Source organism: Gossypium hirsutum, chromosome A09 (assembly GCF_007990345.1).
Source record: "Gossypium hirsutum isolate 1008001.06 chromosome A09, Gossypium_hirsutum_v2.1, whole genome shotgun sequence".
In the NCBI taxonomy this organism is placed as follows: domain Eukaryota; kingdom Viridiplantae; phylum Streptophyta; class Magnoliopsida; order Malvales; family Malvaceae; genus Gossypium; species Gossypium hirsutum.
Window position 1 is genome coordinate 65,569,384 of NC_053432.1, and position 72,089 is coordinate 65,641,472.

Here is a 72,089-nt window from a genome sequence, read left to right on the forward strand (position 1 = left end):
TTCTCCCTATTTGTTACTATTTTGTTGTTATTGTTTGGATATTATATAAAACTTATTTTATTGTTAATTTTTTTATTATTTTAAAGACATTTGTTAATTTTATTATTATTTTAGAGGCATTTGCTTGTTAAATTGCATCTATTTTAGTGTTATTTAAGTATACATATTTTTTAAAATTTATTTTCAATTTATTGAGAAATATTTATTTTGATGTTTTTTGTATTTTTGATGGTTTATATATATTTTAAAATAATATAAAAATAGTATAAAAATTAATAAGGGCGGGTCGGGTCAGGCTCGGGTTTTAACAGGGAAAAATTTTAGGCCCATTTTTTAGGCCGAGCCGGACTTGGGCCTATCAAATGGGCCTAAATTTTTAGTTGGTCCCGGCCCATGCACACCTCTAGATATATTTATGGAGTTAAAAAATTTCAACCATTTAATTCATCATGATTTTGTAAGCCTTACGTCAGAATATAGTAGATTTAGTGCTTTGATTAACTAGACCTGACTAATAATATGGACTCAAACCAAATGCTTCAAAAATGAATACATCATTGACAAATTGGCTATTATTCTCAAAAAAATATCTCAAGTTTATGAAAATCTTGAATCTTATTACATTTTCCGAAACATGAAAAAGGGCTTTGACAAATGCTTAAATCAATGAAAAGTGCATTCAAATTGCACCATTTATTTTTCCTAATTCTATGAAAAGGAAAAATGTCCTAATTTAGACAAACAAATACCATATCTTCTGCTCCTCAAAAAAATACCATGTATTTTCAAAAAAAAAATGTAAACATCTTAGTAAAATTATTTGAATAATAAATTATTTTTTTTTAAAAAACGTAAATTTACTTTATACAAGTTTTCTTTTTCTTCGTCGATACTATTTTGGTACCAATCATATCTATTCATACATTTCGTTTTAGGTTTAAATTGGTACTAAAAAATTTAAATTTTATTTTAGTTAAAATTTCAATATGTTTCAACTATTTCAATCCATTTTTATCCATTCTACCTTGTCCTTTGTGTATGACTTATACTAATTAATACAAAATCTTAATATTTTAAATAGTTTTTAATTTAATTATTTTTACTTTTTTATAATTCCATTAAATAAAATATAATGGTTTAATTAATTTATTAAACTTCACTAATAATTTAAAAGGTTATATTTGTTCCTGGACCTCTAAAGGTTAGATTCTTCATTTGGCTTGCATTCAAGTAATGTTTACTTACTAAAGTGGAAAGAGCGAATCGTGGTATTGGGCATGATAGTACTTACGAGTTCTGTAAACATGACTCCGAGAATGTGTTACATGTCATTAGAGACTACCTTGCAGTAAGAGATATCTGGGATCAATTATATTCTAGTAGGAAGGCATAATTGGTTTTACTCCAGAGACTTGCAGGAGTGGCTTGTGTCGAACTTGCAAAATCAACAAAATATGTGCTTGGGTGAGGTGGATTGGTAGTGCCCTTTTGAGATTATTACTTGGCGTATTTGAAAGAACCAAAATCTCTTCACATTTGAGGTATTCCATGGAGTGCTTGTAAAATTATCAAAGTGTCTTATAATTGGGCAAAACGGTATACCTCTTTTAATAAGGCAACACCACCCAAGTCGTGAGGACCAAATTCATTTTCATCCTTGGCAGGCAATTGGGTCCATTTGAATACTGATGATATCATTAGGGTCGATGCTAGTTTGAGGACTTGGCCAAAATAGTTCAATACAGGAGAGGAGGACTATGGTTATTTGAGGACTCTTGAGGAGTGGCTTAATTTTATATAATTAATTTGTTTATTTTTTTCAAAAAATAAAGTTATATTTGTATATAATAGATATACATAAATACTACCCCGAAATAAATGAATATCTATACATATTAATATAAAATAAAATCAAAACACTTGACTAACTTACAGTAAAGTGTAAATGCAAAGCATGTATACAAAATGAGAGACAATTAAACTTGAGGGAAAAAGGGAAAAACGTGATGAACTGATGATGATGGCTAAGTGTTGAACATAGAATAAAAAGTGACCATTCCACGTTTCAACCACCATAGTTCCCACCTCCATTAATTCCAGTCCTCCTACCAGATCCTCACAGTCAGCTTTTTTGACTTTTTTTTTTCTTTTATCCAATTAAGATTTATTCTACTCTTTGCCCAACACGGGGGTTCAGGGTTCCTATTTCCTCGCAACTTCACTCTCAATTTACATTTTACTTTTTTTCTTTTAATTCTAATTTATTCTGATTGCAGTTATACGATCAACTTTTTTTAATAGTCATCCGTTATAACAATTAAATTTTTAGTAAAATTAATTTTTTATATTTTATTTTAATATTTTATAACAGATTTTCATATATAACAGTAATATTCATGATTATAAAATACATATTTCTTTAATTAGTTGTCTATAAAAGTATATTGCCTGCAATTTTAAGTAAAATCATAATTATTTCTTATAAGCAAACCTATTAATTATAATTTATTAAGTAAAAATTATCTTAATTAAAATAATATTTTAATAAAATATGTATTAAAGTAATAATGCATGCACCTATTTTACATATTTTAATTTTGTTGGCTTGATTTCCACTTTCCCCACTTTCATATAATTCTCACTTTTTTTATTCTGTAGAAACATGATATGAATTTTATTTTTATGCTTACAATAATTAATTTTCTATAACAGCATGTTGTTATAAGTATATAACAACCACTTCTCTATAAGGTTGTAATAGAGATAGTTTATTGTATAAAATTTCAAATATTTATCAGAGCTTTTTCTATGCAAAACTTACTTTTGCTTATAATTTCTTCTCATCTTTAAATTGGAAGAAAACTCGACCCTATATCTTTCTAATTGTTGCTAAAACAATGAAGTTATTGATATTAGAGTTATTAAATTAGACCACTCGAAATGAGTTTAAGTTAGCCTAGTTTGATAAATCATTGAAAAAATTAAATTTATTAAATATTAATATTAATATTAATATTTTTAATGATTTAGTTTTTTACCCGTGTAATAATCCAAAATTAAAACAACCTATAAATATGGAAAATAACAAATAGATAAGAGCTACTTATCACTTAATGGAGAATATTTTCAACTAATTCAATTTTATTTTATTTATTTTCAACACTTATTTTTTCAACATACGAGATATCACCTTAGATTCCTAATTTCTAAATTTACTCAAACTCTTTCATATTTATAAATAATTAATTCAAGCCTCCTCAAATCTACCCATATTTTTCAAAGAATATATTTTTTATTTAATATTAAATAATTATATTTTTATTAAATATTTAAACATAATATTTATTTAATATTTACATAATAATTTTATATTTTAAATTTCCCATCATATATACATTACATCATTAAGAAAAATAAAGTAAATTGAGTAAAACTCAAACTATTTTAATGAATGTTGAATAGTCAGAAACTAGAAATGTCTATATCAAATCAGACCCAATTGACCTTTGACTTGAGGTCTAGGCTAAAAAATATAAATGCCAGTTTTAAGGGGTTGAGACATTATATCTATCCTGAATGCAAAAATACCAAACCTTGTGTTGCATTCAACGCCTGGATTGGGAAGTCTCCCATTCACTTCCCGGGATTATCTTCACTGCTTTTTCCTCAATTTTGACCTAAATTTCCCAATCATCTTATTTCTAAGAAACTTACAAGTGCAATCAATAATTATAACTATAGCCAAATTAATACAAAATATAATTACAAATATAAATCTAAATTCAAATAAACTTGGATAGTTTCATTTATACAAGGATGGAGTAAAAAATTCATTTAGGCAGAGTCAAGATAAAATTATAAAACTTTAAATTATAAAAAGTTAGTTTTTAGAAAGGTAAAAATGTAATTGTCTCATCTAACAAAAAGTTTAAAAATAAATAAAAAGTTTTAAATTCATGCTTCGTCTCGTAAGAGTATTATTATTTACTCATGTTCTAATAAATGAGTCAAAAAAAATTAATTCGATTGATAATATTTAATCATTCTCATAACTTATTTAATTTTTTGTTTATTTTGAAAAGATCTTTTTTTTTACAATTTTTTTTACTATTTTTCTATTTTTAAGTTCAAAATTGTATTAACTATTCTTTATTTTATACTTAACTATTGTAATGCATGTAAAATAAATGCATTTTTCTCGTATTATTACACTAATAATTAAACGAGACATCGATGTTTTAATTTATATGATGGTCTAGATTCTCCGGTTTAGCCAAGAGGGATTAAGGCCACTACCGGGTCCAAATAAATCTAGTAGTGAGCCACATATATAGTATTTAAATTAGAGGATTCGAACTTAAAATTTTAAAATTTTCAAACCTTTAACCTTATCAATTCGACCAAAATTTCTCTAACCCAAATAATTTTTTAAAAAATATTATCATTTTATAATGTATATAATTCTTTGAACAGTTGTTTTATTACGTATATAAATAGAGAACTCTAGCAGGCTACCCAAAATATTCATTACCTGTGGTCTTAATTCATGGTTTATGTAATATATACAATATTTAACTTTTTAAAATTGGTAAAATGTGAATTACTTGATTTTTTTCAAAAGTAATTACTTTGGCAGAACATTTGATCTCTTCTCATGCTTGTTACGTATATTCTTTTTGTACAAAATTGGGACCATATTCAAAGTCTGCCTTCTGCATTTGTTTGGTCAATTGAATGATATATTTGTTGAAAATAAAACCTTGTTTCGATGGAATTTTAAAAACTCACTTTTAAGTAAATCTTTATTCACAAGTTTAACTTTTTCTTAAAAGAAATGAAAAATCTATAATATGTGTCGCACATATTTTAGCCTTTAATGTTTACATTTTCTATCAATTTAGCTCTTAACCATTCAAAAAAATCTCAAATTATTGTCTTTAATGAAAATGATTACTAAAACATCAATTTTTAATGTTGCATGGCAGCCCACGTGTACATTATGCTAATATAACATTATTTGTCTTATATGTCATGTCAACAAATAATTCAAAAATTATAAAAAATCAAAAAATCAAAATCAAAATTTTAAAAAAAAATACAAAGTTCATATTCAAAAAATTAGCATGGAGTACACATGGATTGTCATGTAGTTTGTTGTGTTTAAAATTTTAACATTTTAGATAGTATTCTTGTTAAAAAAATTCATTTTGACTCTTTTTCAAAAAGTTAATAATCAAATTTAACTCTTTTTAAAAGACTAAATGTCAAAGTTAGCTAAAAAAAATAAGGGTCAAATTGACAAAAAAAATACATATTAAAGGCTAAATTTGACATTATATCAAAATAAAATTAACACAACTTATTTACATCAAATTTTTTAAACTAATAATTATATATTAAACTATAATTATAATTATCACAATATTTTTCTATATTTTATGCTTATATTTTTATTCAAATAATAACGTTTTAACTAATAATTCTAAATTAAATTATAATTAATTTAATAATATGATAGAAAATAAAAAAAAATATTTTTATCAGTTCAATTATAGATTACAAAAGAACAAATTATATATATATTGAAAAATTGTTTGTTATACTATCAATAGAAAATTTAAATTTCACAAATCAAATTTAAACGGTAACACTTACATCTTCTAGAGTGGAGTAAAAGAGTAAAAATAAAATAAATATTGAAAAATAAATACGTAGTGATATTGTGCTTTCACTACTAATCTATATATAATTATATATATTTGGGTCAAAAAATATAGGAGCCTCTTAATCCAAAAAGGCCATTGTCTTCTTTTATAAGGTCCGGACAAAAATGGACAAGCCTGGATTAACAAAACTATGCTTCAGCCTTGCCTTTTATATTAAATCTCCAGATTGAGCCCAGCAGTTGTTGCTGTGAAATTATTATTCTTTAAATTAAGGGATAATATAGCTTTTAGCCCCTGAATTCGACAATTAGGTCCATTTTGGTACATATACTCTTTGTTTTATTCACTTTGGTACTTGAACTTTGCAAGTAGATTCATTTTCTTATTTGAACTTTAATGATGTGACTAGTATTCTGGAACATGACTGGGTTGGCCAGTCAAACTGATTGGACTGGGAATCGATTGTATATTGATCCAAATAAAGGGGTTTAACTGATTGATTCAAAAATTGCTCAAAATCTATAAAAATCGAAACTTAGGTTTTTTTTTAATTTTTTACGAATTTTTAATTATTATTATTAGTCTAATAGTTGAACAAATCAAAGCGATTGAATTGGGAACTTACGGTTTAAACAGTTCAACCATTGGTCTGCTTATTAGAACATTGTATGTGACATTCTAAGATTATACCATGTTATCACTTGAAAATTTATATAATTTTTTTAAATTTCAAGTGGTGATATGACACAACCTCAGAGTGCCTCATCATCAAACTTTTATAAGTTTAAGGACAAAAATGAATCTAATTGCCAAGTTCAGATACCAAAATAGACTTAATTGCTAAGTTTAAGGGCCAAAAATATATTATCCCTTAAATTAAAATTTAGCTTCCTCATAAAAAAATTAAAGTTGGTTTTTTGAAATATCATGATCAGATTGAAACTATTTTTGGTTGTTGAAGTGTAATTCTTAGTTTAGTGAAAGGTCCTGGAGTTAAAAAAATTTAGCTTAGTGACAAATTTAGTCACTAACGTTTATATATTTTGTCAAAATGGCTCTAATTATATTTTTAAGCCTTTTTTCCCATCAATTTTTATTTATTTACTTTTTCAAATTGCTTTTTTTAAACAGATTTGATGAAAATACCGTTAAAAAAGTTAACGGGATGATGTGGAATTTTATATGTAAAATAATTTTAATGAGATGTAATCTATTACTTAGATAACCAAATAAGATAATTACATGTGAAAAATAATAAAATAAATAAATCATACATGAAATTAAAAAAATAACTCTTGATTTAAAGAAAATAAACTTAATTATCTAAAAAAGATTTCAAAATGAACGCATACGTTTTTCTTTTTACACTGACATGTTTCAAGAAGATAATTATAAATAAATATTGAATGTATGTATTCATTTTGAAACCATTTTTCAGATAATTACATTTATTTTGTAATTATTTAATCGAGTTATCTAAGTAATAAATTATCTTATTAAAAATATTTCATATATGAAATTTCACATCATATTGTTAACTTTTTTAACGGTATTTTCATCAAATCTGTTAAAAAAACTAATTTAAAAAAAAGAATAAAGGTTGATGACTAAAAAAAGCTTAAAAATACAATTAGAACTATTTTAGCAAAATATATAAATATTAGTGGCCAAATTTATAATTAAGCCAAAAATTTGACCAGGGTAAAATAATGCTCTGTATTAATGTTAAAAGATAAAAATTAAATTAAAAGTTAAAAAATATGACATTTGGAAAACGACAATAAAAATAAATGTTATATATTTGAAATAGCAGCCCAGCAAGGAACTGCAAGAATATTCTTGCTCACTATGGGGAATAAACCGTGAAACCATACATAGATGAATGATGTCAATGGCAATAATCTAATTGATTCAACATCAAACTGCGTCCAAATTTCTCTCAAATCGTTTTTAATATTTTTGGGGTTTCTTCAAATAATTGATTACTAAGTCTGAAGCATCAAAACTTGGATTCGGTAGGCCTGTTGGGCCAATTGGTCTTTCCTGCCAGTTTCTTCACCATACGAATTACCTGTAAATTTATGAACAAAAATCATTAAAATTAGCACAAATTTCCATAAGCAACGTAATTTACTTTAATTCACAGCATTGTAAATCATCTGCCATTTTCTAACTTTTGAATTGAGAGAGAAGGTCAACCAAAACTCCTAAGCCCCACAAGAGGAACAAAACCATTAAAAAGAAAAACCCATAAATCCTCAAGGAATCATTATATTCTCTTTTAGAGATGCTTCCAGGTTGGATGTTTGAACTTGTAACTACTATATCAATCACTGATAATTACAGCAATTTACTCTGTTTTTTTCCATTTTCCAACTTTGTTTTTTTCCAGATTTGGTGATCAAAAGAACAACAATCAACCATGTTCATTTAACTGCTCTTCTGTCTCTGTTAACTGATTCTTGGAAAAGGCGGCTGTTAGCATCTGCAGGTCAAAAGGAAATCAAGCACAAGTTTGGGATTTTGAATGGTGAGTAAAGCTGTCTCTTTTTTCTTTCTTTTATTACAATCATTAAATTAAAAGTGCATTTGCTAGATCTACCCTTTTGTTGCTGATGAGATTTTCTTGAAATGGATTTTTTTTTTTTGGTAAGGCCACACAGTTGCTTCCTGCTCAACTGGAAACTGATAGTTCACCTGAGGATCCTCCACTTGTTTCACCCACAGTCAAACTCAGTGATGGCAGACATATAGCTTACAGAGAGAGAGGTGTGCCCAAGGCCAAATCTAACTGCAAGATCATCATTGTTCATGGCTTTGGTAGCTCCAAAGATATGAATTTTCAAGTTCCCCAAGTACTGCCTTTTACCTCTCTTCTCAAATGTTACACAGCTTTGAATTTTTAATGAAACCTAGGCTTGGATTAAGTGTTAGATACGAGCATGTATTTAACATTCCATACAGACTTGATCACATTCAATCATTGCTGTTTTTATCTTTTGCCTGAATATGTGAATGTTAAGTGGAGTTAACTTCACAATTGGTTAAGTTTCCAGGAACTAATAGAGGAACTGGGAATATATTTTCTGCTATATGATCGTGCTGGCTATGGCGAAAGTGATCCGAATCCAAAGCGATCGGTTAAAAGCGAGGCACTCGACATTCAGGAGCTTGCTGATCAATTACAGCTAGGACCAAAGTTTTATGTGATTGGAGTCTCAATGGGATCATACCCCATCTGGAGTTGCCTCAAATATATACCAGAAAGGCAAACTACTTTGAACTTTCTGATGCAAACTAAGCTTTGTTGCTTCACTTTTAAGTAATCTACTTGCCTGTTGATTATCTACGCAGGCTAGCAGGTGTTACGATGGTAGTTCCAGTCATCAATTATCGATGGCCGTCCTTTCCCGACAGCTTGACCAGAGAAGATTATAGGAGACCACTTGCGAAGTTGTTGTATTGGGTAGCAAAATACACCCCTGGCCTACTACACTGGTCGGTTACTCGAAAATGGTTCCCTTCACCTTCTGTCATGGAAGAAAAGCCCGTATTCTTCAATAAAAGAGATATGGAAGCCCTGAAGAAAACAGAAGGATTCCCCATGCTTACCAAGGTAAAGATAAAAACATTCTAGATCACCACCGTTGCCGAATGATCATTATGTTGACAGTTCATGTTTTGCGCCGTGACAACAGGAAAGATTACGAGAACAATCTGTTTTCAATACACTCCGCAATGACTTTCTAGTCTGTTATGGTGATTGGGACTTTGATCCAATGGAACTGACTAGTCCATTCCCTCAAAACCAAAACTGTGTTCATATCTGGCAAGGTTACGAAGACAAGATCGTTCCGTTCGAACTTCAACGATGCATTTCGAAAAAGCTACCATGGATCCAATACCATGAAGTTGCTGATGGTGGACATTTACTCGTGCATTACAATGGTTTACGAGAGGCCATATTACGAGCAATGCTGCTTGGAGAAGAACATCACCTGTACAGACCAAGCGCAGATAAAACTGTCCCCTAAATTATCCATTGTTTCCTTTCATTCTTTGGATATTGTTTGTTGATAAATGTAAATATGTGGGTTTAGATTCATAAACTTGTGTTTGCATAAGATCTGTTATTCATTATTCAATGATTGGGATTTGTTTGCTATAAAACTTTTGTTGATAAATGTAAGCATTCAATGCATTCATGAAAGAGACCCAAACACAGTGAAAAGATAATGAAAGCATGTGATGAATGTGGTGATGGTGACATAAGTGAAAGCATCTGGCGAAAACATTATGAGTAAATTTCACAGGGACACATGCATATATGGGACACTGGTACAGATACAACTCAGAAGAAACAGGGCAGACTGAAACTCAAAACTCAAGATACAAGTGCAACATCATCATGATTTAGCTAGGCATAGATACGAGTATTTATATTGTCAAATATTTGACATGGAAAAATAATATGAATTTTACATTCATAAAAATGATAGAATTTTAAAAGTCAAAGTTTACATAATTAGAACCTTTGTAAGGTACTTAAATGTCATAGGTATATCCTGTTTTCTCTCCTATTAATAAGAAATTAGGAAAAGAGTTAACAATTGGTCAAAAATATATTTTATTTAAAATAATGGAACGAACTTTGATTTGGAAATATTTTGTATCATTTTCAACTTTTGATCATATCTGATTTCTTTTTGACGTCATGCTTAGAATTACCCATATCTCTTTCCTAACTCATAAATAGGAGTATAATACGCTTCAGCGCATTCGAACTCACTTCATCTTACCTTGACAACATACTCATGCCAATCAAATTAATAATATTCAATTGGTTATTTTCCTTAATTTTAAAATTCTAAAAAATCTTTGTTTTCTCATTTGGAAGTTTCAAACCTTTTATGTTTGTGTTTAGATTTTTGTGATTTCTCTTCGTGTTTTTGTTTCAAACAAACTTTAGATAATTATGTGGTTGTTGTAACTACCCATTACTCAAAGCTGTTTTATTGCTTTGTAAATTTTTAAATTTTTTAAAGGTTAGTATTTGGTGTTTTCTTAACTTCAAAAGAGTTAAAAAAATTTTATTGTGACTTCGCAGTTTTATATATATATATATATTTAATATTTTACTAATTTTATTGGACATTTACCATCATCTTAATTTTTTTTTGTGGAGCGTAGAAACTCTATTAAGAGTGCATTAAATATTTTTTAACAATTATACTTAAAAATAATTCTAATTCATCTTTTATTAAAAAAATTCTAACTTTTTTTTTAGAATGCAACCTTTGTATTTTGAAAAAAACAAATTAAAAGTGGATAATTGTTTTAGGAAATGATTAAAAGAGTGGAGTTTTTTTATGATGAGAAAAGTTAGTGAGTTTTTTTTTAATTTATATAAATATCTTAAATACATAAAAAAAATTAGTAAAAAAGAAATAAAAAATTGAAAGAAAATACAAAAAAAACAAAATATAATTATTATTCATATTATTTAAAATATAATAAGCTTACAGCATTTAAGCATTTTAATGAATAGCTTGCATAATTTTTTATGGTTATAAGTTTGATCGCGCTTTATAATAATTAATTATGGTTATAGTTTTCATAAGTATTTTTGTATCGTAATTGTGATTATATATATATATATAATTTCAAAAAAAAACCATACATATATTAAATGAAAATACATTGTGTATAATATATAATTATATTAGAATATAATTAATTTATAATGTAACTTTTTTTTACACAATATTACATGTAGGTTGTCTGACAAGAGTTTTAATGATTGATTTATTTAAATCAAAACAATTTGTAATGTAACTTAAATAATAAATAATTAGATTTTTATTATTTTTAATTAAAAATTATTGAATGTAAATATTGAAAACAACCAAAATAAATAAAATAATATTAAACTAATAAATGATAAGTCATCCTTTTATTTAAAACCAGTTTTTAATGTGACATGCGTTACATACGATCTTACGCGTTTAATTTTTATTAATTTTCTAAATAATATATTATTAATTATTATAATTAGTGTAAAGTAATATTCGTTATTTGAATTGTTAAATATAATTAATATATATTAATATATATTTTTTCATTGAGTTTTAGTTAAATTGGCATGAACATTGTTTTTACCCATAGAGGAGGACATTGAGTTCGAGTGCGCTAAAGCACATTATTCTCTTATTTATGGGTTGCATTATGTCAAAAATAACAAATATATATATTCAAATATATCTATCACACATATTTGAGTAAACACACGTGTGTAAAAATTAAAATAAAACTAATAATAATACAACATATGCATATGGTAGTAAATACATCTAAAAAATAATATTAAATTTTCATTTAAGGTTTATTTGAATTTTATTTTTTATTAATAGTTTTATATAGAGTTTATAATTTCCATTTTATTTTTTATATATTAACTTAATTAATATTTTCTTGCCATCAAGTTAATTAACAATTCAAATATTATAATTTTTTAAAACAATAATTAAACTAATTTTAACATCAATGTATAATATAGTTTTACTTCACATAATTAATACAAATTAGACTTATTCATGCAATGGGTTACTTAAACCCAAAGGTTCATAAAAAATTTAAGAGGATATAGGTAAAAATATTTTGTCCGAAAAATGGTATGAAAAAAAAGTTAAGACTTGTTTAAAAAATGAATTAGATTCGGGCTCAAACATTAAAGGCCTAAGCCTGATCCATTTTTTATAATTGTAGTATATTATATTATGTTATTTTTGTATATTATATAGTTTATAACACGTAAAAATTAAATATATAGTAATATATATTATAATGTGAACATAATTAAAAAAATATTAAGTAGCTTGTATATATAATTTTAATAATTGAGAATATATAATTATTAACTAAAAATAATATAAATATTATTAAAAAATAATATGAGTGATCGTAAAATGCACTTAGATTTGTCATTTATAAATATAGCGAGCTTGAACGAATTTTAGGTTCATACCTTTAGTCAATTCAGGCTTGGACAAGGATAAAGTATATTAATATTACACTTATGCCTAGTCCAAATCAATCCATAAACACTTCTAATATAAAATAATATTATTCAAAAAATAATTACTAAACATAATTAATATAGATCAATTATTTCCATCATTTAAATATAATACTAATAAAAGAAATCCTAATGATTATTAAAGCATTTGTACAAACTAGTAAATTAAATTGTTGACTATTCAATTTTTTCATTTGTTAATAGTGAATAAATTGACCAGAATAATTCATAAATAATATAATTATAATATATTATTTATAAAATTTTATATATGAAATATAAAGTCAGTTATTGCATAAATAATTAAAATTTTGTATATAAATTAAAAGGGAAAAAGAATAGAGTTTGAATAAGAAATGCTAAGCAGGGTGTATTTGAATGTAAATTGTAAAGGACAATAATGAAAAATTGAAAAGAGGGGAATTTTGGCATAAACTAAGTGGCATGTGGCACAAACGTGTCAAAAACTGTGCCCAAAAGTGGGGACCACACCCTCCCTTCCTTTGCATGTATTAAGGTGGCCATTGCATTGCAGTTACAGTACTACCAACAGTTCTCTTGTTCTTCCTCTTCCTCTTCCTCTTCCTCTTCTTTCCCAACAATCAAAAAAGTAAAAATATATATATATTAAAAAATTCTGATTTCCCTTTTCCAAAGCTTCTCCAATGCTTGCAGATCACATTCAGGTAATTTCTTTTTTTCCCCCTTTATTTCCATGGTTTCTTGTAATTCCAATTCATATTAATTCTCGTATCTTTGATATATATGGTTTTCTTGGTGGATTTTCATTCTTTCTTCATGGATAGTTGATCTATGGTCTTGCATGTCGATCTTTGGTTTTCAAAATCTTAATCTCATTCTGTCTTTCTCTTCATTCCCCATATCCAAATGCATGATATTTATTGACTTGCTGCACTTGCTCCTCCTTGTAAGAGTGATTTGATGCGTTTTTTGCCCCCAAAATATATGTTTTATGAACAATTTGTTTTAGTAATGTGTTCATAAATTGTGAAAACTAGACCGGATCGACCAACTGAACCGAGAATAAAGGTTCAGTTCAATTTGTGAGATATAACCAAAAAACTAGAATTGTTTGAAACAAATCGGGTTCTAACCGGGTTTTTTTTTATAAATTTTTTTAACGAATTTTTTTAAATTTTTTTGGTTATTTTTTGTTTATAAATAAATAATTTTTTTCTAATTTTTATTAATTTTATAAAAACCAGAGGTGCATTAGATTTGATCTATTTTAGAGTGTTCTTTAGCTGGAATATAAATGTTTTTGTAATTATATGTATTTTCTGTTTTGGGAAAGTAAAAATTTTGCTACTCAAGCACATGCAAAGGGTCAAAGATCATTCAAAAAATAAATTGTACTGAAGTAAAGAAAAAAAAAAGTACTGCAGAGAAGAAGATTATAGTTACTGAGATTATAAATTTCGTGTCACTTTTCTGGTCTTTTCAAGTCTTATTATTATTTATCTGCAATTTTATATTAAAATGTGTTAACCATATGAGAAACTTAAGTGCGGGTATAAACTATGTATGATTTTTGTGTTTTTGTTATTTTGCAGGAACTTGTTTGAGGTTTATCTTTGTTTTGTGTTAGCTTAATCGTTAAGGTAGTGCCTGTACCATCTTATTGAAGTAGTCTCGGAATTGTGGTAAATATAATGGCACTTTTTGCATCAGAAAGTGTTGCCTATGGTGGCATCAAGGCAGCGTCACCATCGCAAGCACCGCGATCGCCGCAGCAGCAACAACGCCAGGAATTAACACAGGATCAATCTGTTTCTTCCTTGAACAAACAGGGTTCGATTTTCTCCCTCACCCTCGACGAGATTCAACTGAAGAGCGGGAAGGCTTTTGGGTCCATGAACATGGATGAATTCCTTGCCAACTTGTGGAATGTTGAGGAAAACCAAGCTCCACCACAGCTCGACCAGAACGAGGCTCGCGATGACAAAGACAAGGGCAACGGAGGTCAACCAACCCTGGCCCGACAAGGCTCTTTCTCCATCCCCACCCCACTTTGCAAGAAAACTGTGGATGAGGTATGGTTTGAGATTCAGAAAGAGCTACCGCAGCAGCGGAAGGCTAACAACATCGCTGATCACGAACCTCCTCAGCGCCAACAAACTTTCGGAGAGATGACTTTGGAGGATTTTCTCATCAAAGCCGGAGTTGTTCAAGAACCATCATCAGCATCTTCCCAACAAAAGAAGGTGGCATCTACCCGGACCAATGGCACAAGTCTAGAAGCAACCTACGGAATGGGGCATGGGGCCGGATCTTCTCAACAGAAAATGTTGACATCTATTCAAAATAGCAGTGCAAGCTTGGATGCAAACTTCGGGATGGGACATGTGATGGGGCTAGGATTCCCAGGCCACCAAATTGTTCCCAGCAACTTGGCAGCACCAGGCAATGGTTACGCCGCAGCATACCCCATTTTCACGCAGAGTAAAACTATGATGGGGGAATCTTCTAATGTTGCTGAAAATGGGAATGGCACCAACCGCCTGTTAGAGCCCGTCGTGATACAGAACAAGAAGAGGATCATAGATGGTCCGCCGGAGGTGGTAGTCGAAAGGAGACAACGCCGCATGATCAAGAATCGAGAGTCAGCAGCAAGATCTCGAGCAAGGAAACAGGTGCCTATATATGTTGTTGTGCTTTCTTCTTTTTTTGCATGCTTGTAAGAGTGTGTTTTGCCTGTTGAAATGAATGCAATACCAATAACTATTAAATTTGGAGTCTCATGTTTGTTGAATTGCAGGCGTACACAGTGGAACTGGAATTAGAGTTGAACCAGCTGAAACAGGAGAATGCAAAGCTTAAGCAGCTTGTGGTAAACAAATACTTTCTTCTGGAAAAGTTGAAATTACTTTTGTTTTTGAATATACAAATGGTCAATAACTACCATTGTTTCTGGGTTTTAACTTTGAGCAGGAGGAAAACGAGCAAAAGCGAAAGCAAGAGGTAACTCTCTAACTTTGATAAATAACCACTTGAGTTGTGACGCTGGTGTTTTTTGAATGAGCCGAGTTCAAGGAGTCTTATTGAGTTTTTTATATTTTGATATTATTACATTAGGTTATTGCCTTTTAAGGATAATTATGGAGTAGAGCTCAACTTTGAAATGAGTTCGAATTCAAAACCTGGTAAATAAGTTTAATTGAGTTTAGGCTTGGCTTGATTGTAAGTATTACTTTTAGTCCTCTAGTTGGTAGTCACCTTTGGCCCTTTAGTAAGTACACTAGTAAGTACTACTTTCAGCTTTTTAATTGGAACTTTTAGCCTTTTAATCGGTGTCACAGTTTGGCAAGTATTAAAAGGTTAAGTCTCTTGCAAATATATATATATATACAATATACAATGCGTTTTGACAACTGATCTCATTTAAGGGTGGTTGTCTCTTTATTTTAAGGATGTTTATATGATAAATCTAGGAAAATATATACAGATTTGAAGTCAACATCTTATTGTTTATCTTTTAAATGTTACCATTTCAATTAAAATTATATTTAATTTTTAATAAATTTATAACATAATTGGTTCTATCCATAATCCATTAAGATGCTTATTTGTTTGTATATATGGTGAAAACATGAACAGGTTCTGAAAAGAAAACAATCCAAATTACCAGCACAAAGAAAGGTTGTTGATAAGATGAGGACATTGAGGAGGACAGTGAGCTTGGGATGGTGAAAGTGAGAAATAGAGAATACAGAAAATCACAATAGCTTAGCTTCATCAGTTTAGCCATATCTAAATAATAATTAAGGATATGTCCAAATTATTATATTAGTCACTTTTTCTTTTTTATTGAAAGGATCATGTGCATATATATGAGTGTGTAATAATAAGTACTTGAATTAAATTAATTGTATCTTAAACTTTGATACTGCATTGATCACCATCACTGGGAACAACCCCAGGTCACATACTGATTTTAGATTAGCTGTTCCCTTTTATCTTTGCATTTTATTAACATCTTAGAAACCCGATTTATTTTAAATATACATATATATCCAGTGTATTGTTTCTTTTGGCTTTACTCAATAAATATTTCGTCATATGTTTACGTATTAAAAAATATATAAAAATAGTTCTTAAATTGTTTGTTGGGGATGAAACTTACAAAAAAAAAATAGTAGATTATTTGTTTCTTTAAGGAGCAATTGTGTTTAAGGAGCAATTGTGGTTAGTGAGTTCATAAAAAATTTAAAATTTGAATTAAATAGGTTGAGTTATTTAGATTAAATTTGGATAAAAAATTAAGATTTTCGGTTTAAATTGAATATAAATTACATAATTTGAGAATCTGATTACGTCGTTTCGATAAATATTTACTCATTAGCTTTATTTATATAGTTAAATAGTTTTGTAATTCATCTATTAGTTAAATAATCAGTTCATGTAAATGCAATATTGAGTATAAATGATAGTATTTGTTAATTTTATTTGACTTGAAATTTTTTTATTTGATTTGAAAAATTTTAAATGAGTTCGGTTGTTAAAACAGGATTCATGAACTCGACTAACTTGATTCGGCTCGATTGAATAAGGCAAAGAGTAAATTGATAGTAATGCCTCAACGTCAAATTAGCAGTTACTCGTATCAAATTCAAAGGTTTATAAATGAGTAAAATGTTGTAAATATTTTGTTAAGGGTATCTTTTCATCTTTCTAACTTGTTTTTCTTTTTATAACTACCTATAAACCTAAAAATTGATTTATTCGTCAAAGGCGTTCATTATATTCTCACGGTCATGAGATCAATTCGTAGATTGTATATGTGTAGTAGTTTAAGTAGGTGCGTGTGTCACGAGATTAGAACTTAAGTCTAGTAAACCGTGTGGTCTTAGGTTTTGGCATTCCCACATTGAATATCGGGATAACTTTGAGTATTGTCGTCAACTTTGGTTTTGTAAAACATTAGATAAGTGTTTGAGATGTACCTCGTTCATAGCATTTACTTCGTTCAACTATTCAATTTACATCACTACTTTTCCCCTAAAGTTTGATGCACAGCCCACCTCTATCATAGGTTGTAGCCCCATTGATAACTCAACAAGCTTCACATAAGTTTATTACACCTCTAACATTTTCAAATGGGTCTTCGCAGCACTCCGATCTATCAAATCAATGTTCTTACCACAATGAACATACTTGACTAGTTGAATGGTCGGCAATACCTTGGTTCCACCTTTCTTATCACTACTCAGTAACACAACGCATTGTCATTGACGAGTATCTACATATGTAATCAACAAAAGGAACCAACAAAGCATTAATCTTGTCAAGGAAATTCAAGTCAAGAACAAAATCGTAATCATCTAAATGAATTACTTCAAAGTCTTCTTTACCTTTCCATTAACCGATCTGTAACTCAACTCATTGTGCTACTCCCACAGTTAAGACTTCTTTGGAACTAAAAATATTGATCTTTTTTAGTCAAAATGCTAACTGAAAGACCAAATTTACCTGCAGCTTCATCCAATATGAACAAATCAAATGCTCTTGTATCAACAAAAGCACTTATTCTTCAGCCTGCTAAGTTGATGTCTACGAATATCAATCATTTTTGCTTGTAATCCCTCTTCACTCTAATAGAATTGAATATCATTGGACCAATCTTTAAAGCCTCTGTAACACCCCTTGCTTGACCCGTTCGTCAAGTCTGAGCTACAGAATGCTATATTCATTGCCGGAGCAATTACAGCCAATTAGACATCATATAATCATTTATACAAATGCCCATGTATCAACAAAAGCACTTATTCTTTGACCTGTGATGTTAATGTCTATGAACATCAACCATTTCTGCTTGTGATCCCTTTTTGCTTTAGCAGAATTGAGTATCATTGGACCAAGCTTTAAAGCTTCTATAACATCCCTTATCCAACCCCGTCATCAGGTCTGAGCTATGGAATGCTACATTCGTTGTCAGAACAACTACAACCAATTAGACATCATACAATTATTTATATATATAATTTAATACCAATCATATTCAAATCATGATAATTCAATCAATTTTGAGTCTGAATTGTCAGCCCGAGCACGAAACATGACCATATTGTAAAGTTTTTTAAAATGTATAGATCGACGTCGTGTCTTCATCTAGTGTTCGTCACAACGTCGCCATCTCAGTATGTTATGTTAAGATGTCAAGCCTTAGCTCATCACGACGTTACTCACTCTAATGGGACGTTGCGACGTCTAAAATCTGAGGTCGCAACGTGAGCTCTATTTTTAGTAAAAATGACCCATTTTGTATCTATTTTATACTTTCTAACAAAACCTATCAATTTGTGCATCAAATATTAATTTCATTTAAACCAAAACATACCAAAAACATATCAAAACAAGTCATTTAATCATTTCAAATTAAACCAATTCAATATAAGTTCAACTTATTACCAAGCTAACCATTTCTATACAATCAATCAAATGCCATTCAAACAAATAAATTTAGTTTTTCAAATACCAATCTTACCTATGCTATAATACATTAAAACTTCATTTTATACACATATGAATGTTATATACCTTAATGATTTAAAGACATCAAACTTGAACCAAATAAACCAATACATATCTCAAACATATAAATCAAACTTATCATTTCAACCTAGCATCATATTGGCCATTCTACTTACCTCATCCTATTAACTTACATGACAAACTTAAGCAAATCTGTGTTTCAACTTCCATATTCATTAAGCATTGCTAATTCATGTATTAACCAATTCATATACCATGAACAATATGAGAAGCATCATATACCAAATCTATCAAAAGTTATCAAACTCATCAAGACTTTTATACATTTAGATATATACCAAAACACTTATATACATGCCACACCCTAGACTCAAGATGATCAAATATTTATCGATTCAATGATAGGATAGTGTGAGCTTTGGGGTGATCCGGCTTGACATGTTCTGCAAGGTAATGATCTACAAGGAAAAGAGAAAACAAAGTAGGTAAACATATAAAATGATTAGTAAGATCATAGACGTTAAACAAAATTTATCTTATCTTACAATATGATAATTTGGCATAGTTGGCTAGACAAGCACAACACTAATAAGGTAAGTTTAACATATAATTAAACCATATGAGATCTCAATCATATATCATGTCAATTCATATCATTTTACAACAAATTTAAAAAATATGCAATTAAGAAATGAATCAACCACATACATATCAACTCATGGTACCAATACATAGTTAAAGCTCAATTTAACATTTTTTTCAAGTAAACATCAAGATTATTATACCTCATTTCGATTTCTCATTTTACATAAATTGTTTCTCCCAATGAACCTCAGTAAACGAACTCAGATACACAGGTATCTACATCACATCAATTGCTCGTTCGAGCTAAGAATATTCGTGTTAGATTACTAGTTCAGGCTAAACCTTTATAATGACACATCCAATTGCTTGTCCAAGCTGAATATATATACATGTTAGGTTACCTCTACGGGTTAAACCTTCAAAACAACATCAAGTTACAAGTTCAGACTAAACCTGTGTCATATGTATCTTCGAGTCCGCAACAAATGCAGGATCATAGTAATATCTGTAATCAATCTTGTATAAATGTGTAAGACCCTATTGGCATGCCAGTTGTATCCTAATATTTACTAAAAGTTCACACGGGTCTCTTTTTCAATTATAATCAACATTTTACAATTTAGTCCAAGTCTCACATTTTTTTTTAATTCACAATTAAGCACTTATATAATTACAAATCAAATACACAAAAACCTGTATAAACAAATACCAGATGAACTTACTTGGTAAAAACAACAAACAAGTTGAATTGTAACACCCCAAATTTTGAGCAATTGTTTGTTAAATCCTGTTAATAATTAAGTTTTTGTATATATAGTTAAGTGTTTAGTTTATGTGTTTGAGATCGAGGATTCGAGCTTGCCTCGTTGAATTTTTACTGTTTATTTTAGTTTAACCATTATCCTTGAACTCTCGACTTAAATTTATTTTTGCATTAATTTGTGTCAAGAATGAGCCTCTTGGTTCGATGGTTAAGTTTTTGTTTTCCCTTTGGTCTAATGTTTGAGTCTCTGTGTATAGAATAAGGAAATAATTTTTGTTACTTCTCCGTAAATTGTGGTTGTTAGTTTTAAACAAACTAATTGAAATTTCCCTCTTCCTATTACGTTTCCTCTGTCTTCTCTTCCTCTTTTTTTTCTTCTTTCTTTCTTTCCTTCTCCTTCCATTGTGTTCTTTTATTGCCTTATTTATTTTTAAATTTGTGTAATTTTTTTGCTACTATTATGACGGAAACACTTCGTACTTTGTTGTCTTCGATTGTCGAGATAATTGCATAAGTTTGATATGAATTTCTATTAGTATTTGTTTGTTCATTTTGTCAAGATAGGTTTTGCTTAGTTTCTTGAATTTCTTGTTTAAGTTTTCGTTTGGTCTTCTTTTAGGCGAAGATCGTGAGAACAATGTTTCCTAAACGTTGTAGTTTTGTGGATTTTAGTTTTGTGCGAATGTAAGGGGTTGAATTTTTTAGTTTGGGCTTTCGTTTAACTTTTCGATGCAACTCAAGTTTTTACTTTAATTTAGGCATTTTGTTGTGATTAATTGTGTAATTGGCCCATGGTTTGTTGCTTTTAGGCTTTGGATTAATCTCGGTTGCTTCTACTTCGAGACCATGTGAGGTGTGTAATGGAAACTCAGTTTTTTGCAAGTTTCAAATGTCGAAAAATAGGGCTGTCAATGCCATACAACCTTGTAACTCAGTGTTTTCGAATTGGAGGCACATGGGCTAGGGACACTGGTGTGTGTCCAGGCCTTGTAAGTCACTGTTTTAGATTTAGGGTCACACGAGTCAGGGACATGAGTGTATGTCTAGGCTGTGTGAGGGGGTTGTGAGTCACACAGTCATATGCTTGGCCGTGTGCCAAACATTGAAATTGTAATCTGACAACTTGTTAGTAAATAATTTGTTGTTCTGATATATATATATATGCGTTTGTTATGAGATCTGATAAGTAAGCATGATAGCATTACATGAGTACGATCTGAAATTGTATAACTGCATACTTATTTATGATATTTGTTAAATCTACATCTGCATCGAGATTGGGATTGTATAAAGAAGGAAGTGTGGGCAGTTAATGATCTGCCAAATCTAGTGGGTAAGCAGCATATATTTTTTATTCTGGCGAGTGATCGTATTCTAGTCTGGCAGCTAGGCTATGATTGTTCTAAAACGTGACATACAGTCACTATATTGTGTGTAGGGATGGATAGGTATTTGATACCATATATGATGTGTAGGGATGGTCGGAGATGGTGTGTAACGGTTGGGTAGAAATTTTCATCTGTATTTGAATTGTTCTGCAACAGTATCTGATATTCTCTGTTTCTAATTCTGTATCTAAGTCTGAGAAATGATTGATTTATGAGAAATTGAAAATATATCTGTGTTACTACCGTTTATTATCGAATGTAAGTTACACATCGAATTAAAACTCATTTAGTATATTTGTTTAGATTACAAGTGACCCACAGACTTATGCGGGGTAGCGTAACAGGAGCTCCATCAATACTCCTTAACTATTTTAGTGTTTTTAATGATTTATGCTACTATGTGTTTATTTTGGATTACATTTAGAAAGTTGGAACTATTATGTTTGGTTTGATCAATTATGTGATTTTTAAAAGTTAAATTTCTAAGGGCACGTTTGGTTCGCTGTATTGGATTAGAGGCGTATTGGATTAGAGGTGTATTGGGATTAGAGGTGTATTGGATTAGAGGTGTAATAGCTAATCCACTGTTTGGTTGAATGTAATGGAATAGAGGCGTAATAGTAATCTTGTGTTTGGTTGAATGGAATAGAGGTGTAATAGCATAATAGAAAAAACTAAAATGACTAGAATACCCTTAGCATAAATTTGTTTTGGTAAATGATTATTGTTATTGTTATTTAAATTATAATAAGATTTTTATTATCAATAATAAATAATTTAATCATATTTAAACATAATTATTATTAAATATATTTTAATTAAAATATATAATTTAATAAAATTCTTAATAATTAATATTCTTATATTAATTTACTGAAATCATAATATATGATACTGTAAAATATAAATTAACATAATTATTATTAAATATATTTTAATTAAAATATATAATTTAATGAAATTCTTAATTGGATAATATTCTTATATTAATTTACTGAAATCATAATATATGATACTGTAAAATATAAATTAACATAATTATTATTAAATATATTTTAATTAAAATATATAATTTAATGAAATTCTTAATTGAATAATATTCTTATATTAATTTACTGAAATCATAATATATGATACTGTAAAATATAAATTAACATAATTATTATTAAATATATTTTAATTAAACTATATAATTTAAAAAAATTCTTAATAATTAATATTCTTATATTAATTTACTCAAATCATAATATATGATACTGTAAAATATAAATTAACATAATTATTATTAAATATATTTTAATTAAACTATATAATTTAATGAAATTCTTAATAATTAATATTCTTATATTAATTTACTCAAATCATAATATATGATACTGTAAAATATAAATTAACATAATTATTATTAAATATATTTTAATTAAACTATATAATTTAAAAAAATTCTTAATAATTAATATTCTTATATTAATTTACTCAAATCATAATATATGATACTGTAAAATATAAATTAACATAATTATTATTAAATATATTTTAATTAAACTATATAATTTAAAAAAATTCTTAATAATTAATGTTCTTATATTAATTTACTCAAATCATAATATATGATACTGTAAAATATAAATTAACATAATTATTATTAAATATATAACTTGAAAATTATATTCTGCATAAACATAATTAACTTATACTAAGAAAAAGTTAGATGAAAATGAAATTGTACATCATAATCAATATGTTCAAAAGTTTTACAACATCAAAAAGTTTGAACATTGATATTTAATGGTGAGAAAGAAATCTTCTGACCCATTCCAATCGGGCAACAGAAGGTAAACTGAAGAAAACGATCATTTGAGTTGGATGATCGGGAATTTTACTCAAAGCATCATACCGCTGATCGTCGGTTAAACCTTCAATTGACCATAAGGCTGAATATAAATTTGAAGCTTTCTCTTCCATCTTTTCTTCAGACTTCTGCTGAACTACCACCTCGGAGGCCATAGTCCTACTGATTTGATCGCCAACGGCCTGGATTTTTTCCCCCAACAAGGTGGCAGCCTCCTCAAATGAAGCATACACATTATCACGAGCATCATATTTCTTTTTTCTCTTGTTTGAAGATGAGGAACCCCCTTGATCTCTATCTCCTCGCGGATCCATACCGGAAACATCCATGTCGTCTAAAGAGACGTCAGCTTCGCAGTCATAGAATGTGTTTCTCTCTTCATTCATATCTGTAGTACGATCATCCTCAGCATGTATTTCTTCAAGAACATCAGCAGCTGTTTGAGCGTCTTTCCCAGTCGCCCGATCTCTTGCGTATATGGCAGTAAGCTGGTTGTAGTAAGGGAAAGAACGATGTCTGAACTGAGAGGCTTCTTTGTGACTCTAAAAAAATGAGGAAATCATATTAGTTATAAGTTTTGTAAAAAAACAAATAAATACTTGAAATACATTTTACCTTTACATAGGATTCCCAAACTCCATCTTCAGCAACAACGAGCTGCCTATGCTCGTCCCAACCAAAACCACTGTTGTTTTGGCCATTAAGCATGTCGTAGACGACTGACCATTCCCTTTTTAGGCACCTAATCCGAGATTCAATATTTGGTTTCGCCTTCAACATTGCTCTTGGTAAAGCCTTTTCTAGCATTTTCTCTAGCTCGTTCAAATAACCGGCTTTGAACCCGGTATCAGCATTAAATGTTCCTACATTGTGCAAATCCACCATGCAAGAAACCAAGGCTGCATCCTCCTCTGGAACCCATTTTCTTTTGCTTCCTCGAGAAGCTTGAGAAGAAGCACCCGTTGGTGGAACACCTGACATATTGTTCTTAAAAAAAAAACAAATTAACATTATTTACTATTTTGAATATCATTTAATTGTTGGGTGAACAGTTTATAATATTATATCGGTAGTTCAATACTAAATTTAAATTTATAACACATGCTTAATGAAAAGATAATTACATTATAATTCAACAAAGTTTCATAAAGTTTCATAAAGACCACCAAAGTTTCACAAAGTTTATACATAAAAAAACATCAACAAATCAATTCAAACTGAATTTGTCCCTAAACCTAACTAATTTCTAGATGCTTGCCATTCATCGAACATTTGGTTGGCTAGTTCCATCCTCCAAGTTGCCCAAGCATCCGATGGATGAATATTTGTGATATTCGGTTCATCGTCATCCACCACATTAGTAGGTAATCCTTCTCCCACCTCCGCTTCAATGGGATCAATACTCATATGGGTTCGAATAAAATTATGGAGCAAACAACATGCAATAATAATTCTATTGTGCACCCTTACAGGATAAAACGATGGACTCCTAAGTATTCCCCATCTAAGTTTTAATAAGCCAAAGCATCTTTCAATGACATTACGTGCTGAGGCATGTTTCATATTAAAAAACTCTTGCGAAGAACTTGGCTGATAACCCTGACGCCACTCGTTCAGATGATATCGCTGTCCTCTAAATGGTGCAAGAAATCCCTCACAATTTGTGTATCCAGCATCAACTAGATAATAACAACCTATAAAATAATTTTTTAAAAAATGATTAATTCAGCAAACAAAGTTTGATCTTAATGAGTAATTCAAATTCCTCTAAGTATACACTGTACCATGAGGAACTTTAAGTCCATGTCTTCTACTGATGGCATCTCGGAGCACCCGTCCATCGGCAACTGAACCTTCCCAACCAGGAAGAACATAAACAAATTGCATATCAGGTGTACAAACACCTAGCATATTTGTTGCTATGTCACCTTTTCGGGTTCGATATCTAGGTTTATCAGCTGTTGGCACCCTAATCCTTATGTGGGTTCCATCAAGAGCACCTAAGCAATTCTATATCACATGATATAAAACCTTGTGTTAGAATACTAATTTAAATCTAAGTCAACTAAAAATGTTGTACAAGCTATATCTAAAACTCAGTCTACTACCTTAAACCATTTCCACCTTGTGTCAGAAGAGTCGGCTGTAATTGGCTCCGGATTTTTAAATAAGACATCTTGTAAGCGTATGACAGCATCTAAAACACTATGAAATGCTCTGCTTACAGTTTCCCCGGACCTTCTAAAGTGATGCTTGATAACTCGATTTTTCAGGTGATGGGAGATGATATGTAAAAACATTGCTACTTGCTCATCAACAAGCATGAACCTTGACGACTTCAATCCCCCTATCGATTCTAACATCTCACATAGTTTACAAAAGGCAGTTCTATTCATCCTAACTTGTTCAATACAAGTCTCGTCACTAGCATAGACAAGCCTCTTCACATAATCCCGTTTTGCATAAAAATCTAAGGTGTAGGACCTAATCCTTGGTTGATAAGTCTGTAGGCTAAGGCTGGCACCCATTCTAAACAAGAACCAAATCGCAATTCTACAGATTTCCAACCATAATGTCAAAGCAAGACCAATTCTTTTACGCCTCACACTTTGTGCAATTAAAGGCAGACGAGCCATTACTGCAACATATTAAAATTATAACACACACTATCAATGAATTGAAGTTGCAATTACACATTATAAAATAAAAATAAACAATACAAATTTAGAACACACGAAGCAAAATAGTTGATACTAAATGATATCGTTGCAACTTTAATTTCATTTCTTTATGAATCACCCAAACAATAAAGAAATTATAAAGCATGTATAATTGACCTAAAATTAATTGTTGGTGTATGTATAATTGACCTAAAATTAATTGTTGGTATATGTATAATTCAAGTTTTAAAACTTTTATAACATTTTGTTAAGTATAAATATATTGATTAGTTCATTAAAGCATGTTCAAAGTTTTAGCATTGATTAGTTTAATAAAGCATGTTCAAAGTTTGAACATTGATTAATAAATATTTATTTATGATTAGTTTAATCAAAGATTGTCTAAGCAACATTATTTTTTTTGACTTTCATTCATTTAGGTCTTATTTTAATTTAGTTTTATTATATATGATTTATTTTGATCTAGATTTAGATATATATATATCAGTCAATTAGCTTACTTTGGTCGGTGAAATGTCATATAAAGGAAAATATAATGATAATTTAGCTTTAGAAATAGATTACAAACTCTTTCACCCTAAAACATCATGAAGGGCATGAAAATTAATTAAAGGAAAGGTATTTTAATGAAATTAATTACTTGCTTTTACAAGTTTTCTCGAATGCTTTTACAATTTTTTTGAAAGCCAATTTGAATGCTTTTTTTGAATGCTCTTTGATGAAATTAATTACTTGTTTGATTTTAATGGCTGACTTTTTCCTTTGTATTATCATGGCCTTTGTTCAAAACACATGCTCTTGAAATCATACTCTTATCCCAATCTATATGATATAATGATTTAAGTAGTTGCAACGAGGAATTATTAATTCTTTTAGGAAAATCAAATCATACTAAGCGTATGATATAAGGGGTTTCTACAATTGTCGGCTTATCATATTTTTGTTAAGAAACTTGCATGTTTATTTTTATTTTTTAAAATTAGATTCTAGGTTTACATAGTATAATTGCAATTAGGCTAATTGCCATTTTGGGACTTTAAAAACACCACAATAATTGCCTATTTGTTAAGAAGTCTATATAACCACCACAGAATAAGTGCATAGAGGCACAAAGCATAAGCTTAAATTTCAACTTCCTTTATCACTTAGGAGTTAGTGCAGATCAAATAGTGTAATTTTAAAACTGACTCAACATCCCCTAATTCAGAAATAGCAAATAACAATTTATGCAAGCAGCAAGAATCCCATTAGCTAAAACAGAGAACAAGCCAAGTTCCAAAAATCAGCAAATAAAATGTTTAACACCGAACTTCAACATGCTTATACCTAGTTCAATTTATTCTAGCTGTCCCTTTAATGGTAAATCCACCCAATTACTTGACTGAAATAAATAAAAGTTCAATGCTAGATTCCCACTTTGGAAAAATCAGTCACCAATTACACTTGATAAATCTTGGAAACCTCGGTTCCAACTTGACAGAACAATTTAGGCTTTGCAATGGGTTTACTTGTTTAGTTGGGGGCCATGGCCTATGTCCGTAAGGTAACAATTATCTTAGGTAAAAATTTCGAATGCAAAAAGAGAAAGGGCAAGTGTTTGCTTCAATGCATAAAGCTAACAAACATGGCTATGCTCAAGTCAACCAAGATAAATAAGTAAATACAACTAGATAATCATTTCGCAGGCATTGAGCAATACTAAATTTATTGGACTAATGAACCAAAGGTGGGTTCCATAAACAGAATATTTTCGGCATAAGACAGTATGGTACAGACAACCTATGTTGTTCTGACTTTTCATTTTTCTTGAACCACCCGTGTCCAGCACATTTTTGGACAAGGGTACAAGGATATACCCCCCTCCAAGGACCCTCCAAATATATGGAAAAACTAAGAAAGAATTGAACATATCTGTGTTAGATACATACCCAAATCTGCCACTCACACCGAAGTCCGAGTAACATAGTAGACAACCAAACATTAGAGTATTACCACTCAAAATTTTCCAGCAGACAAGGTCCAAAAGAACTAAAATAACAAATTCTATTGACTAACAAATCAAGAACAAGGTCCAGCAGACTAAAATAACATTTCATCTTCCACAACAGTTTCATCTTATACTCACTAACAAACTAAAATAACATTTTCCAGCAGACTATCAAAACAATGTCCAGAACAAACCAACAAAATCTTGTGATATTACTAGCTTTTCTGTTTATCAAAGGCTGAAATATCAAATTTTATTCGTAATTTACAACAAAGTAGTTATATACATATGACTCAAATTCATATTTTGCCCAAATTCATAGATTAAAACACAAAAAGAAAATAGAAATTCTTACTCATATCAAACATCCTATTCAATCAATAACAAGCTGTCAAATTCCAAAATGTTTAATATCTTAAAAAAATCATATTTCTGTTCATCCTAATTAACTATTTAGAAAAAATGGAATACATGAAAGACCTCTAAGTACCAGTATCAGTATCTTCACCCCTAAACCCCAAAGCCAGACTACACAGTTCGATATCTAACAGCTTCTAGTTTCACTGATCTGCACTCAGCATGAAATTCAATATTCTTAACATTATAAATTGTTTTGAACATTCGTTATCATCTAACATTTTCATCTTACCTATTTTTGCTACTTTCAGATGACCAAATTACAACAGAACAAACAAACAAAAGAGGATTTGAGGCACTATTATTGTCTGAATGAGTCGGGAGTAATTTAGTTAGATGAATGATAATTTAATTTAATTCAATAAAGATTTGGAAACTTTTGTTCAACATCAAAAAGTTTCACAAAATAAAACCAGACTACGACAAAATTTATGGGCAAAAGTAGAGATAATATTGTTACTAAACAGACACAAGAAAAATAGCTAAAATACAATATTACACAAGCACAAAAGCATATCAAAATCAATATAACACCACTTATTTTTAAAATGTCAAAACTTATAATAAATACATGACACCTTAAACATGATTATGACACAGAAAACAAATGAACAAGCCTTGGATACACAAATTGCAAATTCTAACACTAAATTATTTCATCGGACATCTTTGAGCCTTATGTTTTTTCCATTACACACCTTACAAGTGTTTTAGTGATTGCAATAAGTTGATGGATTGAAATAACTTGGTGATGAGCTTTTTAATTCTAGATCAATGACATAATCTCTGTTCATTGGGAAGGTCATCTATTTTGACTCAAGGAAGGAGGGGTATATGCAATTTAACAGCATTCTTTAGCAGCATTCTTACCTATTTTTGCTACTTTCAGAGGACCAAAAGAACTCAATGATCTTACCTATTTTTGCTACTCAGTTCAGGCACTTAAACAAACAAACATTGGAAGAAATCTCATTCGCGGTTTTGAAGATCAGAAAAGGACTCGAAAATTACAACAGAACAAACAGAAATCGAAGATTAGCAGAGAAGAGAGAACAACTTCGAACGGCATGCATTTCTTAAGCCTAACCAACAACAGAAAACACATTTCAATTCAACATGCAATACAAACAGAATAAAATTGGCTAAAACTAACCTATTAGCAAATCGGGGCACAATGAAGAACCTGAAAAAAGCAAAAGGGGAAACCGATTAGTGAAAAACAATAGATCATATTTACCTCGAAAGTATTGGTTTTCATCTACAATAGCAAAGGATATTAATCTATCGGGAAACATAGACTAACCGATGACGCAAATCGGCAGAAACTGTGAGCAAATCGGCCGAAATAGAAAAGAAAATAATCGGGGGAGCAAATCGGCAGAAAAGGGAAGAAAATAACTGGGAAAAAGCAATGAAACAAGGAAGCAATTCGGATGAAGGTGGGAAACGGAAGAGAAACAGAGGGGATCGATTAGGGGTAAAAGAGGGAAGGTTTAGGGAAGGGTAATCTAATCTGAGAATAAGGGGAGGAGTAGAAATCGGTGTTTTTCACCGATTAGGGAAGTAAGGGGATAGACGCGTATTAGCAATACGCTCAACCAAACGGCGTCTTAGATTGGTATTAGGTGGGCCCCACCGATTAGGGGTGTATTGGCTTAGCCAATACACCAAACCAAACAAGCTCTAAGTGGTTAAAGATTGGTTTGTTTTAATTAAATTTCTAAGTGGTTAAAGATTGGTTTGTTTTAATATCAATTGATGTAGCCCCCAGACTTGGTCGTTACTTATAGGCCAGATATAGGGTGTTACATGAACCTTCAAGGCTAATCAATAATTTTGACTTTTCCTTGATTATCTCCGATTCGATTCAATTCTTGATCTAAACAATTATTTTAAATAATTCATCAATACCAAACCTTTTTATATTATGCCATGATATGTATGAACCTATATAATTTTGTATTTTAGATGCCCATAAAGTTTTATATTTTATTCAATTTAGTCTCTAAAACTAAAATAACCATAACTTTCAATTTTGAGCTTCAGTTGTAAAACTGATTTAAATTACATCCCTTAGGGATCCTTTACTATCTATTATTACTAAAATTTCACATCAATATTAACGAACCTGGTTTACGAAAATAGGGTTCTAAAATTGTCTTTTCCGGTACCATTGAAAATCGAGCCCGTTATAGGCTCGGTAAACTGCTCCAAGTTGGTTTTCTCGTTGAAGTTTTACTCCTCTAAGGTGATGGAAGCTCAGTGTCACAACATCCACACCATCACGGTTTGGCCATAGTTGTCTCCCTATACAAACTCAAATACACTATTAGACATCCAATAACACCATTTTGCCAATTTGGGTCTCAAAAAGATTAAAACTAAAGAAAAAAAGATCATTAATACTAAAAACTAAAAATCAACAAAAAGCATAGAGAAGACTTGTAAATTGCTTGAGAACGAACTCATCAAGTGTTCTAAAGAGCTTAATTTGACGTATCAAATTACGATAGATCACTCATTATGGCATAACTTTGCCAAACATTACCTTGCCAAGAGCTGTACTTCGTCAAAGCATAACATGCGGAGTTCTTTTGATCTATCTTATCGAGGATAGGTGATATGTCCATCCTTGCATGGTTCACACATGAGACCTCGCCTAATCCTTTTAAGATGGCTACCGTGCTCCTAAAGTGATCAACTTTGACAAGACCTGCTTCATATATGTGTCAAGACCTAAAGCTAAGAGAGGGTCACCCTCACCTATAAATACTCATCCTTAACCTTGGAAAAACCTTATGTATTTTCTACTATTCTCTTTTATTCTGGAAAATACAACACATTAAGTTGGTAATTCCATCTCTCATGCCTTTTAACATGCTCAAAATCGTATGAACTATCATCTCCTCCTCTCATCTCCATTTTTCCATCAATAAGAATTATAATTTATATGAATAAAAAATAACAATATTCTATATTTGTTTAAAATATACATGAAAATGTATAAAAAAAAGTAAAAGAAAATAACAGAAATATCAATTACTTTGAAATGAAACTTTCTTGAAAAATAATCCTCAAGTGAACTAAATAACAATCATTTATTTTAATTTTGATTACAAAAACAAAATTATATTTTTTAAACAAGAAAAATTGAATCAAGGTGCGAATTGTAAATTTTATAAAATTAGAAAGGTCGAAGTGCAATTTACTCAATAACAATAATCTATTAGTCTACGCTAAAGGAAATTTTATACTTTTATATTTTACACATTATCGTTAACATAATAATAATCTCTCCCGCTTTTCTTTCTTTATTTTTTTTAATCTTTTTTCCCTAATTCTTTTCCTGATTTTGATCTGCGATTTGCTTCGTTGATTCTCAGGTAATTGAATCTTTCAACACTCTAATTTCCTTTTCTTTTTCCTTAATGTAAAAAAAATTCGCTCTTTTATTTGTAATTTTGTTTCAAAGGTAAGTAATGAGTTTTCTCATTTGTCTTACGTTATGATCATAAACGGATTTCATTTTCTTGAAGTTCTTTGAATTTTTTTTTTTTGGGTTTTAGATGGTCGTTTTTCTTTTTGCTGATTTACTTGAACTTAAATGGGGATTTTTATATATGGCGTAAATTAAATAACAGTAAACAGGGATTTAAATTGTGGTCGCGGTCGCGTTTTCGGTCGCATTGCGTTCATTGCAGGTATCGCGGTCGTAAATTTTACATTACTTATTGTGTATTGCGGGTATAGCGGGTTTCGGCAGTAGCGGTTTCGGACGGTGCCGCTACCGCTATATAACGGCCACTATTTCGGTAACGGACCGCTATTTAAATCCCTGGTTTACTGCTTTATTCGTTGAAAAAATTAGCATATGGGGGGGTGAAATAGTTAGGGTTTTACGTTGTATATAAAAAAGATCATGTTTTATATATGTTTTTCCATATGAAGTTAAGTTTAATTTTATGCTCAAAAGAATTGTTGATTCATTTTGCTTAGGTTCTGTTTGCTTGTTGCTTTGCTTCTTAAAATGTTGCCAAGAACCAAGATTAAGAATGATCGAAGAAATAAAGTGCAACACTACATTTAACTTAATTGTTCTGTATAAAAGTAGTCATAACTTCTAATTTTCAAGCCTTCAAATTCTAAAGCAAAAGGCAAGAACTAAACAGTATGTAAGGGGATAAAAGAATGAGTTACTTGGCTTTTGTGGATAATAATCTTCAGTTCATTCGGGCAGACCTGGAAGTTCAAAGTCAGGAGATTCACATAGAGGGAAAAAATGTCTAGTTCTGGGAATAATTTAGGCCGAGGGAGTGCTGGATTGCCCTCGGATATTCCACCATTGCCTCAGTGTTTGCCTTTGGAGCCAATTACATTGGGGAGTCAGAAATATACACGGTCTGGAGAATTGAGCCGGGTTCTGGGTATTCCACTTCGCAGTAGTACTTCAGAGGATCACTCTTTTGGAGTTTCACACTCCAAACTTTCCCCTCCCGTGGCAACAGAGGAGCTTAAGGATTTTAAGGAAAGTGTTCAAGATGCCTCAAGAAAGGCCAGGTATAGTCCCTTTCTTTTCTGTGACATGGTGCATGTGCACACTATGTTTTCTGTCCAATGTAGACATCACATCTTCACAGGTCTTTGGCACTTGAGTATTTCTCTCAGGTGTACAAAAGGAACCTGCCATCAATTGTAGTGCTTCTTCTCATAGTTTTCTTTTCTGCTCTTCTACATTGTGCATACTTTATCACTGTTATGATTCCTGATATTTATGAGTTGTGGACACCTGACATCGTTTGGTTATTGAATCTGCTTTGTCTTTCTATCAGGGAAAGAGTGAAAAAATTACTTGAGTCAATTTCTAAATTGGAAAGGTATAAAGAAGCTTTAGGCTCAAAGAAGCTGCAACGAAGTGATATTTCGAGTGAGAGAACTAGTGGAGCAAGCGTTGCAAAGATGGGAAGCCAGATCCATAGAAACACTCATGAAATAGTGACTCAAAGATTGGAAGATAGGCCAAAGGTTGTGGGGCTCAACAAGCGTGTTCGCACATCATTTTCCGATTTACGGGTTTGTATTTCACTGTGATTGCTGAAATATATTTTGCTTTAACCTTTCTTTGCATACATTCTTGAACAAAGAAAAACCAGCTGATTTTTCTTCAACATTGAGCAAAGTTTTTTGTTGCCTTTCAGTCACCTTCTTTTGGTTGTAACCATGATTGAATGTGCTATTTTATTTTTCAAAAGAAGGGAATAGGCCAGAAACATAACACATAGTTTGACTTGATCCTTTTTATTTCTCTTAATTTTTGGCTTTTGCTTCATTAATTGTATTTCCCTTGTTTTCTCTTCATTTTCTTTTTCATGAGAGCAGGCTGATAACAGGACTGCTGTGAATCCAAGGCAGCAGGGGACGATAGAACAGGATGGTGATTTGCTTCCAGCTGTTAATGGGGGTTCTGCACAAAATGAAGAAAAGATCCGCAGACTGCCAGGTGATGGATGGGAGACAAAGATGAAAAGGAAACGGTCTGTTGCAGCTGTAGGAAATAGAGTTGCCAATGCTGGTCGAGACATAAAACGTGCTATGCAACTGAAGCTGAGTTCTGAATCAAAGTTGCGGTCATGTGATACACTGGGTTTCAGGTGATTGTTGACTGAATTTGCTTCCTAGTTGTTGATATAGTTTGGCTTAGGCTTGAGCTAGATCTCTTATCTAATCATGTATATATTGCTGATGACAAAAAACTGGCTTTTGTGACTGTCTATGGATGTGCTTTCATGGTTATTGATCAAACTGTCAGTGTCATAGTAATTGCAGAAGAAACATTCTGTTTTACTATTTTTATTGCGTATAGATTTTATTGTTGCTGTCATTATTCATAGTGTGGAGCTTCAAAATTTTGTTTAGCATATAAAAGATCTATTGAGGTTTTCAAATAAAATTGCTTAGCATGTAGTGTTGTGATGGCCAACCATACAAATTTCCTGGCTTAAGAATTCATCATATTTTGGATTGACAAATCTTCATGCCCTTTTTTTGGGATTGTCAATCATAAATAACTTGGTGTTTCTATTTTACCTGTTTTTATTTCTAAATTTCTAATATAGAATACAGATTGTGACCGCTTGTTTGCTGTTGTCACGTTTTTGAATGCTTAAGGAAGTGATTTTCAAATTTAGACTCTATGTTTGTAAGATACAAATTATGCTCATCCATCTTTTTTCTGTTTTTCAAATATGTTATGTATGGGTCTTAAAACCACTCTTAGCTTGTTCATTCTTTTATGTGTGCAGATCAAAATCTTCCCCTGGAGTTAGCGGAATTAACAGGTCAGATGGTTCATTTGAAGCTTCTGGTTCAAATGCCAATACAGTGCTCAGGAATGAATTGGAGAGTACATTAATTCCACGTGATCGTGCTGCTATGTTAGAGCAGAGGGTTGTAATAAAAACAAATAATAAGTATGTTCGTTCACTGTTTTAGTTCTAGGAATCTGTAGTGTGGATAGGAATCTCATGTTGTTAATATCCATCAAAATTTGCATTTAATATCGACCATGTATGACTTTCTTCTCTTTGATTGTTGATTTGTTTAATTGCTCTGTTCATCAGGGTAAGTCTCCAGGAGGAAAATCAATCAACTGGCTCGAGTACAATGCTAAAAGCAAAGGTTTCAAGGGCACCAAGAACTGGGTCTATCATGGTGTTAGACTCATCTTCTAAAGTTAACCTGTCATCAGGAGCTTTGCAGGGTTGGGGGGAACAGCCAAATTTAAATAAGGTCCAAGCTTTGGGTGTTGCAAGCAATAAAAAACGTCCAATGTCTACAGGTTCATCACATGCCATATCCCAGTGGGGTGGTCAGAGACCACATAAAATCTCACGAACAAGAAGAGCAAATCTAGTGTCCCCTGTCTCTAATGCTGAACCTCAGATTTCATCTCAAGGCATTTCAACACCTGATTTTAGTGCTAGGGTATCTATTGGAACCGGTGGATCACTGCTTGGAAGCAGTGTAGATAATGTTACTCCAAAAGTTAAGCGGGAGCCTGAGAATGTTTCTTCTCCTTTTGGGTTATCTGAGAGTGAAGAATCAGAGGCTGGAGATAGCAAATCAAAAGAGAAAAGATTTGATAGTTGTGAGGTTTCTTTGCCTGCATCTCAAAAAGCTGGGCCTTTCTTATTGCCCACAAGGAAGAATAAAAATACAAATGAAATTGGAGATGGAGTCCGAAGACAAGGAAGGAATGGAAGCAGTGCACCACCCTTGACAAAGCCAGGTGTACATCCTATGAGGGAGAAATTGAACAATCTGACAACCGCCAAGCTAATTCAAAACACAAGATCTGCTTCTGATAAAAATAGAAGGTTCCTATCTTGCACTTTAGTATTAAGTTGTTCGTTTGTGTTGTGGAAGTCTGATGAATGAGTCATAAATTCTTTGGTTCAGTAAAACAGGTCGTCCACCTTCCAAGAAGCTCAAAGATCGCAAGGCCTCACGTGTTGGGTCGATGCTAAACAATGTTTCTTCAGATTTCACAGGTACTTTAACTACTTTTTGGCCAATGAGACTTTGCTGCAAATATTTCAAAAATAAAAGAGTATTGAGTCTATTGCACCACTATGATAGCTCTTTGATGGAAATCTATTCATTTTGCATAGCTCTTACCAATCTTAACACATCAATCATGACTGCAATACCTCATCTGTGCAACATGACGTAATCATTTTGACAAATATTTTGCTCTTAGTTTAGCTATCAACAAGTTATATGTGTTCTTCCATGGGTTTAATTTTTCTTTTAGTGGAGATGTTTTGTTGTTTAGTTTTTTAATAGTGGAAGGAATTGTTCTATCACACATCTGCGTGCATGTCCCTCCATCCTTTGTAACAGCCAGGCTTGCTGAAATGTGGTTGAAAATCCCTGAAAGTGTCTGCTGTATTTGGGATTCCATTTTCAGGTGAATCTGATGAGGATGATCGTGATGAACTATTTGCAGCTGCCACTTCTGCACGGAATTCTAGCAGTATGCATCTCTTCCAATGATAACCCCACCTTACCCACCCCTGTCCCCCAAACCCCCTAAAGAAAATCAAATACCTTTTGTGAATTGAGCTTTTATAGGGGTATAAGTTGCTATCCGTTTCTCGTTTCTGTAGGTCTGGCTTGTTCTGGTCCTTTTTGGAAGAAAATGGGATCTATTTTTAGTTCAGTGAGCCCAGAGGACACATCTTACCTCAGGCAACAGGTACTACATGGTGACTAACGTATTTATGATTCATTGACACTTTGGGGTTTAGTTCATCACAGTTTCCTTATCTGCTATTTTGATGTTGCATCAGCTAAGTTTGGCAGAAGAACTTGACGAAAGTTTGTCTCAAATTTTTGGAGATGGATTTAATGTTTTGGTAAACTTCATCATCTTATGTTTCTCTCCCTAAAACCAGATCTATTTAATCAGCTATATACAAGGAAAGTGTAACTGGAAATTAAATCAAACTTTGTTGGCTAATATTGATAAGAACTCCTTTCATTCCTCAGGTTATTGTGCAGAAAGATGCACCTAATTCTGTTGAAGAAATGGCCAAAACTAATGCTGCCTGTGAAAGATTTGATATAAAAAAGTTTGACAAGGTTACTCCTTTATATTAAAGAGTACTTTCTGCTTTGATTGAAGAAGATGATAGTGACGAGCTTTACCACCGCATTGAAGCAAAGAACATGTCCCTTCACTATGCAAGTGATGATTCCCATTGTGGTTCATGCAACCTGATGGATGTTGAATTCAGAGATAGAGACAAAATGGAATCTGAAGTTGAGTCAAATGCAGATTTTCAGTGTCAGAGGAACTCTCTGTTAGATAGGCTGTCTGGTGATGTAAGTGTTGCATCAAATACATTTAGGAATGGCAGCATGTCTAATTCATTACATAGCAGTGAAAGGTGGTGGGGAGATGATGACTTTTCACACTTGGATACGGGGCCAGTGAGCGAAATCTGTTCGACTGACCTGGGTCAGCTCCAACATAAAGAAATAAATGTTTCTGACAGTCCTCTTGACTCTCAGTATCAGTTGATGGGTGTGGATGACAAGCTTTTGCTGGAGTTGAATAGTATCGGTCTTTATCCAGATTATTTGGTGAGTTTTCTTTCATGCTAACATTGAATTGATTAATTTTAAAAAAGTTTTCTTCAGTTCCAGGTATGTGTATCTTGGATGTCAAATGTTTTGTGCCACTATCTTACATGATTAGTGCCTTTTTTTTGGTCTTTTTTGCAGCCTGATTTGGCAGAGGGAGAGGAAGCTATAAATCAAAATGTTTTTGAGCTTAATGATTGTCTGTATCAGCAGGTTGCTGTTTTTTACTGTTATTGGTTTTCACAAATATCTCAAAATTTGATCATTTAAGGACATCATCCTGTTGCTATTTATTTACCGAAAACTATTTCTTTATGTGCTAAAATGAAACTCGTTAAATAACATATTTACCTTTTGCTTTTAAATTGAATTTTTACTGCATATCTGAATCTCTTTTTTCTTTTGGCTATTAATTCACAGATTCAGAAGAAGAAGAAAAAGTTGGGGAATATTGATAAAGCTATTGACAATGGGAGAGATGTAGAAAGAAGGTGGGATAAACAGCTGATCTTGTTATTAATGAACTTTATAAATTGTGCTCCATCTAAAGTAATGTGGTCTGCTTTGCAGGAACATTGAGCACGTCGCAATGGACCAATTAATTGAGATTGCTTACAGAAGACGTTTGGTACTTCTGTGATCCATTGTGCAATTGTTGTTTCTGATTATTAACTTGGAGCTTTTGAGGCTTAATTGTTTGCCATTCATCCTTCCATATGATTACTTTTTTATGTCCTGAATTCTAGATTTTACAAGTTTCTCTGTGATAATTACAGGTGTGAGAATGGTTGCATGTGAGAATTGTTAACAAGTTGGTAACAGTTTTGTCATTTTTTATCAACTAACAATATGGAGAGAAAACTGTCAAACATCTTTTTGGTTTTGATAATCTTGAACATTTCCTTGCTATGTAGCCAATGCATTGTTAGTCTGGTAATGGCAATTTATTGGTGAATTTTACAGATACAGGCCTTTTGACATGCTTTATTGTTGATTTACATGAGGAATGGTTATAATATCTCGTAGTATGGTGTTGAATGGTGTATTGTTTATATCTGAAGCATTTTGGAGCAAGCTGTTTATTATAATTGATTTGACTTCCTACAAACAATTTATGCAGGCTTGTCGTAGGAGTAATTCATCAAAAAGTGCAGTTCGCAAGGTTTCAAAACAAGTTGCATTGGCTTTTGTCAAGCGAACTCTAGATAAATGTCAAAAATTTGAACAGACGGGTACTAGTTGCTTTAGCGAATCTGCATTGCAAGATGTCATGTTTTCTGTACCGCCATGCAGCAATGAAGCGAAGTCTGTTGATTGTATTGGCTCTGGAACTGCTAGTAATATTTGTAATGAAACTTCCAACCATCAAGCAGAAGCCAGGGGATCGGGTATTATGCAATCGAAAATTCTTTCTTTTCTGATATTGCAATTTCTCTCTATGAGAAGGAAAAAGAAATGTATCATGTCTCGTTTACTTATTTAATGATATAGAGAAGCTCTTTGAGCGGGGGAATATGATACATGTCCCGAATAACTGTTGAGCAGCTTATTCATGTTGATTTCACCTCTGCCTCAGGTGCTGTTTCGAGTACTTTTGAGAGGTTTGATACTTCGGATGCTCATCCAGGCATTCACAACAAAGGGAGGAAGAGGGAAGTACTTATTGATGAGGTTGTTGGTAGTGCATCTTCTAGGGTAACATCAACAACACTTGATGGCAAAGTTGGAGGAGCAAACGGAAAGAGAAGTGAAAGCAGAGATGAGCGGAAGATGAAAGCAAAAGCCAAGCAAAAGAATAATAATTTATCAAGTTCCAGAAATGGTAGGGCATCATCTCCAGGTAAGAATCACGGGAGTTCAACTAAAGAAGTAGAGGAACCCATGGATTTTGGGAACTTGCAACTAAACGAGTTGGATACAATGGAAGAATTGGGTGTTCCAAATGAGCTTGGTCCTCAAGATCTGAGTTCCTGGCTAAACTTTGATGAAGATGGCTTGCAAGACCATGATTCCATAGGTTTAGAAATACCAATGGATGATCTTTCAGATTTGAAATTTGCATTCTGATATTCTTGACCCTTTAGGTTTACTAATTATCTGATGCAATTTGATCTGAGATAATGTAATTATGATTCATTTTTCAATATATATTAGCTATTATTCCACTTTCCTGGTCGGTCCATTTTTTCCACCTTTAATCTCTGCCCAGAAATAAATGAGCTTGTCACTTAAGTTCATTAGAAGGAATATACAATTCTGATTTAACAAGTTTTTCCATTATCATGTATCCAATGCCATCATAAAACCATGAAAAAAAACATCAAAAGAACATTTCAATCATAGAAAGTGGTAGCCTCGGCCACTAAAACCAACCCGATACATTGGTAGTGATAAAAAAACTCATTAACAAAGCATGAAGAAATGTTGTAAGCACCAAAAATAAAAGAACCACTTTTCCCTAAATAAAAATAATTAAATCAACATCAGCGGTAATATAAGTTTGGAGCCCATGCCTATTCGTAGTTATAAATTTTCCTTATTGGTCTAAAATAAAGGGAAATAATAATAGTATTTTTAATATAAAATATTTAATGGTTTTAAAAAGGGATAAAACAAACAAATAATTTTTCAAAGTTTATTCGAACTTTTTTAATTGTAAACATGTGGCATCATTTCGTGCAAAAACAAAACAAAAGTTTATTGTTTTATTTTTTTGGTACATCATTAAGGAAAAGCATTAATGGCTAAGAGAAACTAATGAAAGCTTTTGAAGCACATGTTGCTCATTTCACTGTTTCTCTTCTTTGTGGTTGTCCTCTAGTTTCTGACCAATGGTAACAAATTGCAGGAGGTTCTGAGCTGGTTGAAGTTTTCACCCTGCTTTGATGCGTTCGAGAATGATGTTGATCTAATTTTTGTCTCTATCCAGCAATCTACAAGAAGAAATATTGTGATACCTAAGGGACAAAAGAATAGTGCATAAGATAAGAATTCTAGCCTGAAGTTTGGTAGCAAACTTGAAGCTTCGAATGGACATCAATTGGAATCCATTTGAGTTCTGAACAATGGCTGCTCCTACAATCATATCATTTTGTCAATTTTTAATAATGCTTAACGATAGATATCATTGGGAGAAGTGATCACCAAAGCTGAGAGAAGGTTGAGTCCTTGATTGAATAGTCTGAAAAATATGCTAAGAATAGAATGGCAGAGATCAGAAATTCTTATAAGAGCACCTATAGGACATGGATTAGATCCTCGACTATGCCTTCATTTCTCGATTTCCAAATAATCCAAAGGGTACAAGCTGAAGTAGTGTAGAAGTTTCTTGAATCTTGGGAGTTGATACAATTTCCTTGAAGCCATTATAGAATCCAGCTGGAGATGGATGTGTTGGTAAGAGAGTTGGATCGGAGTGTGAGAGGGGAACCAAACCAAACTGCCCAAGCAAAGCTACAATTTAAGAAGAGATGCTCAGGGGTTTCCTTATCTTCTTTGCATAGAGGACAGAGATTATCATTAGTAGAAAGGCATCTCGAGAGGAGGTCTTTAGTGGGGAGGCAATTATTACAAATCTTCCACAGGAAAACGATGATTTTGAAAGGAATTTTAAGTTGCCAAAGATTAACCTAGGCAATTTGCTGAGATTGAGGGGGAGTAATGGAGGAGCTCCCCTGGAAAAGACAGGAATAAGCATTTTTAAGCGTAAAGACCCCATTGTGGTCGGCTTTCCACACTATTTTGTCATCTCCTCCCTGTATGGAAAGTGTTGTACTAAGGAAATCTGAGGTTCTGTTGGTATCAAGAGATCTAAGGGACTTATTTTGATCCCAGCTGTTGAGATGAGGATGAAGGTAGATTTGAAGCAATATGGTTCAACAGTGTAGAGCTAGTGCAGATCCAACTGTTTCTTCCACCCCAAAGTTGAACATCCTTCCCTCTCTTGCAATTATCCCTACCTAGGGCTATGAGTTCAACAAGGAATGTATAGAATAACTTTCATTATTTAATTACACAGTAACTACATTAAACTTTGGACGAGCTTTAAGGACTTTCGTGTCATTATTTTTTAAAAATATTATTATTAAATGTTAACAAAAATTTTAATGAAATTAATTTTAATTTAAATGCAAATGGACACTCGTCAAGGTTTGTGTAGATTCTCAACTTCTTCATTCAATAACTAATTTAGATTTAACTTTACTTAATTCAATAATTCTTTTTATTATTTGAAATATTAAACTATTAAAAAAGATTTGAATTAAAATTTTCAATTTCTTTTTATGAAATAACCATTCAAATTATATAGAATCGACTTTGATTTCTAAAATCCATGTATAGGTATAGATATTAATATATATTTAAATAATTATATATTTGAATAATCTTATTTTTATATTTATTTTTTTAAAAATTTATACTCTTATGTCATATTTAAATTATATTTTGATTTTGAGTTTTCATGAGCCGTGGTTTACATGGTAACGAGGTAGGTTGGCCATAATAACATTATGGAGCATTTGGATCATGGCATTGCTACTATAGAGTGGTGGGACTTGTTTCCGCAATATCCAGTGAGTCATCTCCCTCATTGTTTCTCAGATCATTTCTCGGTTATGATAAAAACAGGAGATTGTGGTGATCAAATCCCACAAAGGAGACAATTTCTGTTTGAGTCAACTTGGATTTTGGAGAATTCATGTGGTGAGGACAAACGTTGAGAGATAGTTGGACAGGTTGAATGCATTGGAACCGGATGACGCTGCTTTGGAAAAGATAATGGAGGTAAAATTTGATTTGAGTCTGAAGGCGGATAAAGAGATGTATTAGGAGCAGAGAGCACAAACGAATTGGCTCAAGTATGGTGATAGGAATATAAGGTTTATTCATCAGTTTGTCTCTAAAAGAATGCAAAACAATAGGATATGGGGGATGGAGGATGATAATGGCCAATGGGTGGAGAATGAGGACCACTTGGGAGAAATTGTTGTTACTTATCTTCAAGACTTGTTTACATCGCCTTGGAAGGGTGATTCATCTCATATATTAGCGGGAGTGGAGCAAAGTATAACAAGTGAGATGAATCAAATGTCAAAGGAGACTTTTAAGCAAGACGAGATAACTCAGGCCTTTAAAGATATTGACCCTACTAAAGCTTTCAAGTATGATGGCTTTTTGACATTGTTTTATTATAAGTTTTGGCATGTGGCGAGTTACGAGGTGAGGAGGTATCGCCCATCTATTCTGAATAGAGAAGATTCTATTGAGAGGATTAATTGAACTTCAATTGTCCTAATCCCAAAAATCTAGAACCCAAGGAATATGACCCATTGATCACCAAGGGTAAAGTTAGAACTTTTTTTAAAGGTTTGAGATTAAGTTATATATTTTTATGAGAGCTAAAATGTAATTTTATTATTGTATTGGCTTATGACTTTATGGTTTTCAAAAGGGACTAAATCAAAATTTTAGCATTTTTTGAGAGCAAACTATAATTTTACCAAATATTAATTTAATTTTTTATGAATTTTACAAAATTAAGCCAGAAATTTTTTATTTTGAGGGGCTAGGGCCCTACCACCTCCCTTCACCCCTGTTGATCGCATTAACAAGTTAAGAATATACACAAATCTCAATCCATTTAAATTAGAAAAAAAAAAGAAAAGAAAAAGAAAAGATGTAGAACCCCTAGATATTACAAAACCTAATGTGACCATTGACAACTATGGTGTCGAGGTCAATTTTGTTAGTCGAACTTTTCTTCCCTTTTTTCCTCTCTACATTCGTGAAAATAAAAATAAAAAGTTCTCCTTAATCCCAAGAGACTCGGAAATCATTGCATTTAAATTTTACATTAACTTTTACACCTATAAAAGAAACATATTTTAGTAAATAATTTTAAAATGTCTTAGTTTAGGAAATAAATAAATATATTTGAAATAAAAGAAAATAATAATAAGACAATAATGAAGTCAAAAAATGTGGATTTAAATTAGGACTTGAAATTATTTATCTTATTTCACTTAATACATGTAATTTCACTATAAAATAAACAAATTTAAATTTCAAAATATCATTTTTATTTAATTCCAAATTTTATATTTAATATTCTTAAAAATAAAATAATAACCATTTTTCACACTTTTATGTTATTTACTTTTAATATCATATTATTCTTCTTCTTTTATTAACTCATAAAATTCCTTCTTTTTTTTTAATTATTCAAAATGACTTTATTCTTTAATATATTGTTTGTAATACATTGAATGAATAAAATTTATAGAAAATAATTAAGACACATTAACAAAACCAAACATTGACTACTACCAATTTAATCAATAGTTATGAAAGATAATATAAATGTGATTATCTAAAAATATATTCCTCTTCCTTTTGTTTTTCTTTTTTAATGCAAGATAATTTTGGTGAATGCCAAATCAGCCCAATTAAATCAATGGAATTTATCTATGAAATACTTCAAAACTTATCACTATTATTAAATTTTAATTAAAATATTATGACTATAATTTTGTTACATTTTTTATCTAATTTAAATCAATTTCTTACCATATTTTAGTATTTATTTGGTAGTCCCATCCATATTCAACAAAACTTGGACTAAATTTTTTATTCAAATTTAATTATAAAAAAAATATTATTTTAATATTCTCTATTTTATGGTTTATTTTTAAGATCCGTAATTGATCCTCTTAATAATGTAGTCTTTAAAATTCGAACTTTGTATTTCTCATTACAAATATAATTTACTTTACTACTCCACTCAATACTTTATTAATTGACAAAAAGCAGTTCTATCCTAAATATAATATTATTATATGTATAAATAATTCATATATTCTTAAAAAAAACAGATTTATTCATATTTATATACTCTAATTCTGTATATATTATTAATGAACAACAGAATTAATTGATTCTAGGTCTAATTATGCCTTCGGTCATCTACTCTTTCAAAATTTTGAAAATTAGTCCTTTTACTTGTTTGAAAATTAAAATTCATTTAACAACATTGTTATTAACTTTTGCTAAATTTAAATGGGTTATCCATTAAACTTTATTTTCTTAACTCTTAACATTTGAATATTAAAATATCACAATATTGTTGACAGTTCATCTAGAGGTTGAGAGCCGTATAGGTGGATGATGGTTGAAGATGTTGACGGGTATGGAAGCTTGTGATGGTCTTCCAAGAGGAGAGGAGCTCTCTTCTTTCTTATTATGCTAGTGTTGAGAGAACAGCCCTCTCTCATTTGGATCAAAAGGGTAGCTTATATAGCCCCGAGTTTTGTGGGATAAGTGTGAGGCACATAAGGTTACATGTAGATTGTGTATAGTTCACATGTTTGTAGTTATACAGTGCTTGGCGAGATCATATGCGAGGTTAACATAGCGAGATCTCTATGTGGTGGAGATAAACAACACATATTCCAATGTAATGTAAATTCATTAATAGTATTATCAATTAGACTTTAATTTTCACCTCTATCAAGAGAATGAAAAATAAAAAAGAAATTTTAAAAGTTTAAAGAGTACAGGGACTGAAGGTACAATAAACCTTTTTTTTTATTTCAACCCCATCATTACTGCTTATATAGAAAAGTAATGTGGAAAGCAGCATTTGGGCTTGGATTCAAGACATCATTTTAAAAGGACGTACGCTATGCATTAAAGTAAATAGGTAGATAAGTTCAACAGCTTATGCACTTAATTATATAATAATCTAAAATATTAAAATAATTAAAAAGCATGCCAATAATGACACACATATACGTAAGATTAATATATATGCATTTACCCACATTTTCACTAGTTACTTTTAATGTTATTTTAAAGATCTAAAAGTTAAGGCTGACTCTTGTTACGTTCTTATGATCACCAACTCAGAAATCAGATAAGGTTTGGGTCACCTATCTACTACCCAAATAGAGCCCACCAGATGGATACGGGCGAGTCTTATAGCATGAAGCTCGCAAGGGATGTTCGTAAGAGGAGCTCGCGGATCCTGCTTGCTCATGACAGGGGAAGCTTGCGATCTCAATTCGCAGATGCCCAAGGAGTGTCCAACAAGCAGCCTAGAATAATACACGTGTTCAGCATGCATAGAGTCTGCTAGGAATGTCAATTCTATGAACAATAGCTATGTGTATAAATATTCTATTGTCTGCTCTAATGAGACACAATGGAAAATTACTCAACAACACTAAAAAGATTATTGATGTTAACTAAAACTATAAACTTCAAAAAAAATGGAAAACTATAAATAGGTCATTATGCAATGTAAAATAAATCAAAATTAATCCACTTAAAAATTATAAGATTTGCATGGTTTAAAATTAAAATTAATCTAATATGTAAATCTTCTTGTCAATAACATAAGAAAATGATGATTCAAGTCTCGTATTAACACCTCAACGACTAAAGTTCAAACTCTATTGATAAAATTTTTCTTTTCCAATTTATAAAATTTATCTATATCTTCTTATCTTACTTTTAAATAAAGATATATACAAATCGAATCGAATTTAAATCTCGAGCCGGGTGTGCTGGTGTGCATTTACTTTCAAACCATGTTATCTTTTATAAAGTACTGTTTTTGTCTAAGTAAAATATTACAATAAATAAACCTCATTCAATTCCTAAAAATTCAATTTCACATGAACAAAAGCATCTTCATTGGAGTAGCTTTCTCAAGTCTCTCTAAAGCAATAGAATGTTTGTTTAACAAAATGGCAAAATTTCATTTGGCCCCCCCAACATTTTTAAATTATCTTCATATCATTACTTACAAATAATGTAAAATCATATTTAACTCCTCCAAAATTTTAATTTAGTCTTACTAAAATTTGCAATATAATGAATTTGGTGACACCTTTAATTATACATTCATCGCTACTTTTAGCTAAATATTGTCTTTATATTTTTTAATTAATCAAATAGATATATTTACATTACTTATTTTGTTAGTAATATTTTTCATTCTATGACTAGAATGTTGTGATAATGTTGTAATAAAGTATGTAAAGCACATGTTTAAGTAAATATTGGTTCAATAATTATTTAAAATTTGATTAATATTAATATAAATTGGTTTAGGTAATTTAAATGGATCGTAGTTTATGGTCATGTTATTGTTTATAAATCCATTTAGGAGATATCAGGGAGAAGGTCGAGACCCTAATACCCTAATCTCTTCAAATATTTCAATTTTTTTTTTGTATTTTTATGTTTAAATTTTTATTTGATTTAATTTAATTTTTTTTATTAAATTTTGATCGTCAATATGTTATTTTAGCATGACTGGTTATGTATTTAAAATATTTGAATGGACCAAAAATAATCATAATATTCTAGTCAATACGTGTGATTGACAATGGCAAACATTCGATACAATATTGCATGCACCATGCATGCTGTTTCAATTTCTTTATTATATCCATTTCCTATTATCCAAGAAAAAATAAATATGCACCATTCGTATTTTTCACGAATAGGCCAAAAACACAAAATTATATACTAATAATAATAGTAATATTTAATTGTTATATAAAAAATGAAGATTATCATGTGGAATTAAATTAATAAAGTTACAGCATAAAGAGTGGAGAAAGGCATGTATGTTTCACAGCACCTATACGTGAATTTCATGTAAAATGTCCAACTGCCATTATTTAAATTTTTTTCAATGGCTTTATGCCAATACCATTCAAATGGCTACCGCCATTTAAAAGCCATTGCCATTTATTAATTAGTTTCCTTTGTAGATGGCATTATGCCATTTTTCTATCAATGGCAGAATCCATTGAAAGGGTGGTGTTTTTCTTTTCTCTTCTTATATTAGAGTATATGGCCAAATTCCATTCCTCAAAATGGGTAGGAAACTTTTTTTTAATAATTTCCTTTTTGATTTTTTTTTTGTAAGGTAGTTTTATTTTTAATTTTAAATATTTCCAACAAAAATAATATATTTTGTTTTGTTTGATTAAATCGAGATAGATCTGATACGTAATATAATTAATATTATTATTATTATAAAAATTACTTAAAATGCCCAATGTTATTGGCCACCATTCAATTAACTTAACCCAGAAGTTGCTACATTATTTTAGGGTAAAGGAAACAAATGTCTCCCTGTCTGTCTCATTTTTTTCTCCATTAAAAATAAAACATCTGCCAACCACTTCTATTAAATGTCTATTTTATTTACATAACAAACCTCTTTCTCTTTTTCCCACTGCCAAGTTTATTCAACAATAACACCCATGCATGTCTTTAATTATCTATTATATATGTCTATTTGGTCCTTTCCACCTTTTAGTTTACTGATAATTTTGAAAATAAAAAATAAAGTGCAACCGTTCTTTCCTTCACAACCACTTCGTTTAAATGAAGAGAAACAAAAGAATCCCCACATTTCACTCTTCCTTTCCCACAATTTCTTCTCTATTTTTACATCAATAATGACACCTTTTCTTTTTCTTTTTTTTTTTATGATTCATTAATAAATTGTATAAAATTATATACTTTTGATGATGACATATTCTTAATGTTCTTGCAAGAAGACAAGGGTTTCAGTCTTTGCCTCTATTTCTGTCAACCCTTGTGTGTTTTCTTTCTTCATTTTAGCTTTCTACATCATTGAAGAGGCACCTACTAAAGTCAAGGAGACAAAGTGACTTAATATATTCATCTTATATATGTGTACACATGTATAGATGACTAACGGACAGATACGAGCGATTTCGGGTGAAAGGTTTTTGATATACAATAAATTTAGACTCCACGACCCCTTCTTAATCTTTAAATGAAAATTTTTTTCATCTTCTTATTTTCAAATTATTTAAATTCAAGTATTTTTAGATTTGAGTCAAATTTGAATTTGGAGTACTCGTTTTTTTTAGTCCTTGTAAATTCAATTTAATATATCTATGCAGTGCATTTTTCTAACTTTGATTGTTCATTGCTAATAATTTAATTTCTTTCAAAGAAAGGAGAGAGAGATAGCTAGCTCCCTTGTGCACATTAATATTGATTTTTTTTTCATTTACATGGCTAAACTTAATAATAAAAACAAACTAAAAGATTAAAAAAGAAAAAGCAAAAGAAAGCCCTAAGATATCCTCTAACTTAAGTAGGTTGATGAAACCCAGTATATATAATAATATATTTTTTGCATGGAAAGCTTTCATCGTGGAAATTACAGGGTTTTGATTGCTTTAACATCATATGAGTAGCTGCCTGCTGGGAATCCCCCCCCCCCTCCCCAACCCTTTTTTCTTTTCTTCTTAAATCAAAAGTTTGAGAAATGATTCTGTGAGGGTTGGACCATTTGCAGCTCTGTTGTTGTTTGGCATGAGTGATCTTCACTCATCATGCTCCTACATCATACAAACTAATTAATAATTACATATAAATTAATATAAACAAATATGTATATAAACTAACAAAAATTGAATTTTATAATTTCTTTTAAAAGTTAATTTCTAGCTGAGCTGATAACTATAAATAATTGTATAGAAAGTTTAGAATTTGTATATATATTAAAAATTGTAATATTTGTTTAAAAAGTAGGTAAACCTTGCACGATATGTATATTTATATTTAAATTTTATCATCTACAAACATTTTATTTTTAGGAAAAAAAAATTGAAAAAGGACAAGTACAAGTTCCCAAATTTAAAAGGAAGACTATGACTAATTTGAAAATTATGGTTAATATATGCTTATATTTTCATTAGGGTTTCAATATGTAGTATATAAAGATATTAAGAGATCTTACTCTCGAGGACGAGAGGCCCAAAGAGAACTGAGTGCTCGTAAACGTCCATAATACTCTCCGATCATCAGAAAACACCGTGCTGCTTGTCTCACCGTTAATATCCGAGACAATTGATGAAGGGTTTGCTGTCTTAAATTGTCAGCCTACATCACAAAATACAAGGTTAATTCTACACGTGAATATAGAGATATGAGCTTGGAGTTTGAGGATGTTTAAATCACATGAAAAAGTTTGATATGCATGACTTGGAAATTTCAGAAGATTTGAAAGTTGAAAGTCATGGGAATTTGTCTTAGGATTGGGTCTATTTTCAAAATTTCCAATCATTCATTAAACAAAAGTAAAGAGTCGGCTTTTATTTTTCTTTCAATATAAAATAAATCAATCAAGACTTTCCATTGATTGTTAAAGCTAGGGTTTTTTATTTCAAAAGATGTCATTATCGAGCCACCTTTTGATAGAAACTTTTATAGATAAAAATACCCAATCAAACCCATAGCTTTCAACATTGCCATGGACTTCTTACAGATAAAGCAATATATATATATATATATCTCCCACATTAAAAATGATTTCTATTGATCAACAAGTTCAACAAATCATTTTCAAGCACCGTAATTTTATCTGACAATGTAACCTAACTGTCAAACTAGCTAATCAGCTTGTGAAGTGATGATAAAATTTAAATACCTGGCGAACGAAGCCTTCAAGATTGGCAAGCTTGCCTAAGGCGACAGCCATTTGTTGCATTCCATCGATGACCGGGCCGCCAGCAATGGTGTCGATGAGGGACTGCTGGAGTTGTTCCAGGCCTTGGGTGAGTGCCTCTTCTGCCTGCTGTGAAGAATGCTGCAGGCTGTAAATCCCCATCACTTGCTGTTCTGTTAATGGGTCTAATTGTGATATTAACATCTGCTCATTCATTAAAAATACACACACATATATATATCAGAACTAGTCATCCATGGGAATATAAACATGGTCTTTTTCCCCTCCTTAGGGCATGCATATTTAGCATACATTGTTAATGTAGTACTGGCTGAGTTCAAACCTTGATGAGGTCGGAGGGTCTGAAACCTCCCATCCAAAGGAAGCAGCGCTCCGCCGGAGTGGTCCACATACCGGTTATAAGGTGAAAAACATCGGCTTTTGCGGCGGCTACCTTCAACCGGAAAATTTCATCGTAATGTGAAATGTAGCTGTCTACGATTATCCGAAGGTCGCTGTCCGAAAGGTGTGCATTTAATCCAGTTCTGAGCTCCGACATGTGCCTCTGATCATCTTCTAACCATCTCGAATATTCCATGTCAAATATTGCAGCCCCTAAATCAAAGAAACACGACAATGGTAATGAAATAACACACACGTGTCTGTATGCATATATATATATATCCTCCCAATTACTATATGCAGTCCGAAAAGGGGCATGTTTTGTTTTGCTGAAAGTGGAAAAGCTCATAACAATGGCTGAACAAATTCATACATTTACTATGTGTTTGAACTCTAATGTTAGTAAAAGGCCAAACAACCTTTACAATATGTCAGCTTACAAGGGTTACTATTTTCTTTGACATTTTGTAATTGTCATTTAACCAGACTCTGAAGAATTTACAATTTTTTATGGTCAAATTTTAGAATATATATCCATCAGAATTGACTAACAGATTCAGTAAATATAATGACTAACTGTCATTTAACAAAGAACAAATTATAAACAAAAGATACATTGTATCCAAGTTTTTGAATTGACTTTAAATTTATATAATATTCAATTTTTTAAAATTTTAAAAACCACACATCACAGAAAATACATTCCCATTTTAATAAAAGTCCTTTTTGGTAAAATAAACAGTGCCAAAAAAAAACACTAATTATTTTTTTTCCAAGGAACTTACCAGAGCTGATATTCCCAACAGTACCGGCACAACCTCCCAAGAAAAATCCCTATTGTACAAAACTCAAAAGAAATAATAAACAAAAGAAATAGTTTCTTTTTCTGGGAAAAAAATGATTTTTCTGTAAAGGGAAAGAAAACCTGAGATCGTGCTCTCTGAAGATCTTGTTCAAGTTGAGTTAACTTTATTCTACTTGATTCTAGTTGTTGAACATAAGCCTGTTTTAGACATACAAAAAGGAAGAAAAAAAATTTCAGTTTCTAAGACAGGTAACAAAGCAACTCCATGCAAGTGTTTTGCATGTAATGTTTTTTTTAAAGTATTCATGTAACAACCTTTTTTCTAAGACGACTTTTCCTTGCAGCTTCTCTGTTTTGAGCTAAACGTCTCAGTGTCTGAAAAGAAAAAAACATTTTGAACAGATTTAACTAAAATAAAAGTAAGAGAATAACAAGAAACAAAAAATGGTTTTTTTTTTTTTTGCTTTTGTACCTTAGCATCAAGCTGTTTCTCAGAAGTTGAACCCCTTCTCTGAAACATTATAGAAAAGCGTATGTATTAACAGGTGTATAATAAGAGGAAATAATACTCATTTAATACATAATTATAATAAATGATAAAAAGAAGAAGAAGAAGGAGTGGTTGGTGATTTAAAAGATTCTTATCAAGCACAGACAAGAAGTTGGTCAGGAAAATGAGAGCATTTGGCTGTTTGGTAGGCTATGAAACTAAGAAATAAAAAAATAGAAATAAAATGATTAAGAATGATCTCACAAAGTTTCTGGGAAGAGTTGGTGATTGCTGATGGCGATGTGACTCTTGTTCTTGCAACATGTAATCATGAACATGGTAAGGGTAACAAAAATCATCAAAATCCGCCATTATATTTAGGTTTTCTCTCAGGCTTAATGGTTGTAGATCTTTGGGTGTGTGTTTTTTCCTAATTCCAAAACTGATTTCTACAGGAGGTTATATTTATAGGGATTGAGGAAAGTGGGGTCATGGTTTTATAATGAAAAAAAAGGTCCTAGAGATTCTTTCTTAGCTTTCCAGTGTGTAATTTGTGTGTTTCTCTCTCTATTTTCATGTCAGACATTCATCAGAAAATCGTTCAGGGATCAGAAAAGAAAAGAGAAAAACTCTGAATTCTTTGATTTTCTGTGGGTTTGTTGGGATCTGTGAATAAAAGATAGGCCCACAGAGAGAAAGGATTAAAATCAATACAGTAATAATAACAAAAAATGATACCAACTTTTTTCCTGAGTTGTTGGGGATATGAGAAGGAAGAGAGAGAGAGAAGTTGGGTTAGGGGGAGAGATTATTAATGATTAAAGGACCTTTTCTTGGGGTGTTTTTGCAGCAGCTGATTGATTCTGTGATGTCCCTGTTCTTGAGATATCACTTGCCATATCTACCTGTTGTTGTTGATCCAAAGAAGATGTCTTCTTACTGATGGGTGATTCTGGCTCAACCTGGTTCTCAGTTTTGCTTGAGATTGTATTCACTCCTGATCCTGAATCAGTGCTTTCCCCTCCTGATTTTGAACTTCCCTACATACATAATCCCAAAACATATAATTTGTCAACTCTCTCAAGTACTGGTCAAAGGAGGTGAAAAAAAAGAGTTAAGAAACTACTCTTGGGGTTTGCTGAAATCTCATTGGCCAAGAAGGGAACATCTCCAGGGTAGCTGCTGGTCTGCCTGCTGTGAATAAAGCTGCACAGAATCACCAAAAGCAAGATTTTTCAACCATATCCATATATCATATATTCAAACCCATACAGCCTGCCTGCTTCTTCTTTTCTTTTTTTTTTTTTACAGTTATGGAGTCAGTAATAAAACTATGCTAAACAGGTCATATTTTCTATGTTTGTATCCTCATGCTATTCAAGTGTCTTGCTTTAGTATGATTACAGTGTTGGAAATAGTAACCCCTACTTTTTCCCTCTCGTTCCTCTCTCTTTCTCTCTCTTTGAGCTAAGCTACATCGGGACTAAAAAATAAATAAGTTAATAATAGGAGTGAAGGGCATACGTGGTTTAGCTTCATCGTTTCTAATTTTAACTCCTTGCAGCACAATTGCTTCTTCAAGCTCTCCAAAATCAAAAGCAGGCCCTTGTTGATGCCTGTGAGACCAGAATTGGCAACCCATAGTCCATAAGCAAGAACAAATATAACAGCAAAAAAAAAAAAATTAAAAAGACATACATAAAACTTTGGGGGACATTCATTCCATGAAGAACAGCATAAGGAATATTATGGTGGTGGTGGTGGTGATTGGAAGAAGGTCCCGAGTCTGTCAAACCTGTCTCTCCAACTCTATGGTTCGCCATGCAAGACTTGTTCTTTACACCATTCTCCAAACCAGAAGCAGCTATATGAAAACATGTTGCAGCACAATGAATAAACTCAAATACCTCAGGCTTTAAAAAAAAAAAACCAAAGTTGCCATTGGTTTTGTTTGTTTACCTCAACTTGGTTTATGAGCTTTAAGGAAGACAAAAGAAAATAAGAAAGGAAGGATTTTCTTTTCTTTTGATGAGAGACAAAAGATGAAAAAAGCTCCAGTATTTGTTTCTCTTATCTCTGCAACTTTTGATCCTTTGATGGGTGTGTGTGGATCTTTTCTTTTGCTTTATTACAACACCTTGTGTTGGAAGAGTTGTAAGAACTTGTATCAGATTTTGGAACTCTTCTTTTTTATCATGGTACTACACAAAATCTTGTCCTTGCAGACCTCAGGGCCTGACCCCTCTGTTATTTTTTTTTCTTTTAGTGTGAGATGGTTTTGAGTTTAAAAACAAATTTCAAATTTCAAATAAAATAAAATAAAAACAATCTAAAAAATTATTGTCTAGAGGAACCCACTAGAATCACTGACTCCTACTCCACTCTCTCTCTTTAACCGCCTGTTCTTTCTCATTGGTCCTTTTTATGGACCTCTTCAGCCCCTGCAAAGTACTCTTAATAATAAATGGATGCATATCATACAATTGGGTTATTTTCACAATATAGCCCCAAACCATTGTTCAGGTTCTAAATTAGTTTCTAAACTTTAACATATTTTAATTGGGTTCTTAAAGTATGGGTATCGTGTCAATTTAGCTCCTTTTGCCAATCTAACCATCAATAAAATGCCAACTCAAATATAACATGAAGTATATTTAAAGCACGTGAATCAAATTCTAGGCATACATGTACCTACTGTATAGATAGTTTAGATATAATGTGTTAAAAATTAGTCTCCTCAAATTTTATTAATATTTTTTTTTATTTTTTTCAACATGTTAAATCTAAACTGTTTGTGCAATAATTACACAGGTATTTATAATTCGATCAAGGTTAACATTTAATGCCGGCTAAACTGATGGAAAGACTTGAATCATATGCTTTGAGGACTCAAAGAAAATATTATAAAATTTAGGGATGGAATTAAATGGTGAATAATAGATGAATGATTAAGTTGATGTAGAATAATTTATTGATATAGAATGGGAGTTGTTTTATGAAAAACAAATGGATAGCAGCACTTAATTCAAGAATTGAAAATTAGATAACACAAGGTTTTGTTTCATAATAAAAAGTGGGTGGTTTTGTTGATTATTATAGTAATATAGATCTCAAATTGTGAGGTGAGATGTGAGTTTACTTTTCACAAATAATGGCCTTCATTTCTTTAATCTTCTGCCTCATGCCATCCCAACTAAAACATTAATAAAATAATGATCAACAAGCCAAAACCCACTTGTATAATTTTTACTCCCTGAGATGGATTTGTTTGGAATTATCCCCTTTTGTTGATAGGTCAACATCCATTTCCCTGTCATCACCTAAACCCCCCATGCCCTCATTTCTTATTCTTTTTCCTTTGTTACGATTTCCTACTTTCAATTATATTTTCACCCTTTATTATTTATAAAATTTTAAAGTTGGGTGCATGATAAAATTATACTTTAACATTAAAAATTAAAAAATAAAAATTTAATTTAATCTTTTAAAAATTATAAAAACGTAACTCCAAACTGGTAAAAGAATTGCACAGTATAGCTCATGTTTAAGGGCTTAATCCCCTATATTAGGTGAGGTTTCTCTGTTGGCAATGTCCCAAACTTTGTATCTAGACATACAAATCAATGCCTGTTTTATGTATCCTAAAAGCTACCCTAAAATTGCAAAATGTTTAACCCAAATAAAATAAAATAAAGAAAGCTACAGATTTAAATATTAGTATTTTTTTTTAAAGAAATTAGGTTGTTATATATAAAGCATTTTAGATATCTATGACCAGCATTATTGAGGACATTACTATTTTATTAATGCAAGTTATGATAAATTTTAGATAAGAGGGAAATGATATGAATATGATTAAAGTATATAAATGTGTCAAAATTTACATACTATTACAATATGAAAGAGGTGCATATGGTGATCTGCTACTTTTATAGGTAAATATGCCAATTATTCCCTTAATGATACCAATTATTGGTCTAAAAAAGAAAGGAGGGTTTGGATGAAATAAAGAAAGAGTTGATGGATTAGTTAAGCATAAATATATTTAATTAAGATGATAATTTTGTTCCCAATGAACCTTACAACATGTTTTTCATAAGGAAGAATTTTGAAACAGCCTTTTAGATTCCCCTGGATCTAGGCATTGCCATTGGTTCCTTCAACAAAACTAAACCTCTAGGGATTTTTATTTTTTATTTTTTTACTATATAGAAAAGGGTGATTGGTCCAGATCAAATCCTACCCTCAATTATAGCATTAGTGGATTTTGTATATATAGAAATAGAAGATTAAGTCATTGCTTGTCATTTAAGCATGGAAACTGTATTGCTTAGTTAATTTGTATAAGATATAATAATGGCTTCAAACTAAACCCCCAACTTGCTTCAGGCTCTTTGATTGGAATCATTACTTAAAGGAGTTGCTTCACACAGTGTATCTATTATATATATATATATATACTGAAGCTGCCATGCCATGGATGTGTCCAAGAGGTGACAAGTTTTTAGAGCTATGGATGGGATTATCATGATTATGACCTTCCATCACAAGGGAATAATATCATGTTTGCCAATGATTAGCATTGGATTGTAACCTATCACCACTAAATTAAAATAAAAACTTTGGTCATTTATGGCGGAAAGAATATTTTGATTATTTTTATTTCACATAAACTGCTTCAATAATTGTTTTTTTACTTAAAAAAATTGATAAATTAATTTTTGTATGTTAGATCAAAAAATAAATTAACGTTCTATTAAAAATTTTATCAATTTATGCTAGAACGAAGTACGCATCGCAAATCACGTGTAACTGTTAGGTTATTCTGTCAACCATATTAGTTTTTAACAAAAAAAGATCAGTTTTCTCTTTAATTTAACATATAAGAACTATTGTACCTATTTTTTTAGTAAAAAAAAAGCAAAATACAATTTGATTCTTAGTACACAGACCTCGATACTACTTTTACCATGCCAATTGAAAACTTGAAATTATAATGAAAAAATTGATTAGTTAATTATTGATAATTAGTTTATAGAATTATATTTAGGAAGTAATATTGAATAACTTTATAGCTTAAATTATGATGTCTTTTCTTTTTTTTCAAACTGTAATTTAGACAAAGACTTCATTATCTATATAACTAATATGAATAAGGCCTAGCAAGCAGCACCAAATCTAGTTGTTATTACTTCAAAATCTTCTTTTAAATATTTTTTTATCATTTAGTTTAAGCTAACAACTTTGTTAATTATTAAAATAGTAATGGGGGAAGGAAGCTAATTCTTGGATAAAGGTCCAAAGACAACTAATTTAAATAATCCAAGTATAATTTTTAGAAAGTTTTTCATCTATTTTGAATATATGGTTGATGTATTCACATTGTATAATTTTATACATTATCAATAAATGATTAGACATTCATCTAATCTTATCCAACCTAAATTTAATTATAAATAAATATATTGATATTAATATTAATATAAAATTATATTTTTAAATAGTGGTTTAGATTAATTAAACAGACTACATTGAATAGAGATCAAGACATGATTCAGTTTATTTTGACTCCATCAATAAATATCTCTAATTTTGACATATCATAACAAAGTTTAAAATTTAATTAACCTAATTTCATGAATTTTTTCAAAAAATAAGGATGATCCCTCTTAAAATACTGGAAGACATTTTTGAGTTTCAATAGTCATTTGCATGTATAACAACACTTAGACATAAATTGAGATTTGATACCCAAATTAGAATCAACCTAAATAATTATAAATAAAAAAATAAAGTGTTTGGAGACAATTCACACGAGGGTATTGAAATTCATTTTAAGAGGCTCAGGTGATTTGAGATAAGAATAGAAAGTTTTGTGATAATGTTGGTAGAGAATTGGGCATAAAAGCAATGTGTTGCGGTGATTTAGTTAATGATGAGAGTTTACAAAGACTAATTTGAGTCCATCAAATGAGTGTCTTATTGAGAAGGACAGGTAAATGAGTGGTGATAAACCCTCTTGCACATATGTCGATTCAATGTGGCTTGGATTATTATCTATATTTGAGATGAGTAGCCTAAAAACAATAATTATATAGTATCCGACGAGATGTTCCACAAAATAATTCATTAAGATTATCTTTTCATAATCTATTCTTTCGTAAAAATTATTCCTTCACATGAACTATATAGAACAAATTCACAATAAATCTAACACAATATCATTTCAAATAGAAAATTTTCACACGTAAATCTCTAAATTCCTTTTTTTTTTATTTAATAAAAATTAAAAACAAAAATTTAATCCATTTTAAAATTTTGACTTTCCCTGTCTAAACTCATTTTAATGGCCGAAAATAGAAAATGATTAGACGGTCAAATGTAGCTTCCGTTGTCCTAACCCCAACTTTGGTAGTTAAGAATTGGTTGAAACAATTTTCCGAAGGCAGCTATAGAAGGGTCCAGGTTGGTGCTTTAATATTTAATGTTGTATATTTCCATATATTCCTATTTTTTAAATAAATTTATGTAATTGTGAATAATTTAGAAAAAATAATTAATAAATTTATATTATTCTGAAATAAAACCTTTTTCGAAAAATATTTAATAAAAAAAAAATAGGGGAAGAATTTGGTTGGCAGTAAGGGGCCGGGTGTATAAAATTGAACATATTGGTAACAAGTTTGATTTGGTATTTGTGAGTCTAAAAGAAAAACACCTTTTTGTTTTCTTAAAAAATGTAACCATAAATTATGGCATGCCCTAAAATGAACACATGCAAGGATTTCCCTTTCTCCCAACAAAAACGAACACACTGCATGAGACACAGGAAAGTACCTAACTATTATTTCTATCTCCATATACGATTTGAAGAATATAAAGGTTATGATTCAATTTTTAAAATATTTTTACTATTACCTCCCTATTCACCATGTCTATATCTTGGATATCACTGTGTTATTATAATAGAAATAATTCTTATCTATTTTATTAATTTTGTATATGCATTATGACTTTTTTGGTCATCAAACCTTACCTAAAAATATTTTTTTTAGTCTTCTATTTATTTTCATCTCTTTTAGCCTTTAAACTTCTGTTGTTTGTCAAATTCCTCTAAAATAGATGGAAAAGTGAATGTTTGTTAACTATGCTCGTGTATTCCATGTTAGCAATTAATTAATTTTTTAAATATTTTAAAAAAAAATTTTTTTTAATATTTTTATAATTTTTAAAAATTTAAAAGTTTAATTAATTGCTAACGTGGCAATCCATCTGTATGCCACTTTAGCAAAGTTATCAATCGTTAATTTTTCTATTCATTTTGTGGTGATTTGGCAAACAATGCAAGTTTAAGGGCTAAAAAAGGCGAAATTTTAAATAGATGGCTAATTTTTTTAAAAAAAAGTAGAAGGCAAAATAAGTCATTATGCCAATTCCGCATTATTCATGCAATAGGTACACATATATTTACACTTTTATCTATAGGGGCATTAAATTGGCAGCTAAGCTAATAAAAATATCTGATATTTTATATATATATATTAATACAACCCATGACTGAGTAGGTGTCACAGATTAATCAGGTACCAACTAAGTTATGAAATTACAGAAATATTCTTTCATAATTAAAACAAATCATATTATTTGAGGGTATTTTAGTCTTTTCATTTAAACAAAAATCAAGAAAAATATGCATATGGTGTAGGAATGGCAATGAAGCGAGGCGAGAGCAGATGTTGCTAAATTCACCACCATTCTATGGTTGGCACGCTCTGCTCCACCATATGCGTCACTCTGCTATAGATGTAAAAAACTTAAAAACCACTACCACCCCATGGATATTAATTGGATGCATCCATCCCCATCTTACCCCACCCTTGCTTCACTTCAATTTAACTTTTGGTATTTGTTTTTTAATATTTTTATTCTTTTTAAATGCAAGTAAATATTTAAATATATTTCTTCAAAAAAATATTTAAACATAAAACATATATACTTTTTCTATAACACATTATTACATTTTTACCATTTCAATAATATTATATATAGAAGGATAAAAACATAATTTTATATAGTAGAGCAAGGCAGAGTAAGCAATAACCATAATTGCTCCATACCCATTTTCTAAAATAAAAATTCATCCCGCCCAACTCCACAGTTCACTTTTTAAAAGAAAAGAATCACCTCATTTGAAGCGGATTGATTTGGAACCCATAAGGCGGTTCAAGTTTTGCCATCCCTGAGATGGCGAGACTTAAACTTGCGCCAATTAGAGTAGTAAAACCTTAAATTTACTACTCAATCAAAGGTTTATTTTGATTCGTTTATACATTTTTTAATTTGCAAAATTTATTATTTCTACGAGTTGTATGTTTATACTTACTATTAATAAAGCCCCTGATTGAGTTAGTGTCACAAGTCAGTCGAGCACCAACTCAATCAAGAAAATTACAGAAATATCTTTCAGTAATTAAAATAAGTTACATTACTCGAAGGCATTTTAGACTATTCATTTTAACAAAAAACTAATAAAAATATACATGTTGTGTGATTTAAATGTGCATCAAATAGATTAGTAAAATCTTAAATTTATCATTAAACCAAAGCTTCATCTTGACATATTTCATACATTTTTATTTTAATATGCACAATTTATTATCTCCATCAGTTGCACATCTATACTATTAATAAAGCCCCTAACTAAGTTGATGTCACGAGTCAACTCAATACTAACTCACAATTGATGACAAAACCATGATAAATAATTGTAATGTATTTAGTATTGTTTATTTGATGTTTTTATGTGTTTAAATTTCGTTTTACTCATAATTTAATCTAATTTTTTTTATTTTAATATTGTACATATGTTATTATAATTAATTAGGTTGTTTTTAAACACATATCTATATTTTAAATAAGTGATTTCCACACGCATGTGTGTGATAGACTTTCTAGTGTATATAATATTGATACTTACACTCAATTAATTTGTTTTAAACAATAGTTTGAGCATATTCGATGGAATTAATCCTGAAAATCAGTAAAAGAAAACAATTATCAAAATTGGAAAAAAAAAGGTTTATATCATAATAAATTTAATGACTAAATTATTCAAAAGAAATTTAAAGTTAAAAGAAATCAATTACCATTATAGTTGTGTTTCAACAATATTACATTGAATACCATGTGAAGAAGGAAAGTATTTTCAACAAATTGACATGTTCGTAACCTTACAAGGCAAGGCAGCTATATAAAATTTTATATACATAAATATATAATTAATGAAATAAGTCGAGACATTTAAAGACAAGCTAAGCACTTCCTTACAAAGATCTCACCAAATCTGGCTAGAATTAATAAAGAATCAATAGCCCAACAAAATGGATCACTGTTCAAATGTTGAACCGTATTTTCAACTTAGGAATACCACTATTCAGTAGTCATATGCCTACCATGTACTTCGAATAAAGTCGGCCATGAATCGGACCTTATTCTAGTTGGTTCGTGCAACTACCTAAATTCGGATTTCAGCATCTGCAATTCCTTTCGAGTAAAAGAAAAGTGAGGAAGCAATGGAGTTAGGGAGTTTCCTTCCATTGCAGTATTAAAGAGGCAACCAAAGGTAAAATTTAGCAACAATACCGCACGCCCCTCATCATAGACCCCATCACTTTCCTCTTCTTAATTCACATTCACGCATGCAGGTGAGTGCATTCCTTACATACCCTGTTGCTGTGAATTTCAACTCAGTATCATTTGACCATCCTGCTCCAAATAAGTAGGCAAACAATAAAAAGATAAAGAACCCCAAGTAAACAACAAAAAAAGCCTAATAGTGTTCATCGTTCAAGAACGCAGGAAACGGAAAGCTCGTGCTGATTTACAACATATTAGTTCTGGGTCCGATCCATGGCCAACTCCTACCCTTATCCTCTAATCAAAAAATAAATAAAGTTGCAGATGAATGTCAGAATAAGTGGCAGGCTGGCTAATAAAAACTATATGATGTCTAATAACTTCTAACACTAAGGTGTGAAGATCAATTACGGCAGCTTAGTTTGTGAAGTCAGAAAGCAACTAAGCATTTCTTGAAGTCAGAAAAAATGATGCCAGAGTAGACCTGCTGATGGGTCGGGTTACCCGGCCCGGCCCGAAAGCCCGCAGAAATGTAAGAGGGTTTGGGCAAAAATATAAGCTCGAAAAATGGGCTTGGACAAAAAATAAGGCCCGTTTAAAAAATAGGCCGGGCCTCGGGTAAGGTATTTTTGGCCTTACCCAAGGCCCGGCCCGAATTCACTAAATGACAAAAAAATCTACTATTTTTTTTAATATTATTTTCTTGTTGTTTTCTCCCTATTTTGCTACCATATTACTATTAGTTGCTATTATTTTATTGTTATTGTTTGGATATTGTATAAAACTTATTTTATTATTAATTTTGTTATTATTTTAAAGGCATTTGTTAATTTTGTTATTATTTTAGAGGTATTTGCTTGTTAAATTGCATCTATCTTAGTGCTATTTAAATCTACATATTTTTTAAAATTTATTTTTTATTTGTTGGAAAATATTTATTTTGATTTATTTTAATATTTTTGATGTATTATATATATTTAAAAATTATATAAAAATAAATACGGACGGGCCGGGTCAAGTCCAAGTTTTAGTATTTTTATTTGGGTCGGGCTCAACTAATAATTTAAGCCTATTTTTTTAGGCCCAGCCCAGCCCGAGTCCAATGAATGGGCTTAAATTATTAATTGAGCCCGGCCTGAACCCAGCCCGGCCATGAGCACCTGAGTAATACTATGAAGTCAGAGGGAAGCTATGCTTACCATATTAAAATGGCCAAGGGAACACATCCAACGACAGAGATTGGTTATTCAAGTTTCTAAGTGGATTCTGAAAAGGTAATTAACAATTGCAGTGCAAAAGGAAATACAAAAGAAAATCACAACCCTTTTAGTACTTTATGATCTCTGTTAGTGGCCCGTGCACCCTACAATATGCCTCCACATGATAACTGAACAGAAAATTCAAAAGGAACATTCACCTGTTTCATGATAAGAGAATCAATCACAGTTACAGAACCAAAGATACAAACACTGCTAGTAATTGGTTCAACCAGAAGCAAAGTCATAAAATGACAACGAAATAAATGTACAAATTGTACAAGTCCCAAAACTGTAGAAATGCTTTGATGGGGTAGTTTTATCTTGATCAGCAAGAGACAAGCACTCACCATTTTGTCTTGGAATGTTCTAATCATGGACTGCTATTTTATCAATGATTCTCATCCATTTTATAAGCAGAACATACTAATATGGGTATAATGTGTATACACACAAAACAAAATATTAATTTTGGATAAAGCTCTTTGAAACTTTAGCTTCATCAAAGGTGTTAATATAAGGCAAATAATACATAAAAGGACATTCCATATGAATGCAGGCAAAAAAATGAGAGAGATCTTCAATTCTGGAAGAGAACAACATGGTCAATATTCAATAATAGCAAAGGAGCAAAATGACAATTGAGTGAAAAAAACAACTTATTCTTTTGATTGCATATATTTTCCTATCAAACTGAAAAAATGACATCAATGAATTGTAAGACACAAAAAGGCAAGATGTTTGGGATTTACATTTTGTAAATTCTACCTGCATATCTGCTCATATAATTCACAACTGATACAGGACTTGACTTTAGAAATTCAATTGAGAGAACTTTACTCATATTCAAATTGCACCTCTACGTGCATGTATTTCCTCATAAGCCGAACAATAGATGAGGTGAATTTGGCCAATATCTGGCATTCCTCGTGTGACTTGGCTTCTGAAATAACCCCAAAAATAATAATTTTCTTAAGATTTGGGCATCGTTTTAGCAGCTCCTCAACCCAATGCGAGAAGAAGTCATTGATTACAGTCCATCCAAGCTCCAGCACTGTCACATTCTCCAAATTAGAAGATCCTTGGAGACCATAATGCATGAGACCATCTCTCAATTCGTAGCATAATGAAAGATGGTTCAATTGTGGAAAACAAACAGCAATTGTTTCCAAGTCGATACCCTCATCATAATCATCAAAAGTGACATCCCAAAGCCGGAGCTTCCTCAATTTTGAGGATCTTGAAATCATCTGGTAGAACTTTGTCCAGATTATTGTGAAGCTACTTACATCAATAACCTCAAGATTATCAACAGTCTCAGCAATGTCAAGATGTATCACACTAACATCATCAATCTTAAAATATTTCAAAGTGCCTTTCCCAATCAATTCAAAAACCTCAAGGGCACAATCCCTCAAGTGCAAACGCTCAATACTATCAGTCTCCAGGATAAATTTATCCAAACTAATAGCTTCAACATAAATATTCTTTAGTGTCGGGCTACTCAGTTCAACCGTCACCTGTGCATCTGATATTGCTATCTCTGGGTCAACAAGTTCCAAGCTCTCAAGCTTTGGACATGCAGTGAGCAATAGGCTCAAATCCAAAGCTGAAATAGAAACATGACTCAGAGAGAGGGACTTCAAACAAGGGAATCTCTGAAAATTAGGTTCAACACCTGTTACAGAATTGTGGGCTACTGCCAATATTTCCAGCTTCTGCCTCCCACATATTGCAAGAATGTTAACATTTGGGCTAGTCGGGACATTATAAAACAACCGGCGCAAGGTTTCTCTGGTATACATGAGCCAAGCAATAACAGTTGAAGCCGTGAACTCACCAGCATCATCCATCAAAATAGACAAGCCTTGCAGTCCTGTTGTTTGGAAGATTGTTCGAGTAATTAAGATCTCTAATAGTATAGGTGAAATATCACAATAAGCAGGCCAATCATTAGAATTAAATGCTAAGGTGTGAAGGTGTTTCCGATAAGCTTCACGCCATTTTCGACATGTTGCAGAGGCTATCACCACATCCCGGGCACCTTCAAGGCGAGATAAAATATTTCCAATTACTTCAACAGGTAGATGCTCCATTTCCAACAAAGATCAAAAGCCTTAAATCCGCTATTTGGATTTCTAAAGATACTCAACTAGATATAAGCAAACAACACATATTCTTCACTACTCAACAAACAAAGTTGAAGGGTTGAGAAATCGTCACCAAAATCTTGTTTCCCGGCACTGAAAATTGGTCTGTACAATAAAACAAAAAAAAAAGCTACTCAAAAACATGATTTTGTGGCAGTATTGTAAATAATTATCTAGACTAGCTATATTATGACATATTGGTATAGTTACAGGGTAAGAAAAATATTCAGAAATTCCTAAACATATTCTCCTCTCTTCTTCTATTCTCTCTCTCTTTTTCTCTTTTTCTTTTTTTTTTTAAATAAATTCTGCACTCAAGATTTAGGCTCCTATCAGATTTTTAGTTAGATCTCCAAACATATTCCATATCCAAATAAAACAAAGTCTAGCATATAAAAAAAAAAAAACTTGTTGGGTTTCAAGAGGAATTCGGAGTATCATAATATCAGCAAGAATCCAATTAAATAAAGGACCAAAATTGACCATAAGATAAGGATCAAGGCCAAAATCATGTATCTGAGTACTTTAAAGTTTGATTTTTATAATCTAAAATCACTTCAATACCTCAGACAAGATAACAAAAATATGGCTTAATACAGAATTATCCAAGAACTCAAAATACCTATCAAACCAGATAAAGACAAATAATGATTCAAAGAGAAAAAAAAATCAAAAAATAAATTTTAGCATCTGGACATATAACAAAATAAGTCGAAAAATGTACGAAAGAAAATTTTGAAATATATAGAAACAAATCAATCAAAAGCAAAATAAATCAGCCAAAAGAGATAAAGAACTTACCAGAAATCAGAGGGGGAAAAAACTTTGGCAGTAACAAATGATTTGAAGTGAGGGATAAGGTTTTGGTGAAGAGTTAGATTCAAAGTATTTCAATGCTTTTTCTCATTGGATTTTTGAAATTTATTTGAAAAAGCAAGTCACACGATAACGTGCCTTTCGTTCTCCTCTCTTTATGCAACCCTGGCTTGGCCGCAGTAGCGGTTTAATTTCACGCCAACGTGGGTCCTCTCTCTTCCTTTTTCCTCTGTCACGCTTGTATAAATATATATATTTACTGGGTTAAGTACCAATGAGATTGGTATGAAAGTTAATTCGGTATTTATATTTTTTTCCAATTAGGTATTTATTTTAAAAATATTAGTAATTAAGTTTTAACACTATTAAGTATAAAAGTTTTATCCAATCAACACTTGACAAGTGTTTTTTCAGTGTTTTCTAATTAAGTTTGTCGAAACCATTTCTTGATTTAAAAATTTTAAAAATTTTTTTAAAAAAAAGGTGTAATCGACTTTTGAAAAACAAATGCATGGAGTCGCCACCGATCTTTTGTTTTGGTGTGATCGGATCACCTAAAAATTTGGTTATTTTAATAAAACATTTATGATTTACTAAAACAACAATTTTGGTCTACAAAAATTTTAGAAAACGGGCTTGGGAGTCGGTTACGCATGAGGAAGGATTAACACCCTCACTACGCCCAAAATTGGTACCAAATCGATTAAATATTGTCCTTATGTCTAAAATTAAAAATGTTTTTGAAATGTGGCTTTTTTTATAAAAGTTGAATAACCCGAATTAATCGTCAAAAATTTTCTTGTTTCGATGTCCGGAAATTTATAATTCGAAAATCACGAAAGGATGCTCAACTATTTAGTCCAACGAAAAATCGAAACCCAGTATAGTAGGGCACGATTCTTCGAATTCCCAAACATTGATCATTGCCTCACTTTGGAAAATACGAGTGAAATCCCGGAGAGATATTTGATTATTTCGGTCAGACGGGAGATTGCAACCCAGCACGATAGGGCACTATTCCCTGAACTGCCCAAACATCAAACACTTCTTTTGTTTTAAAGGGTTTTTAGAAAACGTGGATGAAACTTCAAAGGGATCTTCGATTGCTTAGAATAAATGAAAAAGCGCAACCCAACACGATAGGGCACGATTCTCAAATATCCAATCATCGAACATCCTTTGCTTTGAAAGGTTTTTAATAAGCATGGGTGAAAACCTAAAGGAATATTCGATTGTTTTTGAGCAAATGAGAAATCACAACCCAACACGATAAGGTATGATTCTTGAATCATCAAACACTGAGTATTGCCTTTATTTGCGAAAAATCTTATTTCGAGGTAACAACATGTCATACCCGGTAAGTTAGGGCACCACACCTCGTATCTCCAAAAATAAACATTTTTTTTAACTCACATTGTGATTAAAAGGAATATTACATTATTTAGGTTAAATAAGAAGAATCGAAACCCAGTAAGTTAGGGTACGATTATCTCGAATTACCTAATACGGAATATTACTTTTATGAAAGACTTGTTTTAATATATTGAGTAAGAAAAATAACATGATTTATAGTAAAACATAAAAGCAAATTATAATATTAATGTGAATAATAACATAATAGGTGCGACAGTGTCAAAGACGATAATATGAGTAATTATAAAAGATGAAGTAATAGCAAGACTAGTAATATGTAAATATAAACAAATGCATGAGGAAAATGAAATGATCGAAGACATAAGCAAATTAACGAATAAATGAAAATGAATAAAACATGGAACAACAAAAATGGCAATAACAATAATAATAATAATAATAATAATAATAATAATAATAATATAACGTAGAAAATAATGATAATAATATATGAATTAAAATATATATATATACATGCGTATACCAAAGACACATTCATAATAATAGTATTGAATATTAAAAGTATATATATAACAGAGACAAAAATATATGCACAATGTAGTATTGAAAGTATTTACATGGGATAATGTATAAAAATATATATATAAATAATGTGATATTAAAAATATATACATAAAAATAATATATATATAATATACATAATATAGTATTAAAAATATATATAATACATACACACTAGAAATAATAATAATAATGTTACAAAACAATTATTAATAATACTTCATAAATATATACATACATATATATATATTATGTTAAAAATAAGTACATATTAATATTAAGATGATGATAATATTAAAATAACCATTAATAACTTTACATATAAATATATATACATATAAGTATGATAATAGTAATTATAATACTAATACTAATAATAAATACAATAATAGTAGTAAAAATAAACACAATAATAATCATGAAAATAATGTGTACATGAAAAATAATAATGATATGATAAAAAAAAACGATACGATATAATAATAACGTAAAGAAAATAAAATAATAATATTTATAATAAAAAAATAAAAGAGTGTATTTAAAATCATATATATAATATTATTGGAACTAATATTAAAAATTAAAGTAGCAAAGATAATATAAAAATCAACTTAAATTAAAAAAAGAGACTAAATTCGAATTAAAAACGAAGTTTTGGGGCAAATTTAAAAAAAAATGGCCTATTTAAATGTGCGTGAAACAACAGAGGGCCTAAAGTGCAATAACCCCCTTTATAAAATGCACATCATCAGCTAGGATTAAATTGAAAATTGCGACAAATTTTGGTGCCAAATTAAAAATAAATATAATTTAATTGCAAAGTAATAAAAAGCGGAGGGGCTAAACGCGCAAATAGCCCCTCCAATGAAAACACGCGGATCCTGAAGTTGGAGCAGGTCGGGTCGCGGGTCGACCATGGGTTAAGAGCCAAAACGACGTTATTTTGGCATTAGTGGCTTAAACCCAAAACGACGTCGTTTTGATGGGGCTATATAAGTCAAAATTCCTAAAAAAAAACTCATTTTTCCCATTTCATAAAAAAAAACTAACCCCTTTCTCTCAAACTCTCTCAAGGCCTTCTCCCTCCGACCAAACTCCGGCTCCGTCCGCCGCCATCCGCCGCCGTCGGCCACCGTCGTTGGCCACCGCGCACGGTGGCCGAAAATTTAAAAAAGGTTTTTTTTTATATATTTCTTATATATATACCTTGATATATTTTAATACATGAATGAGAAGAGATGGATTCGAATAATAAAATAAAAAAGAAAAGAAAAAAACCTTAAGCCGGTTTGCACTTCTTTTTTTTTTGGCTTTGTTATTATCTTTTTTTTTGTATTGCTTGCTGTTTTTTTTTTAAGAAAAATCTTCAGAGAGATTACACTTTTTTTTTCAATCTTTTTTTTTATCAAAAAAACCCCCTCTTCCTTTTTACAATATTCTTGTTTTTGTACCCAAAAAAATCCAGGATTTCAGGCTTTGTAGCCTAAATACCATGGATTTGCTACCTATTTCCTTGTTTTCTTGCTTCTTTTCTGCCCTTTTTTTTGTTTTTTTCTTTCTTTTGACTTTTGCAGGTGTAAGTGGAGCAAGTGGAGGTGGCTAGGTTTTTTTTTTACTGAAAATTAGTTAAGGTTGTGGGCTAATTGGGCTTTTAGGGTATTAATATTTGGGCTGTAATTGGGTATTGTATTTATTTATTTGGTTTATTGAGTCCCGGGCAAAATTTGGGCCTTACAAAGTTAATTTTTAATATATTTTGTATTGTTTTTTATTATACACAATATAATATTAATAAACTAAAAAAAATTGAAAATGAAAAAACTCATCTCTTCCTATCCTTTCCCTCTCCTCCTCCCTCTACATGTCCATCTCACCATCTCTAATCAGATTTTTCACCAAAAAGAGAACTTATTTCGTTGATTCGAAGATGAAGAAACAAAGGGATTAAAAAAAAGTGTTTAAAAAAGTGAAAGAGAATGATAAAGTTCCTTCATGAAGGGCAAAAAAGTGAGAAGTGAAGAGTTGAGAGCTACGGGAGCTTTTAAAGTTTAATGGGTTTTCCTACACCTATAGAGAGAATGGTGAGGGAGAAATGGAAAGGGGGAGAGAAAGGGAGAAGGGGATAAATGAGAAGGGAGAGTGTAATAACTCTATTTTTAATGGGGTCGAAAAATATAGTTTTGAAATTTTATTTTCGTAAATTGAGTTTATAAATATAAAATAAGAATATTTATGAAGTTAATATAAAAATATATTGAAAATAATTTAATTGAAAAAATAGTTAATTAAAGCTTAGAGACTAAATGGTAAATATTCAATTGCTATTGAGTTTTAATTAAGAAAAAGCTTAGGGACTTATATGATAACTATCCAAAGAACTAAAATAAATATTTAACCATTGTTTTCTTATAATTAATGGATGATGATGTTGATTTCAATTTAATTAATTAATGTTTCACTAATTATAATAATAACTTAATTAAATTAACTAATTAAGGTTAATTAATATTTAACCGTGGTTTAAATACTGAATCAAGTGGAGAAAAGATGATTTTCATCATCTTCTTTACCGTCCACTTTAGGAAACAGAGAAAATCCACAATTATTGAAGCTTTAAACATACGATCACCTATTCAAGTAGGTTCATAAGCTATTTTTCTTTGATTTTTATAGAAATTGAATCATGGGAGTTTAATCTAGCTAGCCTATATATCAATTTATTCAATTGTTGAATTTTTAAAAAAAGTTGCCACTAATGAAAAACTAATGAATTAGACCTGAATTTGATTGATATCAAGTTTAGATCATAATAAAGACTAAATTGTATAGCTAGATAATCTTGATAATTAACTTTTATAATATTAGGGACCAAATTGAATAAATTTGAAAACATGTCATGAGATTATGCTATGAATAGGAAATATAGGGTTCCTAATGAAAGAATGTAAAATCAGATTTTGGTTCGAAACTAAATATCGAAAAATATGCATATCCTGAGTATAGAGACTAAATTGAATAAAATATAAAATATGTGTGGCTTTGTATTTAGATGTAGATTGAATGAAATATGATATTATTGTATTTATTGAATTATCAATCGTAATGAAAGGCGACGCTAAACCATCCTAAGAGAAAAGAAAGACGAGAGTTGTTGACGAGTAGCTGAATTATTAGTTTGTGCTTTTATTATTCGAGTACAATATGTGTGTGTGTGTGTGAACAATGGTGTTAAATATGTGATGATATGAATTTGATAATTATAAGTTAAATGAATTGATTTGTGTTGATAATACTGAATGATATTGAATATCGAGAATTTAGACTAAACTAAATATAGTATAAAAAAGTGTGATATTATTGATATATGATATATCATATGAATTATGATATTGGATATTGGATATTGGATATTGGATATGAATTGATAACGAAATGAAATGAGAGTATGAAATATGGATGATTGATGCATATGTGCATATATGTAAAACATGAATATAGAATATATGTTGAAGATCACGCGATTCAGATATTATGATAGTATGAAATGATATCATATGTGCATATATGTAAAACTGAATATGGAATGCATGTTGAAAATCATGCGATTTAGATATTATGAGCCTTGAGGGCCGACAAAAAAATGAAACGAATCAAATGATTTGAGGAAGTGTGAATAAAAGAACAAATAGCTAGAATGAGAAGCAATAAGATAAAGATGTTACATTCTAGTAATGTATGAGATACTATGTGTATGTAACTTGATCAATTAGGAACTTTGCATAAATTATGGTACTTGGTATAAATGGTATATGAATTTGATTGAATGCAAAACTTGAATTGATTATGTAGATGTGTATATATTGGGCTAAATGGAATCATGCATATAATTGGTATTTGGCATGAATATTGTATTAATTGATATATATATAAACTTGTTGAAATAGAAATGTAACATGTATTACTTGTGTTCATATGGTAATGTTACCTTATTATTGGCTTGAATCATGGAAGTGTCACTGAGCT

At 30.9% G+C, this 72,089-nt stretch overlaps 4 protein-coding genes and 1 pseudogene across 7 annotated transcripts; 3 read left to right on the forward strand and 2 right to left on the reverse strand.

The window, feature by feature from the left end:
* The first annotated feature begins 7,816 nt into the window (after window positions 1-7,816).
* Window positions 7,817-9,811, forward strand: LOC107889168 (uncharacterized). Of its 2 annotated transcripts, XM_016813523.2 has the most exons (6): window positions 7,817-7,963; window positions 8,059-8,196; window positions 8,321-8,521; window positions 8,723-8,934; window positions 9,021-9,282; window positions 9,365-9,811. In XM_016813523.2, exons 2-6 carry the CDS (start codon window positions 8,194-8,196, stop codon window positions 9,698-9,700), a joined length of 1,014 nt encoding a protein of 337 aa, XP_016669012.1. In that variant the 5' UTR covers window positions 7,817-7,963; window positions 8,059-8,193; the 3' UTR covers window positions 9,701-9,811. The 2 variants fall into 2 exon arrangements, with proteins under 2 accessions (XP_016669012.1, XP_016669013.1); XM_016813524.2 differs by lacking the exons at window positions 7,817-7,963; window positions 8,059-8,196 and having other exon boundaries at window positions 8,383-8,521; window positions 8,716-8,934.
* Window positions 9,812-13,283: 3,472 nt separating this feature from the next.
* On the forward strand, window positions 13,284-16,704 carry LOC107889167 (ABSCISIC ACID-INSENSITIVE 5-like protein 1). The gene is made up of 5 exons (XM_016813521.2): window positions 13,284-13,427; window positions 14,316-15,395; window positions 15,521-15,592; window positions 15,694-15,723; window positions 16,360-16,704. Exons 2-5 carry the CDS (start codon window positions 14,415-14,417, stop codon window positions 16,450-16,452), a joined length of 1,176 nt encoding a protein of 391 aa, XP_016669010.1. The 5' UTR covers window positions 13,284-13,427; window positions 14,316-14,414; the 3' UTR covers window positions 16,453-16,704.
* Window positions 16,705-32,189: 15,485 nt separating this feature from the next.
* On the forward strand, window positions 32,190-40,236 carry LOC107889169 (uncharacterized; annotated as a pseudogene).
* An 8,828-nt stretch (window positions 40,237-49,064) lies between these two features.
* On the reverse strand, window positions 49,065-54,665 carry LOC107889170 (transcription factor TGA9). Its single transcript, XM_016813525.2, has 13 exons — window positions 54,233-54,665; window positions 53,972-54,137; window positions 53,798-53,889; window positions 53,400-53,479; window positions 53,101-53,313; window positions 52,256-52,294; window positions 52,099-52,158; window positions 51,904-51,981; window positions 51,764-51,812; window positions 50,920-51,191; window positions 50,559-50,780; window positions 49,869-50,011; window positions 49,065-49,467 (listed from the first exon to the last, which is right to left on the reverse strand). Exons 2-13 carry the CDS (start codon window positions 54,094-54,096, stop codon window positions 49,380-49,382), a joined length of 1,461 nt encoding a protein of 486 aa, XP_016669014.1. The 5' UTR covers window positions 54,097-54,137; window positions 54,233-54,665; the 3' UTR covers window positions 49,065-49,379.
* Window positions 54,666-63,811: 9,146 nt separating this feature from the next.
* Window positions 63,812-66,360, reverse strand: LOC107889171 (F-box/LRR-repeat protein At1g67190). 3 transcript variants are annotated; one of them, XM_016813527.2, is made up of 3 exons: window positions 66,117-66,360; window positions 65,319-65,420; window positions 63,812-65,209 (listed from the first exon to the last, which is right to left on the reverse strand). In XM_016813527.2, the coding sequence occupies exons 2-3, from the start codon at window positions 65,338-65,340 to the stop codon at window positions 64,002-64,004; spliced, it is 1,230 nt and encodes a 409-aa protein (XP_016669016.2). In that variant the 5' UTR covers window positions 65,341-65,420; window positions 66,117-66,360; the 3' UTR covers window positions 63,812-64,001. The 3 variants fall into 3 exon arrangements, with proteins under 3 accessions (XP_016669016.2, XP_016669017.2, XP_016669015.2); XM_016813528.2 differs by having other exon boundaries at window positions 65,389-65,420; window positions 66,117-66,359; XM_016813526.2 differs by having other exon boundaries at window positions 63,812-65,420.
* Between the last annotated feature and the right edge of the window lie 5,729 nt (window positions 66,361-72,089).

Coding starts and splice junctions, on each gene's coding strand:
- LOC107889170 (XM_016813525.2), bottom strand. CDS start 54,096: ATGGCGAACCATAGAGTTGGAGAGACAGGTTTGACAGACTCGGGACCT. Junction 53,480..53,797: donor AAACGATGAAGCTAAACCAC/GTATGCCCTTCA, acceptor GATTCTGTGCAG/CTTTATTCACAGCAGGCAGA. Junction 49,468..49,868: donor TGGGCCTCTCGTCCTCGAGA/GTAAGATCTCTT, acceptor TGTATGATGTAG/GAGCATGATGAGTGAAGATC.
- LOC107889168 (XM_016813523.2), top strand. Junction 8,935..9,020: donor CTCAAATATATACCAGAAAG/GCAAACTACTTT, acceptor TTATCTACGCAG/GCTAGCAGGTGTTACGATGG. Junction 9,283..9,364: donor GATTCCCCATGCTTACCAAG/GTAAAGATAAAA, acceptor CCGTGACAACAG/GAAAGATTACGAGAACAATC.
- LOC107889167 (XM_016813521.2), top strand. CDS start 14,415: ATGGCACTTTTTGCATCAGAAAGTGTTGCCTATGGTGGCATCAAGGCA. Junction 15,396..15,520: donor GATCTCGAGCAAGGAAACAG/GTGCCTATATAT, acceptor GTTGAATTGCAG/GCGTACACAGTGGAACTGGA. Junction 15,593..15,693: donor CAAAGCTTAAGCAGCTTGTG/GTAAACAAATAC, acceptor AACTTTGAGCAG/GAGGAAAACGAGCAAAAGCG.
- LOC107889171 (XM_016813526.2), bottom strand. CDS start 65,261: ATGGAGCATCTACCTGTTGAAGTAATTGGAAATATTTTATCTCGCCTT.